The sequence below is a fragment of the Amaranthus tricolor genome, chromosome 4 (assembly GCF_026212465.1).
Source record: "Amaranthus tricolor cultivar Red isolate AtriRed21 chromosome 4, ASM2621246v1, whole genome shotgun sequence".
Taxonomy (NCBI): Eukaryota; Viridiplantae; Streptophyta; class Magnoliopsida; order Caryophyllales; family Amaranthaceae; genus Amaranthus; species Amaranthus tricolor.
In genome coordinates, this window is record NC_080050.1 from 32,791,202 (window position 1) to 32,848,069 (window position 56,868).

Below are 56,868 nucleotides of genomic sequence, written 5' to 3' on the forward strand. Positions count from 1 at the left end.
AAAATTTTATTGATTTTTCTATAATAATACTAGTTTTTGATTAACCATGAATATTATCAATTTTAAGGAGTATTTTCTAAGAATAATACCAACTTTTATTTAACTATTAATTACCTTTAATTTTTTGTCAAATAGCATACTATAAATAAAAATTAGTATTATTCTAAGCTAATGTCCTTTAAATTAATATTATTCATAGTAATTTAAAAAAAATTTGTATTACGATTATTTTCATACAAAATAGTACCAATAAATAAAATTTACAGGGACATGACTCACATGAGGGATTATTAGGAGTACACTGTACAACTGATGAGATACACCACACCACACCACACCCCACCCCGCCTTTTATTTTTTATTTATATTTTATAAATAAGCTTACTCCTCACTGAAATTCCCCATAATCCAAAACTCTTGCCATTCTCTCAAAACCCCAAAAATAAAATCATAATTAAAAAAAAAATTAATGGGAAACTACACCAGAAATCCAAATATTTTCACACCCAATTGTAATTATAATTCATATGTTGATAATAATGATCTAAATTGGGAAGCCCAACTAACAAATCCTCTAACTATGCCACCTTTACATCCATCTTTGTTACAAAACTCAAACTTAGATCTTCATAGTTTGATAATGGGTATGGGTTTGTACACTATTAATGATCAAACACTAAGTGAAAATCAATCAATTAAGGATCATCCTGGTTTATCAGAATCAGCATCAATTTTATCATCAAGAAGTGAAAATGGAAATGAAATTACTAACAAAAGAAAAGCTCAAGATTTGGGTGAAGAAAGTAGCACTTCTTTGCATTCAGCTCCTCTTCATCCAAATCATCTTAGCCCTCCAACTCCAAAGAAAAATGTATGTAAATCCCACTGTAAATACAACAAAATTCCATTACTTTAAAAACTATTTTTGTATTTTTATCTAATAATAGAGGGTTTAGTTAATTTCTGCTAATTAAGGTGTGTGATTTTGAAACAGAGTACAAACAGAGGAAAAAGAAGCAAGAAAAGTATTGGGGAGTCGAAAACAGATGGAAATACAAAGGAAGTTGTTCATGTTAGAGCTCAGCGTGGTCAAGCTACTGATAGTCATAGTATAGCTGAAAGAGTATGTGTACTTCTTTTTTCACTTTCTATCAAATATTGTTGGAATGGTACATCCATGAATTATAGTCATTAAAATTCATACGCTTTTGAACTAGCTATAATATATCCCTGATTACATGCTGACATTAACAATAACTCCAGCTAAAACCGTCGTTCAACTCAATAAATATGCTAAATAATTGTTTCTATCAAAACTATAAAATTATTTGGATACTATATCTTCATTCATGCTATATAAAACCTTGATCAACATGTTCTATCAATCCATAGGGTTGCAAACTTATCCTCACTCCAATGCTAAAACTCATAATATCAAATAATACATGTTACATACTTAATACGAGTACTAAACCAAACTATTGATTAAAAACGTTTTTGTCAAATATAATTGTCAATTGTGTTCAGGTAAGAAGAGGGAAGATTAATGAAAGACTCAGATGCTTACAGGACATAGTTCCAGGTTGCTATAAGGTATCAAATTTTTTACTTTTTTTTTTTTTTTTTTTCCAATTTTGAAACTAAATTAGATGGTATCTAATAACAGACATATTGACAATGATACCGCTATAATTTGCAGACAATGGGAATGGCTGTAATGTTAGATGAAATAATTAATTATGTTCAGTCATTGCAAAACCAAGTTGAGGTAACAAAAAATTCTTTCTTTTTTTAAAATGTTAAATTATTAGTATTAATTTTATTTTTCATCTCCAGTTTCTATCAATGAAGCTCACCGCTGCAAGTCAATATTATGATTTTAATTCTGAAAATGAGCATGTTGAAAAAAAGCAGGTACGATACATTTCTAATCATATATTTGATCCTCAAAATTTATAAATAATTTTAATAAAATACAAAAAAGTAAATAAAAATATACATGTTAAAATTAATACATTGTGACAAATACAACGAATATATTTTAACTCAAACATGTCCCGAAAATTCATATTCTAAGTTATATCCGTAATGTGGTTTACTAGTTAAATGGAGAAGTACTCCTTCCGTTCTCTAATGTTCTTCCTATTTGTAATATTCCATCTTAAAGAGAGATAAATTTGATTAATATTTTTGACACATATTTAAAAGATAAAATATATATCCATGTGAGATCTCGTTAGAATGTATACTTTTTTATTATGTATTTTTAATAATTTTTTATTATGTGTATTTAGAGATATTGGGGTTTAAAATTTACTTTGAAAACTGTGTAAAAGTAAACGAAAAGAAAAAAAAGAATCTAATTAATGTCTGTAAATGTTGTCAAATAATAATAATGCAGAAGATAAAGGCATCAAGCAACAGTGATGAAGCACAGGGGATGATTAATAATAATAACAAAGGAGGATATGATGAAGCAACAATTTACAATCTCTATCAATCAGGATGGTCCTTTTGACTTGGACCTTTGGCTTCTTGCTTTCTATTCCTTTGCATTTGATTACATTTCATTATCTCCATCTTATTGTCAATTTTTGTAAACTCCCAAAAAGAAAAACATTATTAATTATTCATTAAACTTTTAGGAAAAGGATAGAATACATGATAATTCTCAAATACTACTACTATTTAGCGTAAATCATTGATAAAACCCTATCTAAAATTCGTTGGGTTTGGCACAATTTCATTGGCTAATTGCAAAAAGGATAGAAGAAGTTTATTGTTTTTGTATAATTGGTATTTTTTGTAATTTTGTGTATTAGTTATTGGATCTTAGTGGATCATTATTATTATTATTATTGTTATTATTATTATTATTATTGAGTTGCTGCCAATCTATCATACAATAATTACAAGACTTTGATTTGATTTGATATGATTATTGTGCTTCAATTCATAGATGTTCACCATAAGCAAACAAATTAATTGAATCAAATTCGCCAAATATTAATATATGACATAAGGATTCATTATTAGATTTTAAAAGTTATGTCAGTCTACTCAAATTAATATATATCAGAGGTGATTACTGTACTAGTCGAATCAATTTTTAGGCCTTAAAAAATTTAGGGTCCTTAGTAATAATTCGCTTTGTTTTTGCTAATCGACGGTCATACATAAATATTTTGTACAAGATCTATCATCATACATATCATACCTATCAATTAATAAACTTATCCGCATAATTGCTTTAATATAAATGTAAATGAAATGTGAATTATTAAAAGGCAGTTAATATGTAACACTCAGAGATAAAACAAGCAAAAGACATGAATGAACAAGGCAAGAATGAAGATGGTATACGAACAAGCAAAGGTAGACAAAAATTGGTCGTTAGAAAAGGACCCAAATTGAGAGATGATGCATTCAACGGCAAAAGGGATATTGCTATTTTGAGGGATTATCTAATGAACAAAGCTAGTAGAACCCACAAATACATGGAGGTTTAATATCTAATAGACGTTTTCTATTCATGCACTTAATGATTGGCGCAACAAACTGTCCAAAATGCAACTATTTGCTTAAAATGTTTGCTTGTTTTAATGGACACCACCAAGTTTAGATGCATTGCATTTTTATGGGTTATGAAGAGACTGTGTGTGTGTGGAGGAAGACAGCTTTAGTGGACCATATATTGCACAAGATTGGTTATGCATATGATGCAAATGTGGCTTTTCCCATTTTCACTAGTTTATTTGTAGAATTTTTTAAATTTCCCTCTATAAAATAATTATAATATCAGCAGTCTAAACTATGTGATCTATTATATATTTTGAATCATAACATAAGTTGTGATATCTTTTAAGGTACGGTGGTTATTAATAACCTATCACAACTCTCCTTCTTTATCTGGACTTAGAATCGACAAGTATAAGAGCATTTAGATTTTTCTCTCTAGCTAAGAGATGAAACTGTGATTTGAGGTAAGAACTTACAAGTCCAAGCACTTTAAATTTATTGTAGATTTCAATTTAATTCTATTGGTGATTATTGACATAGTTTGATGGAATTTATACATAAATGATTTAATCCGTGAAATCATGATTAAGAAGTCATGCGTTGGATTTCATCCTACTTATGCTAATATCCTAAATGATTCCCTAATAAAGAAATTGAGAGGCAATGACATCAAAAACTATGAGAAGATTTGACCCAAGTCTAGCTCCTATTTCTTTGGCCTTCAATTGATAGAAAGATAGAGTACATGCATGCACAAATTAGACAAAGCGAAGAAATGGGCAGGTGAATGTGGGTCCTGCTCATGCTCCTGCCTAGACTAATCTGGAATCTGGATAGTGTCACATTCCATATTCGGATGGAGGGTCATGTATTTGTAGTTGGTCAAGTAGGGTGTAGGGATATGGGCAAGTTCAAGGATCCAAGTGTGTAAAGCTCTCAAACTCATCATTTAACCCTTTACAAGTGGAAGTGGTTGTTTGTTGTTACTTGTGGATTAGCTTTGTTCGTCTAATGTCTACAATCAATTTATGTGTCATCCTTTTTCATTAAGTGCTTCACACTTTACTATTTAGTAAATTGATTGTAGAAAGAACCTCCTATGTTATGTTGTTAGGATTAAGGACAACAATGGATTGGGTTACTTTGATAAAAAAAAAATAATTTGTTTATGTTTACCTTAATTAAAAAGATTTTAAATTTATGTATACTAATGGATTGCAATCGTTATACTTGCCGTTCTTATTTATATTATGTTATGGAGTATTTGAAAAAAACCTATTTTAATAGGTGAAAGTTTCCTCGTTATTAAAATTAACTTTTTCAAATTAAAATAAATTATTTTTTGTGAGTGAGTCAACGTAAACAAAATTAATACTCCCTCCTATACTATCCATTAGTCCCACTTATTTTTTTCATTATTCACTTATCACTCTTAATTTGTATTTTATTCTTAGTCTATAAGTTAAAACATAATCATGTAAGATCTTGTTTAATTTGTCTCAATACAAAGATTATTAATATTAATTTTTTATAATTTTTAATTAAGAATAATTAAAGATATTAAATATTAAAATGTTGCCTCGACAAGTATGATAAATTAAATGAGACTATGGATTGAATACGAGGTAGTATAAAATATATACAAGTAATCTATCGTTAACTTTAAGGTCAACAATTCAAAAATATTTATAATATTAGTTGGAATGTATTTTTATTCGTGAGAAAAGAGCAATTAAACATTCTTAGGACTTGGGATGGAGTGACTAATAATTTAGGGTTTAGTTTGTTGCATAGATACAATGAAAGCATGAATGATTTAAAAGTAAGTGTGACTTGGACAAACTAATGAAATTGAAGAATAAAAAAAGAGAGGATAAGTACGAACACATCTATTTGTGGGTTGAACAAATTGTTCATAGACTATGAAATATAAAATACACCAAAACAAGATGATGTTAATTTTCTAATCGATTAATAGTTTCTAGTATTTAAAAGAGGTTAAGAATCTGATAATTGTCTATTTGGTTAGTCATACTAAATGGTGGTAATGGAAATGATTTATAGTGTAAAATTTTGATAAAAAATTTCATATCATTCCCATGGTAATGAAACTTTGATAAAAAAAAATATTTTTTGTTTATAAATTTCCATTACCACCTAATACCACATCAATATATTAGAATGAATTTTGTGAAGAATATGAGAGGATTGGAGTTGAACAACTATGGCCATCAAGGTAGTCCAGAGATTTTTCAACTAAAATTATAAGTACTAGTTTTTCATTCCCATTACCACCCTTTATTACGACCTATCAAACGGGCCGTTAAGGATTTCTATCTAAATCTTACGATCAAAACTTTCTTTTATGAGTCTGAATACATCATTTATAATTGCTCTAAAAACCCTTGAATAATAAACTTTCTAATAATGTCATATAAAAAAGCTCTAATAACGTCTCTAATTTTTTGGCAAAGAACTAAATTTCTCGTCTTAGCACTTATAATACATATCCAATAGCTCAAAAACTTCTTACACTTAATCAAGATGGCAAGGAATATTATGACTATACCATAATGAAAAATTAAAAATCAAATACTTGGCTAAAAAACTGAAAATCATTTTTAAACAAAACTAAACCTTAAGATTAAGAAATGGCAAATTTTCCTATTACTTCTATATGCTTGTTTTTGTTAAACACAAATGGAGTTACTTATTTCTGTTGTAGAAATATTATTTGGGCAATGAAGTAAATTGAAGTCTACAAATTTTGTACGGTAAACATTAAACACCCCTTCATTTGGATGAATCAGACCAAAACTGTAAGAGAAGGCAATAAATCATACAGAAACAATCATTTAGTATATCGTCTCTCTCATTTCTTGATTGCTTCGCTGCAAAATAAAATGCGCCAGATCAAAATTTATTCTTAAATTCACTGATATTTTGATACATAATACATTAGTCAAATAGATTGTTGAATTTTCCAACATTTGTAATGGCGGGTCAAAATCAAGGAGGAAGTTTAGATCAGTTTGAGGCATTTTTCAAAAGGGCAGATTTGGATCAAGATGGTCGTATTAGTGGTGCTGAAGCTGTTGCTTTCTTCCAAGGATCTGGTTTAACCAAACAAGTTCTTGCCCAGGTTTGATTCCTTTTTTATGCTTCAAATATTAACATTTTTAAACCTTAAGTTTTTTTAATTAGTGCATGATTTCTATTCTAGGGCATTTTCTGGGAAGTGGGTATTGTTTCTTTAGAATGTTTAATTGTAGTTAATTTGTAGATGTTGTGATTTATGGTTGTTCTGTTGATATTTTAAATGAGCTTGACATTGTTTTTAGTCGTTTTTAGAATTGAAGTATAATCTATGGCTAAGTTTTTGATGAAATGTTTCACCTGATTTCGTGCACTTGATATTAACACATTACTGTGCAATTTCTGGGTGGCCATGTATCCTAACGCACTGATGAATGCATTATTTATTGTTAATTTAAACAATATTGAAATACCATGGTACAGGTTAACTTATTTATCTTCTTATACTCTGAAGGGCCCCTTAAAATGTGAGGTGTTCCTCAAAGTAGGAGGGTCTGAGTAGTCGCTCATTGTGCGCTAGACCCCTCTATCTTAGAGAAATCTTAAGTTGGTGTGAAAATGATCCACATTCATGGATTGGTTTGTGGAAGATAAAGGGATTTCCATAGGTGATTTGCTGTGGTCTTTCAATTATGGGTATTTGGGATGTGGTATTTGTTACAATTTCCGTTATGCTAGATAAAATGGGATGTGTGTACATTATCAAAAATTGAAGCCTTCTGAAATAACTGATGTCTGTAGATATGGATGCATGCTGATCAGAAACGTGCTGGTTTCCTTGGCCGTCAAGAGTTTTTCAATGCTCTCAAGCTGGTAACTGTGGCACAGACTAAGCGAGAACTGACACCTGAGATTGTCAAGTCAGCACTGTATGGACCAGCTTCATCTAAAATTCCTCCTCCACACATTACTCTCCCACCCTCCACTGCACCACAATCAACTTCCATGTCTAGTCCTCCAGCAATGCAGATGGGTGGTATGATGCCTACAGTGTCGCAAAATCTTGGTTATAGAGGCCCTTCACCTCCCAACCAGAACATGCAGCCACAATATCTTTCATCTCCAGGGAACCAGTTAATGAGACCTTCTCAAGGTCTGGCTAATACTTCCGCTTCACTTTCTGTTCAAAGTGGTCTTGGTCTTCAGAATTCAGGTGCTGTACCTACTGGTCTTTCAAACTCTGGCATGTCAGTTTCAGGTCATCTGAGCTTAGGCATGACAACTCCTGGTCTTCCAGGCTCGGGTTTGTTGAGCTCTGGCCTTGCAAGCTCAGGCATAACGGGAGTTGGAGTTCCAAGTTCTGGGATGCCTCCATCTGTTGTTCCAAGTTTAGGAATGTCGACTGCTGCTCTTCCGAATGCTGGTGCCTCAACCAATTGGATGGGTGGAAACATTAGTGGAGCTCCATATGGACCAGGATCTCAGGTTCCTAACAAAGGGGCTGCTCCATCTACACCTCAAAATACACTGATTTCTTCCCACGCTACAAAAAGCTTTAAAGCAACTACTCCTGTGGATGGGTTTTTCTCCAATACAGTTTCCATAGATGACCCTTTTGCTGCTTTTTTGGTAAAAAAACCAGGTGCTTTTCCGGCATCATCTTTATCCACCTCTGCTATTGTTCCTGTATCTGGTTCACCTTCAGCATCCTTTGTTTCTACTTCAGCAATTGTTCCTGTATCATCTGCAATTCAGCCACCATCAAGATCAAATTCACTTGATTCGTTGCAAAGTGCCTTTGTGAAGCCACCTGTTGGTAGTCAGCCACTGCAGGCACAGGCTTTCTCTAATTCATCACAATCTGTACTCAATCCACTACTTCTGGTGTTTCACCACAAATTTCTACTGGACCTGGAATATCTGTAGCTGAACAATCCCAGCCTCCATGGCCAAAGATGACAACTGCAGGTATACAGAAATATACCAAAGTATTTATGGAAGTGGACACTGATAAAGATGGAAAAATCACGGGTGAGCAAGCGCGCAATCTGTTTCTGAGCTGGAGACTACCAAGAGGTGGGTTGTTGTTTCTCTTTCTTATTGTCACTGCAATGGAGGATTTCAGATATAATGAATAACACGCCACTTTTAAATTGGATATATTTTTAAAATAAGGAAATTTGAAATTGGAGAAACCCAATAATAGTTTATAATTAAATAGCTAGTAACAACATGAATATACCGCCCGAATTTTGCTACTGACTTAGAGGAGTTTTGTAGACAATGAATTGTTATGAGGTGCATGTTAAAGCTAAGGGATCAAGCATCATTTTGACGACTTGGATTTTTTGTGTTTTCATCAGGGTCTTTTGTGGTCTTCACTTTGATCGTTTCTCGTCCTCGCTAGATATTATAAATGAGGAATACTTCAGGTAGAAGGTCTTATTGTTTTAACGTGTAGCCTCCTTGGGTGGTTTTCATTAGCATTTGTGCTGTATTTGTTTGTCCCTAGCCCTTTGGTTTTTGGCTAAGGACTTATGGTTCACATTCTCTTTAGCTTTTGATACAATATATTTTTTTATTCTATCTCAAAATCCATTTCACAACATATTCTCTGTAGCTTTTTAACCACAATGTACATTCTTTGTAGCTTTTTAACCACTATGTAACCAATTAAGACGGACATAGGAGTATCATGTTAGGCTTTTAAGTTCCTGGATTGACTGATGATAATACAATCAATGTTGTGCTCTCTGTTAATACATTTATAATTTAGAATCAAAACATTCTTTTGCTCCATTTTTTCTGCTTGCTCATTCTTATTGATTTTGTTTTGCAGAGGTTTTAAAGCAGGTGTGGGACTTGGCAGACGAGGATAATGACAGTATGCTTACACTGCGGGAGTTCTGCATAGCTCTATATTTGATGGAGCGGTATAGGGAAGGGCGTTCCCTTTCTCCTTCACTTCCTAATAGTCTAATTTTCAATGAAACTCTCATGCGGATGACAGGTCTTCCAAACTCATCGCATGGTAATGCAGCATGGGTAGCACCATCTGGTACTGATATGGCTAACATCCTAATTTTCTACCTTACATTTTTCTTTCTCCATGTAGCATGCTTTAATTTAGGTTTCAATTTTTGTTCGTTGGAAAGTAGGTTACAGGCCTGTACAGGGAATCCATGGTCCACTGCCATTGGGGCCTGCTGGTTTGAGGCCAGCAATGCAGCCAGCTTTGCAGCCTGATGCAACAAAGCAGTTCCAGCAGCCAAAGTCTAGAGCACCTATATTGGATAGTTCCCAAGCTAATCAACTGAGTGGCAACAATCAGAATATGCTCCAGTCAAGTCCTCCAGATACAAATGATGCAGAAACTAAGGTAGTGGCACTTGAACATGACAACCACATTATTAAAGCTCTTAAAAGGTAATATTCCTTAAATTGCTTTGTCATGTGCGCATGGATGACTTCTTTGGAGGACTCCCCTCTCTATAGTCTATACTATGTGGCAATCTAGTCCTAAGGAAGCATCTCTTCTAAGTGAACATTTGAGGGATCTTATTATCCAGGCTCTAGGTTTACTTTGAAGTTAAATATTTCTATTCGGTTTTCTTATGAATGAAGATCTCTCATTGTTTTTGATGGAATTCGGTTAGAGGTTTTTTAGCAGTATCTTTTCGTTGGCATGTTCGGAGTCTTTAAGTAGGGATTTGTGGCCCTTGTTGGATCTCAGGAGGTTTATTTTAGCTTGTTTAAGTGATGGGTTTAGAGTAATTGTAAACATGTATGAGTTGGACTCTTTTGTTTCATATGTGAGTCCTCATTCATGCAACTCATTGTCTGCATGCCTATTGAGCAGATATGTTATATGTTTCTTATAGGCTGACTAGGGCAAGCATTGATATAGGCATGTATGATAACAATTCAAGGTTCACGGTGCCGGCGCTGGAGGGCACCACCTCCCTCCCCTCCCCTCTTAAAACCACCTAGATGAGAGCCACTCAATGACATTGGGTTAATGGAACGTGTATACGGTTTTCCCTTCCCGTGCATTCTTCTGCTGTTTGTTTTCCTGATTGAGGGACAATGAAGAATATTTTAGAAAGGCTTTATTTTTGTGTGGGGACATGTAGCTCATTTTTTTCTTTTTTTTTTATGCTTGCATGATAAATTCAGGAGTTTAAAGAGGGACATACATTTTAAATATTGAGATCTGCACTTAGGGGCGGATCTAGAAAAAAAAAGTGATGTCACTTGAAATTGAAAGGATAAAAATAGGTGAATGCGAAATGGGTTATTCGGTTTTTGTAGGGTAAAAGTAGTGTGAATAAAGGAAGGGAGAAAGAAAAAAATAGAGGTAGTTGTCTGGGCATTGAACCACAAACCTAATGGTTAAAAGATAACTACTCAACCAACTCAACCCATACACTTTAATATTCTACTATTTTTTTTCCAAATTAAAGTGATGTCACTTGACTACCCTGACACCCCTTTCCCTCCGCCACTGTCTGCACTAGTTATATGTAATATTCCAAATACTTGAATTCATTTTGAAAACTGTACTGTGTACTGGTACTGTGGTACAACCGTACAAGGGTTGCCAGCTGTACATAATACATACTAATTACTACAGATAATGTAGCTTCTAAGATGTTGTGATATAGCCTTCATGATCTAGTCTTATATGAATTTCCAAGGAAAATTATGCTTTCACAAGTACTTTCCAATCAAATTTGTGTTGGCTTGAGATTAGTCTGCCTGAACTGATTTTACTTTGAGGCTATTGAAATCGTGAGGGGAACATGATGTCCATGGTTGAAGGGAAGAAGAGCATTCCATGGATTCGAGGATTAGGGAAAAAAGTTAGGAAGATATAAATTTATCAGTGTACGTGATTGATCTTAAATTCAAGTCGAGAATATAACCGTTTTGCACTAGTCTTGCATTTCTTACCACTTGCCATCTTAACTTGGATATGTTCGACAATGTTCATTGGATCACTCTAACTTCTATTACATTTATTAAAGATTGAAAAGGTAGAGAAGGTAATACTGGATTCCAAGGAAAAGCTAGAGTACTACCGCACGAAAATGCAGGAACTTGTGAGTACCTTCTCTCTTGAAACTTCATTTTGCGCACTTTTAGAAAAGTTTATTTTCTTAACTCACATGACATTCATCTTCACTGAAATGTGGGTTTTGGTGAAATCTGCTCAGGTAGGACTTTAGCAATAAATAGTTTTCATGGGCTAAGGGCCTGCCTGAATGTGAATTGCCATGTATGTATACTCTTGTTGATGAATGAATTAGAACCCACCCCAGGTGTTATGTACTTAGGCTTTATTGGTTGATTATTTTCTATCACTTAATTGATTCACTAAGTTGGTAAGGTCTGTTAGATAGGCTGTCAGTGGCGTTGAAGTAACCTGGGTAACCACTAGTTGTGCTTGTCTATATTAGAAGAACAGGTGAGGGCAATTAAGGAACAAAGCAATTGTGCCCAATTAAGACTCTTTCAACTTACTACATGGAAAACGGAAACTTACAGATCAAGAAAAATCTGTCAGATAATTATTTTGCAATGCTGTTGCACACTCCAGAGAGCTCTCGCTCAACAACGAAATATAGCCACAAATAGGGCCATATGGTTAAAAGATCAATATCAACAAGACTGTGGTCTGTGAGTTTGATAATTGAGAAACAGCTTTTATCTGGTTTTCATCGTATAAGGTACAGCCGGTCACTGGAGCAAAAAAACATTTTTATCTAGGATGTCAATCTCATAATAATCTTTAGCAAGGCTTTGAATATCCATTGGATGTGATGTAGACTTCTAACTCCTTAAGGAGTAGTCAGAAAGCTATCAGTTCTGTTTTTCGATGCCTTTGTCAAACCAGTTGAGGATTTTCCATATCATTTTTGTACTTCACGAATTATTGCTCCTTCACTTTCTATGCACTTATTAAATCATGTGAGCTTCTTTTTCGTGTGAAAAATGTATATCTTGTTTGCAATCATGTCCATCATAAACGACCTCTTTGTTATTATAAGGTTGAGGTTGCATACATCTGAGTATCTTAATTTAGAACCATGAACTCCGCCTAGGTGTGAGCCACTTAGTCGCCTTGGGTTATGATATGGAAGGGAAAAGCATTTTTTGTATCTTCACTTTTTTGTATCTTTTTCTAAACGATTAATATTGAATCCTTTTCTAGGTTCTATACAAAAGTCGCTGTGACAATCGGCTGAATGAGATCATTGAGAGGGCATCGGCAGACAAGCGTGAGGTATGAGCTAGGGGCATCCTATTTTTTATTGTACTGTTATTCCATTAAAACTAATAAGTGAGATTTCAGGCGGATTTGTTGGGAAAGAAATACGAGGAAAAGTACAAGCACGTTGCAGAATTAGCCTCAAAATTAACTATTGAAGAGGCTAAATTCCGTGAATATCAGGTAATATAATCTTCAAATGATGTACGTAGTGACTTAGGCACATGGAAATAATTATCACTATGATAGTGATGTTTGCAATATCAGTTCTCTCTGGATTCTTTAATAAGAGTTTGCCTACTTGGATGTTATGTTGTTGCTGCTGCCTACTAGGATGTGTATGTCAATTTCCATCCACACCTTCTGTGTTCCTTTCTAATACCTATAGGCTTGAATTTAAATTGGACTCTGAAGCTAATGTACGTGTTTTTAATCTAAATTGTATTTTTTTAACTGTAATTATTCCCAATCAATTTATTTATCCCATTTCCTGTCTTGTGCTTTTGAGTGCTTAGATTTACTGGGACTGGGACTCTTCTGAGGCAGGGCACAAATTTCTTACTGATTTATTTATTTTACTTTGTTTTTGTAAGGTTGTGTACATCCGACCCCCTGAAACTGCACTTAGGTGGGAGCATAGTGTAAAAATGCGGTTATCATAATGTCTAAATATCGGTCGAAACCATAAGATCTCCCTTAATACGGCCAAAACACGGTTTTTTTACACCTTTACAACGGGGAAAATATCGGTTCGTTTGTTTTGAAAACCTTTACAATACGGCCGATGCGATGCGATACGGCCTTGGTTTATTTTCTATGGGTGAGAGCCCCTTAATGGTATTGGGGTAATGGAATGTTGCATCTCTTCCATTTCCCGATTCCTCTTTGTCTCTTTCTTGTGCAGGGTGCTTTCTTTTCCTCTTCTAAATGATTAATTTGTCTGTGTCTATTTTGAATCTTCTTGTTGTCAAGGCAACTTGCCATCTGGAGTATATGATGATTGAGAAATTTGGAAGAATTGTTTAACTTTCAATGAGTAGTTTTCTTTCCTAGCATCTTCATTCTGGTTAAATGTGCAGGAGCGAAAAACAGAGCTGCAGCAAGCCATTATTAACATGGAACAGGGTGGAAGTGTGGACGGCATCCTTCAGGTAGTCTTTTGACATTCAGATTCTGATGATTAAATTGAGTATTATGCTCATTTCATGGCTTGTGTTTACAAGGTGAAGGTTGCGAGCTTTTGGCCCCTCCTTACCTTCCTAGGTGTGGAACTCTTTGATGCCATTGGGGTAGTTAAGTAATGTAATTTATGATCGTTTCATTACTTGTTTTCTTCAATTCCCCCTCTAGGTCCGTGCAGATAGAATACAGTCAGATTTTGAGGAGCTTTTGAAGGCTTTGTCTGAACGCTGCAAAAGACATGGAATTGAAATTAAGTCAGCAGCATTAATTGAACTTCCTAAAGGTAGTTTGAGAGTCTTAGTCTTGCTTTTCTGTGATTATCATCCTTTTCATATTTTCCGCTATAACTTTTTCAATTAGTTGTTCAATATATTCTGTAGTTGGGAACTGTTTAGTTCTTTTGGTTGTCAATTAATAAGAGAATGACTAATTTGGTTTGAGTTTGCCAAGGCTGGCAACCTGGGATTCAAGAAGGAGCTGCTGTTTGGGATGAAGAGTGGGACAAGTTTGATGATGAAGGTATGCACTGCCAGACTTCTGCTTGTCATATATGGTGGTCATTGCAATTCTTCTAGATAGATGGCCTCCCTTCTGGGCGAAGACTGGGATGTGTCTGAATTGTCTTTTTGATTATTTGTTTAGGACTCGTATTCGACAAAGAGGTCAGTATGTATGAGCATACTAAGGCTTCTCCGAGATCCACTTTATTTGAGAATGGAACATACTCTCATGATGACGTGTTTAGCCCTGATTCCCCATCAAATGCGGATGCCAAGTCCGAGAAGCAATCTAGCAGAGGTGAGCGTGCACTTGATAGTGAATCTGGATACACCCATAGTGAAGATGATTCAACTAGAAGTCCTCTTGGAAGCCCAGCTCATCGATCCACACAAGAAATCCCATCACAAGATTTTTCAGATATCTTTGCCAAGAGTGAGGCAGATTCAGATTTCCATCGGTATGCTATGCTTTTTGTTTGTTTCCTTCTCTTACTCAGTTTGATATAAGTCTCAACTTCAAATTTCTCCTTTTTCCACCACAGAAGCTTCGATGAACAGGGTTGGGGCAATTTTGATGGTACTGATGATGGAGATTCGGTTTGGGGATTTAATTCTAAGGTATGGCAGTCGAATTCAGCAAGGATATGAATTGAGTAACCAATAGTATTATAAATATAATAAGGCCATTATATCTAATCATTCTTAATTTTAAAAATTAAATGAACCCCTTGAGTAAAGTCATTTTGCTCAAAGCTATCCCTTTCAATGGCTTCCATCCTAAACTTTTGCATTGGGTGTGTGGGATGCAGTGTAAATGATTGTTTATAATATCATGTCACCCTAATTGATACTTCTTTTATTTCTTGATCTCACGTCTCGCTCTTCCCATCACAACCAATACTCCCAGAATTCCCTCAGCCTGTATTTGCATCTTGTATGGTTATTTCTTCATTTTCATGCTTGAATTTGCTTTCCATCTTGGCAGGATCAGCATGGAGATCGTCTGTTTGAATCCGGTGGCTTTGGTTTAAGTCCCAGGACAGATTCTCCCCAAGGTGACACCAGTTACAATAAAAGAAGCCCATTTAATTTTGCCGACTCGGTGCCAGCAACACCATCATTCTCAAAGTCCGGAAATTCTCCAAGATACAGTGAGGCTGGGGACAATTTCTTTGATAATTATTCAAGATTTGATTCTTTCGGCATGAATGAAAGCAGCCGATTTTCTCCACCGCGCGAGACCCTTACAAGGTTCGATTCCGTAAGCAGCAATAGAAGTGGGTTTGGTGGCCATAGTCGAGGATTTACTTCATTTGATGATGCAGATCCATTTGGGTCTTCTGGGCCTTTTAAGGTCTCCTCTGAAACACCCAAGAAAAGTTCAGACAATTGGAGTTCATTTTAGTTCATCGGTTCTGTGTTTTTATGATAAACTCCCATTTATTTCGTGACGCTAATTGAGATACATACGTATAAGGCAATTTTTGTGTGCTTGTATAGCAGCATACATAGTCCAGTATTGTAAATTGGTTGGTGTTCGTTCCTTTGTTGTGTTGTAGACACAATTTTCTGTTCTCCTGGCATGCAGGAACTACAATAAGACTACAGGATCATAGACAAAGATAATTTTGTTGGAATTATATCATTTTTTTGTATTGTCAAAAAAAAAATGATACAAGTATAAGTTTCGGCATACAAGTATACTTCCATTCGATAGCCGTAAATTGGAAAAAATCAATCACAAATCCTTGCTTGCTAAGAAAATGTGAGTTTATTTCCGAACATCTTATCATAGTTCATGTGATGAGTGATGACCCCAAAAAGGAGTACATTATACATTCATGTCTGAGTTGTAGCTGTTTAGTTTACTTGCAATACAAATTTTAATACTACCTCCTATTCAGCTGAATTGTCCCATTTTTTTTTGGCACTATTCACTTATCACTCTTAATTTGTATTTTACTCTTAATCTATAAGTTAAAACATAGTCATATGGGATCTTGTTTAATTTGTCTCAATACAAGGATTATTAATATCAACTTTTTATAATTTTTAATTAAGCATAATTTGAGATATTAAGAGTTAAAATGTTGCCTCGGCAAGTGTGAAAAGTCAAATGGGACAGTTCAGCTGAATAGGAGGGAGTATAATTTAGTTCAAAATCTAAGAAAAGCTGAATAGCAAATGTCATTGATGTTTTATTGTCAGTCGTCCCGACGGAATCAACAATTCTGATCTTCGCATCGACATCCACAACACGGTTCCAGTCAGTAATAATATTTGATTACAAAGATGAAAGATGGATACGGACCCAGCAGAAACCGACTGCAACTGCATTTACGATTTGAGCTTTGATATGAACCATCCTTCTGTTAGGGAGAGTTATTTTGAAGATTCCATGAAGCATTCAACTCTGCCACAGATTGTTAAGCCTGTAAACAGCAAACCCAGCAAAGAAAATGTATTTTAAGTGTCAAGGCTCTAACAAGTCACTTGTGCAACCAAACTAATCATAGTATTGCAATCAATTACTTCTTCATCCAGGCGTTGAAAAAAAGTTAAAGCATCTTATTGATGACAAGTAGGGTAGTTGCAAAGACAAAAAATAATAAAGATAATCTGAGGTACACAAGTTTCGCCTGAGTCCTGACTCTCAAGAAACAGTTTTTATGTGTCAAGACAACGCAAAGGGGAGTGGGATGCCATGGAACATTGCTTGGGCGAGCAATGAATAGCTTGTCTGAGCAAAGTGATGGGCATGAGGCAGAACATGGCTGGGACAGCTTGCTCGGTGAGCAAGTAGGCTGCCGAAACAAGCAAATTGCACAGACCAAGGCAGAGAGCGAGGAAATTGAGTGCTTCGGCAACCGAACTGCAGCTCGAAAGAGTTTTTAAGCAAAAGCAGAACAAGCACAACTCCGACTTGGGAAAGCCACTGCTCATTGAAACAAGCACGAAAAGGGGCTTCTTGTGGATTCTTTCTTGGATAAGGGAAGGGGTGTTTGTCAGACAGCCATCTTTTGTTAAAATGTTGAGAATTGCGTATGCACACATTCTGCCTTCTGGGGAACTTGAGGGATGATTCCTCTGAGCTTTGTACTCTTTAAGAAGAGGTCTTGCAGACCAAATCAACATGTGGTGAATTGTGTGAGCTTGTTGAAGCTCATCTCCAAGAGAAGCTAAGTTGTTTTGAGTGAGAAAAAGCACCATCTTTGAGTTTGAGGGGACTATCTTGTTGGAGAATGCTCCATTGTTGTTGAGGTTAGCTCATGTTGAGAGCAAGCTGAAGCTATTGAGTGCCCAAACACTTGAGAGGGACTGCAAACATAAGAGAGCTAGAGAGAGAGAGCTATTGAGTGCTTGTACTCCATTTTTGTGAGCAAACACAAGTGAAGGTGATTGAGCTTAGTGAACTAAACAAATGAAACATTTTAAGAGTTTTGTATTTCAGTTGTGATTGTAATAGTTGCATAAAAGAAATGCAAAACATTGATGATTGAAGTGATAATTTAAGATATCTACTATTTTTCTATTTTGGTTGTCTGCTTAAGAACACTTGCCATGGCTTTGTTGTCATTGTTTCTCCCCCTATTCTCTAGCCTATAGTGAGCCTGACTTTACCACATAAATGCTTCATGAAGACTACTTTCTGATTTAATTAACTAATACTAAAAGAAAACCTTTGTATCTTCTTGGCCATTTGCTTCACCTCACCCCTTATTTCTTCACCTCCCTATTTCATCATCATCATCCAACCCAGTATATCCTGCTCATAGAAAAAGAATATGGACAGGGTCTGGGAGGGAAGGACGGCGGCAACTCATACCCATAAAGGAAAGCGCGGCCAAAGGAGTCCCCCGGCTCGGAAAAGACAGAGACGTAGCTACACGTTAAAGATAAAAAGGCCTATAAATAAAAAGTAGACCCACCTACAAAATAAAATAGAAAGGGACAAAAAAACTAATAAAAGAAACGAGAGGAGCAGGATGGTAAAAACACAAAGAGACAATCTACGAGGGCATTAGTAATCTAAAACATGGATATGACGCCTCCAACTACCCCTATCCCTAGTCAGGCCCTCGGAGAGGTTTAACTCACGCAAGTCAACTTTTATCTGCTCATTCTAAGTTCTCCTGGGTTTTCCTCGACTCCTCTTACCCTCTACTATAATGCTTTCTACTTTCCTCACAGGGGTGGCGAGGGTCTTTCTCTGCACATGTCCAAACCATCCCAATCTATTTTCGCGCATTTTTTCCAGAAATAGAGGCTACTCCTAGTTTGTCACAAGATTGTCATTCTGAATTAGGAAGTAAAGAAAAATATCTTCTCGGCCCACTTCTTGTACCAAGAGAAGATAACAAATTTTGTAGAAAGCAAAAAATTTAAGGGAAAGAAAGTAAATGGACAGGAATAATGATGAACAACAACATTCCATTACCCCAATGCCATTAAGTGACTCCCACTTAGGTTAGGCTTTGGGGGGGTCAGATATAAGCAACCTTGTTAGTGATATCATTAACAAAGAGGTTTTTCCGATTGATCCTTGGTTGCAAACATCATGGACAGAAATAATGATGAACAAGGTCAAGAAAAACACCATCAATGAAGGACTAACTACATGAGATGCAAAGGAAGGACCTGAAAACTAGCAATGGTCATCATTGCCATCTATGTGTTCCTGTATCTTTTCAAATGCATAAAGCATCGATGCTCGCATGTTTGCTATTTCAATCAGTTTTTCCAGGGCTGCATGTCAGAAAATAAAGGTTCATATTGTTATATTAAAAGAAACAGGTGATTGCTTGAATGCTAATTCAGATAACACATGACAAGAAAAAGAACAGAAGAAAACTGTCAAACCTGTCTCAAATGAAAGTTGAGCAGCTCGCAATTTGGGAGAAACTAACGTGCCAAAAACAGCAAGTGACTTCGATCGTCCCTTTTGTACCTGTGGAGAAAAGGACAGAATCACCTACTGTATAAATTTGTAAGCTATAAATTTCAAAATGACTATAGTTCACACTTCACAGTCCAGTCTCTTTCAGTTCGGGGGTATTACCTGATTTCAGTCGATTATTGTAAAATGGTTCACAGTTTAGTAAAACTACAGAAGATATCACAGGCGACACTTGTGTGAACATTACAAAGTTAGGCATTGTCTGGATACTAGGATGATATCTTAGCATGTGCAAATATGCGGTAATGGAACGATGATGCATTTATAGGAGTGATACGGTTATCGTAACGCTTAAATATCGGTCAAAAGCATGATATATTCCTTGATACGGCCCAAAACATGTTTTTTTTAGAACCTTTACAACGCGGAAAATATCAGTTCATTTTCTGAAAACCTTTACAATGCGGCTGATGCGGTGTGATGCAATGCGGCCTTTTTTTGCACTTTGTTTCTTAGACGCTTATGCACCATGCCATGGAATGAAGTTCGCGTTTAGAAATCAAAATATAGTTCCACGGTCGAAACTGTAAAAGTTAAGTGCATAGTTGGTAGAGGATGCAGTTCTGGAACTTGAAAAGCCCAAGAATTTGCTTCTCTCTTGAATTGGACAGAAAAAGATGCTGAACAAGTGCTTAAGGTATCACTATGTTGATCACACGTTTCTTATCCTTCAAAGAATTGGAAGACTCTCAAAACTTCAGCAATTCATTTATTTGGTTAGTGTTCAGTCATAACAGCAGAAATCAGTGATAATACTTCCTTCATACTATAAAATATGAACGGAGAGAAGCAATTCACTTAATTCACCAAAAGAAATATAATTAGCGCACAAAAATTGTTAATTTCTGGTATTGTCACTTACTTTATCATTTTCACTGATTGAGGCTCCAGTTGGTGAGCTGCTCTCATCAACTTCTGCAGAGAAACAAGAAGAGTATAAGAATATTTTTGAGCAACTAGATTCAACCAGAAAGACACAAGTGACAAGACATACACTTCTTAAGAATACAGAATTTCAATAAAAATTAAAATCCAGCAAAGAAGTGTTTGTGTTTCATATTACACACAACATATTGCTCAAAACAATATCACAAGTTCATAGAAAAGACCATTTTTATCACCAGTTAATTGAGATATGTCTTTGTGTCTCTGGCGCATACTATTAGCTTTCTGATACAGCCCATCATTACCCTCTTTCAAATTTTTTGAATCCTCAGCATCATCTGCTACCCACTTGCAAAGGGTGAAATGTGGCTCTGCAAATAATTCAACAAACTAATGTAACAACAATACATAAATATTTGCTTTGATGAAGTACATCATGTTCAAGACATATATGTATCTTTATGAACTTACCATGGTGTAAATTAAAACAATAATTAAGAAATGTGTTTTAAAAAGGAAATAAAGCTAAACAGAACTCCGTGTTAAAAAGCTGCAGCACCCCTCTCTTTCTGAGTAAGGGGTTTTGACAAAGAGAAAAGGAATAATACTATAGAAATATGTAAATGGGTGAAAATGACACCCAATTCAAGTTTTGTAGTGAAAACAATCAGCATCATTCACCCAGCTCGCACTCGTAAGTAATATCTAAACTTGTGATACAAAATTAGTCTCAAACAAAGAATTGAACAAAATTGTAAGCACTTTAGTATCTAAACTAAAATATTTGACTACTAGGTACTAGCTATCTTTTTTTGAAAGGAACAGTGAGCTATTATTAAGAAAATATCAGAAAGTACAAGATCGAAAAATCCAATTTGGACCCCGTTAGACCACACTTTATCACAGCAACCAATTTTAGCCCACCTAGCAAGTCTATAAGCTACACTATTGCTCTCTCTAAACATGATGAAATACATACTCACTAGCGTTTAATTCTTACTTCTTGTAAGCAAAATGAATTTTTCAGATCGAATATAATGTTAAAAAAAAAAAAAGAATGCCCATAAGCCTCATCGTCCCTATATTCCTGTTGAATTTCGTTATCATCTCTGCCAAGTAAAAATTCTAAACCTTAAGGCTTAAACCACTAGAAAATCTTGGAATTCATATACTTACCATCACCTTTAGTTACGTCCAAATTTGTAACAGCTGAGTGTTCTTTAAGATCCAATAACACACTATTGACACGTGACGCTCCCATGGAATAACGAGCACTAGCAAAATCAAACCATCCCTGAAATCAACGTGTTTGAGAAAGCGCTAGCATTAGAAACACTAACAATACAATGCAAGATTCAAAAGACAATTGGTATCAAAAGTAAAAGTATAGGACAACAATTCTTCTATTGTTTGCTCATAGTTTTCCTTTTTCTAAAAGGCTTTTAGTATGACATCAACTGAATTCAATCATCATTTTGAGCACCTGATGAGAATACAATTATCACAATCCATAACAAGACAGTGGAACCAACCAACACCATTTTATGCGCTCTTTTATAGTGAAGATATCCATGGCTTAGTGCTACACTACAACCAACCTATAATCATCCAAAAAAGGTAAACCTTTAACAGAATAATGCACTGTTTAATACTCCATAAAAAGCATCAATATGAAGACATATAAGGCCTACATATCATGTTTTTAAGAAACAACAGATGAAAATGAGCACATCCAACTGCATCATTAGCTAAAAGACCAGGAAATTTTATAAACCCTAATCTGCATATTTCATAAAACAATCAATATTCCCATTATGAATGATTGCAAAGCATTTCAAGAAAGAATTTTCTCCAATGAAAATAGAAAAGATTGAATCTTTAAGTGCAACAGAAAAATAGACAACATGAAAAATCACATAAGAAGCTCATGGTTATCAGATTTAATTGCCTGTTGTGATCAAGTTCATATGTTATCCCAATTCACAATCAACTGAAACAGAATGAATAAAAAATTACAGGAATTAGAAAAACCCAAGAGGCGGGAAAGGAAAGCAACCTGGCGAAGTATGGAGGAGACAGAGTTGACTAATAGGAGGTAAGAATCAAGGGAATCCATGAACTTGAGTACATCATCACAATCAACGTCAATTTTCTTCTGATTATGATCATCATAATCACCATTAACATCATCCCCATCACATGGTAGTCGGTTCTCAATATCAGAGGATTCAATTTTGGCCATATTTCTTCGAAATTTTCCAGAAATTGTGTTGTTATTAGTTGGGAGGTCGATGATAGTTATAAGTTCAGGTGCGAGATTAAGATAAGGACAAAGGAGTTGAAGAAACAAGGAAAGAAAATACGATCGGGATTTATATTTTTTTGTATTTCGTTCGTGCATCGTCTGCATCCATATATGATTTGATTTATGAGTGGGATTATTTCATTATATTCTCATATCAATGTTTCACAATATACTACTGTAGACTGTAGACCGTAGACATAAGAAATAATTTCACCCAAATAACAAGAGCTATTTTTTTAATTTCAGTACAAAATTTATCAAAGTATTGTACTCCACGTATTTTTTTTATGTAAATAACGGGAATAAAATTAAGGGATAAGTTTTTCTCTTCTTTAAAAATGTTTTTTTTAATTAATGTGGTAATTTTAAATGTTTTTTTAATTAAGGGGCCGAATTTCGAAATATATGATCAATTAGGGTATTATATATTTGTTTTTTGAAAAAATGTCATTATATTAAGTTAAAATAGCATGTAATTAATAAAAAAAATTCATTTTTGTCTGACATGTGAAAATATTGGAAATATTGGAATCGTGAATTTAAATAGAGTTTCACTAAAACTAATACTCCCTCCTATTCAGACTTATGTGTCCCATTTAGTTTTTCATACTTGTCGGGACAACATTTTAACCCTTAAAAATTATTCTTAATTATTAAAAATTATCTCAAATTAATAATCTTAGTATTGAGATGAATCAAATAAGATCTTACATAACTATATTTTAACTTATAAATTAAAAATAAAATACAAATTAAAAGTAATAAGGAAATAGTGTTCATAAATAAATGGGACACGTAAGCATACTACACATTTTTTTTAAGGATACCATCCCACATCTCAATTCTCACCCTCTTCGAAACACAGTATTCCCAAGTTTTACTAGGATTTTCTTTATCTACTTTCTTTTCCAAAAATTCCTAAAAAAAAAAAAAAGAAATCTTTCAAATTTGGTGTTGAGTCCTGACATAAAGGTATTCACTTTCACTTGTGCTGTGATACTTCATGCAATTTAGGATTGTTTTGTTATTTTGGTAGACATCATGAATTGTTTGGCATGAATTGAATGTTTATAAAGCTATGATTTTTATTAATACATGTTCAATTTGTAGTTGGTTTTCTTTTGAGGATGACTTGATTGATCAGCTAAACACTTTTGGGTACTCCTATTTCTATGTTTGGAGAATTAGCCATGGATTATACCTTGAAATCATCAACAAGACAACAAATTTTAGTAAACTAATTGCATGTATGAACCTCAGTTTGTTGGGGTTTTTCAGGATATTATATACAAATTTAGAGAAGTTGGGAAATATAGGTTAAGGGAATGTCTAGAACCTGTTTTTAAAATGCCTTACTGCCTGCTGCTGGCTCCTATTGACCCCCACCAGACCACCACCTTCAATTGACTCCAAGTCTCCAATTTCAGGTATGGTTTTGAAATCTCCGAATATTAGGGTTTCTTGATTGAAAAATTTTAATTCAATTGAATGTTCTTTTTGATTATTTATCTCCAATTTCAGGTATGATTTTGAAAATCCCAAATATTAGGATTTTTTTTTTTTCAAAAATGCACTTCAATTGAATATTCTTTTTGATTATTTATATATAATTTTATTTTCTTTTGATTTTTTTGGAGCGTAGGATGTAGATTGAATACAAAAATTTTAGTAGTAATTTTTTGGTTTATCTTCTTTGATATTTTTTGTTAATTGATCAATTCCTTAATTCCTTAATTCAAGTGAATGTTTTGGTAAAGAAAAAAAAGATTTCACTTAAGGGCATAAAGTTGTGTAATTTTCATTTTTCGGTTCAAAAAAATGAAACCTAAAAGATTATAAAAAGAAGAGAAATTTTTTTAGTAATTTCAAGTTATAAATTTGATAGCAGCATAAGATATTCTAATTCTTGAAGATAAGTGACCATTATTATGATGACGCTTATACAGTTATGTAACATATAAGTTTTTCATGAGAATCCTGTTTTTCATGATCTTTTTTCTCAAAATAATGCTAAGAAAAAAGTTAATCTTAATCCCCACCTTACATCCCAGCAAAGAATAATTTCTATAGGACTGTCCGCGTAGGAAGATATGCAAAAATATATTCTCCATCCGTCCCAAATTAGTAGCTAAGTAGGGTTTTGTGCTATTTTTCGGATGTTAAAAATGTGAAAAGTTAGGTTTTTTGATTTGAAAACTTCAATTCAATTTCTCCAATTATTATTTTGATAGATAGAGACATAGAGTTCATTGAATTGTCATTGACATGATACTTAAACATTAGTAAACACTTCAATTTAATTTCTCCAATTTAATGGAATCCTTAGTTCCTTACTACCTTGTGAGCTAGTTGTGCATCATCTGTTCATGTTCAAACAGTTAAAAGAGATGCTCCTTTCAATTTTAGGAGTAGATCCAGGGGTGTTTGGTATGAGAAATGAAGATGTAATGGAAAGGGAATGTATAAAGAGAGATAAGTGCAATGTCAAGTGTTATTATTATTAATTGACTAGAATAGAGAGTTGTAAGGGAATGAGAAGAAAGAGAAAGAACCAAAGCCAGAGGATTGGTTTTTTGTGAGATATTACTGGTAACAATTTGGAATTATCCATTACTCTTATGATATGAATTGGGTTAATCCAATCTCATAATAAACACTAAGTAATGAAAAGCGTTAAGTGAATTGGGTTAATCCAATATCATAACAAACACTAAGTAATGAAAAGAGTTGAGTGAATTCCTTTTTTGAACCCAAAATTTTCAAACCAAACACCTCCTTAGAATTAAACCAACTAAATTCAAGTCTTCCTCAGTTACATGACTTACCTAAGAGTCATTTTATGGTTTAGTTAGCTTTAGAGGATGTTAAGGATTTATACTGCAAAAGTCACTTCTTTCTATTATGTCAAGCCTCATTCTTTATGCCTTTGCATTTTACTGTTTCATCATACCTTAGTTGGGTTTCCGTTTATGTCTGCAGCCTACAGGTTATGGAGATAGATAAAACAATTATTGATCAGAATATGGAAGAAGAATATGTATTGATTGATCTTGATGCTGTTTGTGGCCAAGTTGACATACCTCCTGGTGAACCGTATGTTTTATCGGTATGCCCAAGAGCTTTACTGGACAATTGAATCATGTTTTGCAAAATTATAGCCGTTCTAAATGACAATTGTAATCTAAAAACCCCTTCCCAAGGAAGATAGTACACAAGATTGTAATCTGAAAACCCCTTCTCAAGAAAGATAGTATACAAGATTAAGGCGATGGCATTATTGTTGTTGTCGTTGTTAATTTTGAAGAATGCCTAGCCACGATTGCCTTTTATACCATCTATCCTACCCCTTGTACTTTTGTAGCACACAAGATTGTAATCATCTTATGCTTTATAGTTAACAACACAACAATGCCAAAGTCGTAATTCCAAAAAATTGGGGTCGGCTATATGAACCAATAGATTATTTACAGTGGTCGTCACATGAATTCTTCTTCTCCATTCATATCGATTTTCTACCATCACAACCTGTAAAGTCTAAATACTTCATATCTCTTCCTTTCTTACCTTCTAGATCATCGTCGGTTTTCCTCTCCCTCTTTTTAAGTTTTTGTGTTCCAACTTTCTATCTTCCTAATCGGTTTGCTAATACCACGTGCGCAAATGATCTTAATGATTCTTTTCATCTTTTTCTCAATAATAAATCATCTTATCAGTTTGCGTGTTCTAGAAAATATGGTTTTGTCAATTATGTGCTAATATATTACTTGGATACTCCTCAACGATTTTGTTCATAGTAAACTATCTATTGCTTACATATGGAATATATCTAGGTTGTTTTCACTGGTTAATTGTTTTATCAGTTAAATATCTTCATTTTACGTCTTTCGGGACTCTTGCATAACAGTAGGACCTCTTTAAATTAATGGGTCCTTTATTCCTATTTCATTACATATAATACCCTTTCTGTGCCCCACATTTTTTGATGATGAGCATCTGAAGTTAACATTGTATATTATTAATTGTGTTTCAAACTGTGAAATAGGACTATTAATAATAACTAGAGACATCTAATGGACGGTGTATCTCTATTGTGTTTGGCCTAATTCATATAAGTCATGTCCATTTGTAACTTGTAAGTTGTTCTTTGAGTTTTTTCATCATGTTAATGCCCTTCATAGTAAAAGAACACCTTTCTGTTGGTGTGGTGAGTCCAAGGCATTAGGCAACTTTTTAAGGTTTTCATTTTGTGCAATTTTTTCATGCAGGGTCTGGATTCACCGAATCCAGTATTGACCATAGGGAACAAGTTGAAGCTGGTGAGTTCTTGTTCCTTGTGTTTGCTTGCCATGCTCGTTATATCCTCTGCCTTGTCACTTCTCCCTTTTTTAGGGAAAGTTAGAAGGATATTAATATTTCATTAATTTATACAGTCTAACCTCCTAGTTTTTAACAGGGAATGGGGCATGGGCAAACCTTCTATAAAGGACATACCCTCTGCAAGTCAACCTTATTAGCTATCGAGCCTTTACAATGACTCATGAAACTATTTACTTTTACATCAACCACAATTATTAGAGGGTAAACCAGGCTTCATTGTAATGACTGATATATCCTCTCGTAATTGGTGCTATTCAACGCTTTGCATTGTGTTAGCAGAGCAGCAAAAATCATATGCTTTTAAAAACCTTTGAATCCTTTTTTAGTGCAAAGCTGAGGTCGTTTCCAGTGAAATCATGAAGTATTGCCTCCTGTAAGCATTGTGAATTATAGGTGCATCATGTATGTATTGAATATTTATTGATGACTTTCTACCTCTGCACACAGATAAGGGCTTTAGCCAAAGATCAATCAAGCATAGTAGCATAAGCATACTCTATTGCTTCAAATATGATATTTTATGCTTGATTGTAATATCTGTTAGTTTTGTTTAGAGCCAAAAGTTACAGACATCTTTATTAGTATGTTTCAATGCAAAGTGCTTTACTTTCATGGTATTGTGCCTCTACTGCTTCAGATATGATCTTTCATTTTGTAACATTGTCCTACCATATGCAGATAGGAGAATACATCGAGACAGTGGGGACATGTTTAGTTTTCTCAGAGAATGGTGAGCAATATTTTCAAATTCTTAGTATCCAAGGTTGAAGTTACAAGTATTAGAAATGATGGCCTAAGAAAGAGGAGATTTATTGGTGTTAGCTATCTAGTGTTCAGGAACACCTAATTATTAACTGATGTCAATCGTGCTCTCTTTGGCTGATGCTGTGACTAAAGAAAGCAGATATCTATATATATTTGAATAAATAAAAGTTCTGTATTTAATTGAGCAGAGATGGCGGGTTGGGGCTTGTAGGGAAGGGTGGAGTTAGGGAGGAGTTCGAGGTGGCAAGTTAAGTAGTAAGAACGGAGTGTCTTGAATTGAAAATTGAAAAATGATATTTGTAGATAGACGTAGTTTATAGGCGGATCCCATATTTTGGGAGCAAGTCGTACGGTTTTGGTGTTGTTTTAGATGACTACAATTTGATTCATGAGACAACTGGTATCATGCTTGACTCAGCTGTATTAAAACCTGTTCTTTACAAGTTAATGCCGCTTCTTTAATATTTGCAGAAAAGTCACCTTCAACTCACGAAGAAACAGGATCTACACAAGCCAACCTTTCCGAGAATGATCATATAGCGGACCAGAATGAAGACAAATCCAAGCAAATTAAGCCTTTAACATCCCTCCATAAGATACTAAAATTCAAATTGCTAATAGAAGCTGATGGGCAAGAACAAGATTTAACAGAGGACCTATTTGATCCTCCTTTTGTAGCAGAAGATACAACTAATGTGAATTAGGGAAGTCTTCATCTTCTGACTCGTAGTTCTCAGTGTTATTTCACTTTCAGTCTTTTTGTTAAGGAATAGGTAAGGATGATTTCATTTCAATGACAAAAATATTATACTTAACAATAATCATCCTTTATAAGATTTAAAATATCCATACAAATAATAATCACATACTTAAAATTTTTAATTTTTTAAAATTTTTAAGAGTAGAGTAAAGTGGAGCGTAAGAGGAATTGTCCCAGTCATGAACCCAATTATCTGCATGCAAATCATAATCCATGAGTAAGGTTTGGTTTGGTATTAGATGAGGAATGGATTAATGAATTTGAGGACATACCACTGCAACAGTTGAAGGTACTAGCAAATAGCAAATAGCAAATAGCAAATAGCAAATAGCAAATAGCAAATAGCAATGCCTTTAGATTCATCTTTTCTGAAGCTGTAATAAACCATTGCTTCCCGCTCCCCAGGCCCAAGGTAATGCTATGGGTATCTATCCATAAATATATACTCTTATTATTAAGCACATGGATCACTTACTAGATATTATTAGTGCTGCTCCCTCTGTCACTTTGAGAAAATACTACAATGTGAGTGTTTTTTTTTTTTTTTTTTTTTTTTTTTTTTTTTTTTTTTTTGAGTATTATGGCCGATACAAACTCAAAGGAACAGTCACTATCACCGAATTAAATATATATAGTTCATATATTATGAAGTACCTGATTTTGAGAACTAATACTCTTTAGGGAAGAATATGGTGAAGCTAGTAGAGGTACTGTTGTTTCTGCATCCAACTGATAATCATTAATAACTTCTTTTTCCATAAACTTCATACAAGATTTCCGGACGATGTTACATATGACCAGCAAAACAGGTTTCCTAACTGAAAGAATCACCAAGTTTAATTGTTAATTCCTGACAAATTAAACCCAAAATTACCCACAATTAATTAATTAATCATCTCTTATTACCGATGATCTTAAAAGTTGCAATTATGCAAGTGTAGGTGTTGTTTAAGAAATAAGAATCATACCGCCATGGAAAGGGAAGCATAAGCCATTCCATTTGAATGGCAAACATTAGCATCGCCAAATGGAGTTCCCTTCTCTTTACATAATGCAGGGATCATTATTATTGGCAGGTTCCCCAAGTTCCCTGCATATGCATGTCATAATTAATATAACCTTAAAAGTGATTTGATGCTAATTAAAATAACCAAACTCGACTACATCCAACTTCTAAATGAATTTAAAATAATGTAAAAATCAATGTAGACGCAAGACCAGATTATGAACCGACCCGAAACACATGATCTAAAATTTACCCGATGACCCAAATAAACAACTCTAATTAATACGAGGAAGTATCTATAATCTATAAAAACTACTAATGAAGAACCGGGACTGACACGTGTCGGACATTCAGCGAAAGTTTTTCCGCTCATTTTTATATTGACGTGGCAGGTGAATTTGTAGTGAAAATCATTTCCTAATATAGTACAATTTAATGTGCATAAGAAGATTTGGTAAGCAGTATTATTTTCGAAGTATTTACGTTGGCAAAAGAGAATAACTTCTTGATATAGCAAAATGAAACATGACGTAATTTGTAAACCAGTATTATGTTCCAATATTATTTTCAAAATAAAAGAGAATGATATCTTGATATAGCAAAATAATTTTTCAAGATTATTTACCAACTATAAAATAATTATATCTTGATAATTATACTACATGCAAATTCATGTCATTGCTACTTATCTACTTCATATTCCTATTTGCTTAAAAAATTAGTTTAATTTAATAGATGGGTAGTTTCACCTATAAATAAATTTTGTAAAAATAATTATATGAACGATAATATGTTTTCAAGATCTTTAAAATGAGATCAAATTTGTAATATTTTTTACTCTTTTTAATAACAATTTAAAAAATTAAGCTTTATTATAAAAAATAAATTTATATTAATTTATGTAAAACTCTAAAGTATGTATTCATAAAAATATAGTTACGAAAAAAAATAAACATAAGATTTCACTTAATTATGTTTTAGTTAATAGAGGTCGAAGAGTAAACTGTTATCCGTTAAACAACCAATCGACAAAGATAAAATGACATAGTTTAGGAACTGAGATAAAGTGACATAGTTTAGGAATTTGCATCTCACTTTATAATTTCACTAACATGCAATTGCAAACTACTTGCTTACATTCTATTTGTTTAAAAAAAAGTAGTTTTATTTAATAAATAGATTATATCAAATAAAAATTATACAAATAGTCTTTTTTAAAAAAATATTTAAAATGAGACCATATATATATATATATATATATATATATATATATTTTCCAGTCTCCGTGCATAGCATTGGGTATCTAACTAGTTAAACAAGAAGATTAATGATCAATATATTCTTGAAATAATAATAAAGAAATCTGATATATAAACAAGATTGAAATTTTAATTATATGTTCAAACAATTTAATGGAATGGATTGTTATTCTTATTTATCTTGAAAATGGCAGCTTTGGAATAAAACTAATTGGTCATTTTATTTTAGCAGATCAGAAGAAATTATTGGTGAGCAAGCAGCAGTACATTCATGATTGTTACTTTTTAAATGTTATCACGTAGTCGTACTCTACAAGATCAGAAAATTGTGGATTTAAATAAATCTTTAACGCAAACAAAACAATTTAATTCATTACACAACAAATTACATAACTACTGTTGACAAGGAATGAAAGATATTCTACAATACATGTTGCACTTCCATAATTGTTTCATCACCACATCTTATTTTTCATCGATTAATCACTATCTATTATATAATTTTAGTGTTTTTAGTGGATTGTATGTGAATATTTTAATGACAACTATATTTTTATATGTGATATTATAAATAGTGAATATTTTAAGTTGCTACCAACTATCGTAGAATTGAACACAAAGTACACAAGCTATATGATAACCAACACCGAAAAGATAACACAAGCTCAAATCAGTAAAAGTACATACAAATACAATGATGACCTTGTTTAGCTGCTTTCGAGCATTGGTATTTGGTACCCAAGACATGAACATGATCAACAGCTAGAAGTAGGCCTAATGCAGTAACTAATAGGACCTTAAGAACAGGCATGGACGCCACCTAAAGAGTTTTCTTAGAGAAAGATGATGCAAGCTTAGTATCCAAATACGTAGCTTGTAGGTGTATGTACTACTAGTAGTAGTAGTGTTGTAACTATATACTAATACTAGTAGGCAGTAGCAGGTAGCTCATTCTTTTGAGTACTTACGGAGCATATTAATTCATTGCACGTGATTGCGTGCGTGGTTGAAATTTATTGCTTTTGTTTTGCCTGCTAGCGTTGCTTTCATTTTCAAGCACCACCATTAATTTTTTTTCCCATTAACATTGGAATTTGGAATGAATCAAAGTGGAGCCTTTTCTCTTCATATTTTTAAAATTACCTATTTTGTACCGACTTACCTCATCTAAAAACTTACGACTTTATGTTAAACCGGTTAAATACTTCTTATTTTGGTAGAAATAAGAGTTTTTGGTATTTATACAGGAAAGACTAGATATGAGATTTAATCCTATAAGAGCATTGTAACATAGTTTATTCACTCATTTGGTTTTTTAATTCACGATTCACTCAAAATGACTCAAAAATAGGCTAGAATCGAGCACAATTTACTTTTATGATTTGCGATCCGCAAGGAAAATAACAAATCATGCTACACTACGTAAGAGCCAAGAGTGTGCCCAAAAGCTCGAGAGAGCAAAGGCCAAGTGTCTTCCTGACGACTAAATACAAAACGATTCAATAGCTAATTTGCAAATATAGGTGCTTGCCCCATCAAATAATTTTGAGACTGGTCCAAGCAACTGATGCGCCATATTGTGTAAGATTCTCCAAAAATAATGCTCACTCGAGCAACTTAAATTGCTCACCCGAGTATATATAATAGTCCATTTCATTCACGTGAAGTAACATAAAACGATTTATCTCTCTTAGAGTCCATTATTTGCTCTTAACGTAGTTATGCAAAGATAATATTGAAAATTATTTTGTAATTTTCTCAAAAATATTAATTTGTGTACAATTATATTTGGGTGTAACTAAAAAAAATGGAATTAGTAGTTTTTATACTTATAGGTATTTTTCATTTTAATAATTAATAACTCAATCCCAATTTTAGTAATAGACTAAGCTATTCGTCGTAAGATCCCAGATTAGGTTTAGTTCATATGATCCGAAAACATACGCCCTATTTCAAATAGAGCTTTTTTGGGAATTGAATCTCAAGTCATCACTTTCGCGTTTAGACTAGTTGAGGTCTCCGACTTCAATTGCCGGTTTGCCAAAATGCATTCCAATTTCTTCTCTTCTCTGAAAAGGGTTGAGAAAAGATTAAAACTTGATCACAAATCCCCGATTTCTCACTGTATCTCGGCATTTCCTCCACAGTCACAGCCACAGCCACTAGAAAATACCAGTAATTCAATGGAATCTCTCTCTTCTCCGATAAACCTATATAATGCTTCTGATTCCCATCACCAAAATAAAAGCTCTAATCTTGAAGATAGTGAAATCCCACTTGAATTCCTCTCTAATTCCTTGGATTTTCCTTCAACCCATGAAGAATCATCCCCAGAAAAACCCCTTTTAAACCCTCCTAAAACCCTTAAACAAGAAGAAGAAGAAGAAGAAGAAGAAGAAGACGAAGAAGAAGACGAAGAAGAAGACGTTGATGAAATTGAGTCTTTAATTGAACTTTTGAATTTGTCAAATGCTGATGAAAATGAGTCAAATTTAGATTTGGATACTTGTTGTTCATGTCATTGTGATGATGGGTTTTATGGGAAGATTGTTGGGGTGAAGGGTCCAAAATGTAGGAAGGAGATGGAGAGGTTAAATGGGTGGATCAATTACTTTAGAAAAGAAAAGATGGAGCCTTTAAGATTGGCTCATTTGCTGATCGGAAAAGCTGCTTTTGTTCATAGTATGAGTAATAGTAATGGTTGCGTTGAGCTTCAGTTTCCATCTACTATTGAGGAGTTCTTGCGCCATGATCCACCAGTTGTTTAAGGAAGATTATTGCTATTAAGCTTGTTTTAAGGTAGTCGATTATTGTTGTTTAAGTTGCTTCTTGGTCACACTACCACATCCTTCAACTAGAATACATGGGCATTTATGTAACATCTATGTTATTTCGGACATTTTAAGTTCATCACAAGTACGATATTTATAATCGTGTTGAGTATAAGTTTTGAGCTAAGTAATATAGAGTAAGATCCATATTCAGCATGCAAAACAATCGTAAACAAGATGTTCAACACATTCATATACAAACTCATTTAGCCCAATTGACACTTATGTTTTTGAATATTATAGAAGGACGATTAAACTTAAACATAAACCAAAGTTTTAGTCACACACAAGAATGCAACAAGTTTATGAGCCACACAATTTGTTAGATGCATCTTTAACCATAAATAGGTTTAATAATTAGCCTTTATATTTTAAACATTTTTAACTATAAGAATGAGTTTTTTCATCATCAACAAATATGGTATTCTAATCAACTGGGACAACTATCTCAATCTAAGCAAGATATGTAAGATTGAATTCTCACATTTTTTGGATGACTTTATCTTGCCTACTTATATGATCATCTCCTTCAAATCAATAAACAAAATGCATGAAAAAATGTCTATTGCATGAGATAAATTTAGGGTAATATCCGCGAACATTAGAGGGTGAGAGGTTATTTGGATGATGCTCTAATATTCTCTCTCTATATCAAAGTTAACAAGTTTATCAAACTCTGAATATATATTAAATGTCTCATCACAAAAAACTATAGAACAAATAGCGCCAAAACCAATAAAAAAAAATTATTTCGATCTATTTATTAATTTGATTTAAAAACATATAATCTCCATAAGTGCATATGCTTATCCAAGATCAAACACCACAATGTAACTATCAGTAAAAACCTCATTGATCAAAGCATAGATATACCCAATCCTTAAAGTTCGCCACCCCTTTTCATTTTTTCGCCACCCCCCTCTAAAATTACGTATTTGCCCCTGTAGTTAAAAAAATTACAAAAATGCCACTCTTTACGAATTTCTTATTTATAATAATAATAATAATAATAATAATAATAATAATAATAATAATAATAATAATAAAAACAATAATAAAATTAAATAATAATAATAAATAAAATTAATAATAATAATAACATTAATAATAATAATAATAATAATAATAATAATAATAATAAAAACAATAATAATAATAATAATAATAAAAACAACAATAATAAAATTAAATAATAATTATTATTATTCAAAAAAAATAAAAAAAAAAAGTTGAGTCGCACAAAATTGGGCGACTGAACCTAGGTCGAGTCGCCTAAAATTGGGCGACTCAATTTTTTTTTTTTTTTTTTTTTTCTTTTTGGAAAATAATAATAATAATATTAATACAAATAATAATAATTTATAGATTAATGTGGTCTATTAGCTCAGTTGGTTAGAGCGTTGTGCTATTAACGTGAAGGTCTCAGGTTTGAGACCTGCACAAGCCATTATTTAATAATTATTGATTTTTTATCATATTTATAATAAAAAATCAATAATTATTAAATAATAGCTTGTGCAGGTTTCGAACTTGAGACCTTCACGTTAATAGCACAATGCTCTAACCAACTGAGCTAATAGACCACATTAATCTATAAATTATTATTATTTGTATTAATATTATTATTATTATTATTATTATTTTCCAAAAAGAAAAAAAAAAAAAAAAAAAAAAAAAATTGAGTCGCCCAATTTTGGGCGACTCGACCTAGGTTCAATCGCCCAGATCTGGGCGACTCGACCTAGGTTCAGTCGCCCAATTTTGTGCGACTCAACTTTTTTTTTTTTTTTTGAATAATAATTATTATTATTTAATTTTATTATTGTTGTTATTATTATTATTATTATTATTATTATTATTATTATTATTATTATTATTATAAATAAAAAATTTGAAATGAGTGGCAAAATTGTAATTTTTAAAAAATCAGGGGCAAATTCGTAATTTCATTTGGAGGGGGGTGGCGAAAAAATGAAAAGGGTGGCGAAGTTTAGCAACACATATATGTCGACATAGAACATAATTCCCATACATAAGGTAAAGCATTTACGCAATGCAATAGTCGCAAATTGTATGTTTAATGGCTTGAGTAAAGATATTCGAAAAATCAATCTCACCCAAATTAGGTTCAAAAGCAACAAAAATTAACCTTAATTAAAATCAATTTCAATAAAAAAAAATTTCCATAGACTTAACATTTTTACCTTATTTAATTTGCTATATTGATTAATTTTAATGTCGTCATAAATTTAATCCATTTCTTTTTTAAAGACAGAAACTTAAAATTTTTATATTTTCAACCGTGACTCACACAATAATCTCTATTTCAATACTATCTCCACAGCATCTTAATTGTTTGGTCTTTTCCTCATCTAGAATCAACCAAAATAAAAGAAGCAGAAATTTGCAAGTATAGGCAAAGATCATATGAACAAGTGAAACTGAATTGTACAAACCCAAAACTTACCCATCATCCTAAGTCCTCCCAAGTCTCAACGCATCATACATTCACACTTGACATCCCAATTCCCAGCCCCCGGGGAACGCATGACCCCTAACTACTACTAGATTGACTGAATCATTTACTCCTAAGTCGTTTCTGAAATACCCATTGGAGATTTGGAGGCGTAGGAGCTCAAGAAAACCAGTCAATGGCGGCATCCTGGTTATTCCTTCTGACAATCTTTGTAGCCTTTTTCACATTAGCTACTTGTATCGATGACAAGTGCGCTGCTTGCCATGCTATTGCGGTCTCTATCTCTCTTTATCTCTCTCATTCATTTATTATATGCTTCACTTGGTCATGTAGATCTACGAATCTGCATTCAATTACATTTCACAATTAACAAGCTAATATTAATAGCTTAAGAATGTATCATGATTTCGTTAATGATTGAATTTTTTATCTTTCAATCTTGCAGGAAGAGTTGGAGCAGGGGATTGCTAATGTAAGCATTTGCAATTCTTCTACTTGTATTTATTGCTATGCTTAAGTTTCTTCCTTTTTGATCATCCTGTGCTTGTGATTTGTTGATTTAGTTGTGTTAATGGACATTTCCGTGATGATTTGAGCCTTTGATGGGTTTTGTGAGAACTGTTGAAATATGGTTTTAAAGACACCCTTTAACCCCAAAATTATAGTCCAATTTCCATTTTCTATGTCTTTATGTTGCTGCTAATGGGCCATTATAGGATAAATATGGTTTTAAAGACACCCTTTAACCCCAAAACTATCAGTTTCCCCTTTCAGGCCTTCCTATATGGCTCTATATTAGACAACAAATTTTGAATACAAGGTCCTGGAATATTAGATTATGCATATTGGCTGCGTTTTCTTGCTGGATTGTACCATTATATGTTTGACACTTGATATGATATAGGATCTTGGTTTATGTATGCATGCCTACATGGTTCTTGTCACCAGTTCATGCTCATAGCACTTCTGATGTATGTGTATTTCTGCTCAGTTTTTTCTCTTTCGAAAAAATAAGTATTATTCTGTAGAAAGGTATAGGGTCTACTTTACAGACCTACGTATACTTTGAGATTCCGATTCAACTTTATTAGCATTAGTATCCATTGGGTGTCATGCCACATGTATTTTAAATGGTGCTTTGTCTATATGGATTGTGATAAAAGTTCACCATTTTGAAAATTTTGTGTAATCTAAAACTATGTATCAGGAGAAACCAAGGAATCATTTGGACCTGAGAAATCGTTTGGATTCTAAAGGACAACGTAGAGGAAAAGTGATTGATTACAGGTATATCCCCTAAACCTTATGTCAAACTCATCCTCATTAGCTACACTATCATGCATACAAATGTGTTCGTCAAGATTCATCTCACCTTTCATCACCTTGGTTGAGCTGCTCATATCAAACTCACCCTCATTAACTATATTATCATTCATGAATGTATTTGTCAAGATTCATCTCTCCTTTCATCACCTTGGTTGAGCTGCTCTAGTAGCATTGGGGCAATATCATGTATGTATCCTACGAGTGTGAAGCATATGTTTTGGGTGTTTGATTCCTAATGGGGGGTTATCCTTGTAGCGATGATCTCTCACATTGATTTGTTTGATTCATGTGTCCAATCTTATACAATTTGGATTAAGGCTTTGGCATTGCATTGTTCTTGTTCGAGGAACTTTGTCAAATATCGTCTTACAACTTCATCAAATATTGTTCCTTGTCATGCATAACTTTATCAAACATCGTCTTATGCGAGAAACTTCATTTTGAAGTATGTGCATGGAGAGAATGAGGCATTGGAAAAGGGGTGGGGGAGATTTACCTTCTTGATTGGATGGAAAATGCACACCATTAATTTTTTACCAACTTTTAGGTCTCTCCCTTATGTTTTAAGAAAACTTGTAGGTCTTTTCCCCCATTTAGAATTGGAAACTTTTCTACTTCTAGGGATCTACCTTATGTTGCTTTTATATCTAGTTGTTGGTTTATGGTGAACGAAGGTCTGCCATGTTAGTATATCAGTATAGTTCAAGATTTTTATGAGGAATTAATGTTGGACATGTAAGGGAGCATTTTAGATTTACCGGTCGCAATTAATTTACATCAAGGTTCCATATTAGTCCCTTTCTTGTTTATAGTAATCCTAAATGAAATAACATAGTGTAACAAAGGCAAAGTTCCATTATCCATGGTGCATGTTTGCTGATGACATTGATTTATGGACGAAACTAAGAAATGTTAATGATAAACAAGAAAAGTGGAGGCAAACATTATAATCGTAAGGGTTTAAACTAACTTGAAGTATATATCGTATGTTGGTGGCACAAAGGATCATAACATAGGTGTTGTAAAATTATATATGAAGAAGCTCCTCCACATAAGTGTTTCAAGTAATGTGGTTCAAAATTTCACAAGAATAAAGAGTTTGATCACGATTTTAACCATACAATTTAGCGTCGATGCCTTAAATGAAGGGTTGCAATTGAAATATTATGCGGTCGAGGCATACTACTACGGTTTAAGAGAAAATTTTACATGGTTGTGACTAGACATGTACTCATATATGTCATGATGTTGGACTTTCAAAAGGATCATTGTAGGAAGATGGAGATAGTGGAGATGCATATATTAAGATGGATTTGTGACATACCCTTTAGGAAAAATTTGAAAGGAAGATATAAGAAAGGGTCTTGGAGTCGCGGACATTAATAAAATGAGAGAAAATCGTTTACACTGGTTTGGTTATGTGCAAAGAAGACCAGTAAATGCACTCATTAAAAATTGGAAAGTTGGAAGTTGGACCTTTTAGGATCGTTGAAGAGGAAGATATATGCTAAAGTAACTTAGATAATAGGAGAGAAGAGTGACATGAAGAATTAGGATTTGCATGAGCATGTGACAATAGATAAAAATGAATAAAGGTAGAGTATATATGTAGATGATCATCGGAGTTGATTTTTTTAGTTGTAGGTTTGTAGTTTATAATTTAGTTTTAAAAAGGACCAATTATAATATAATCTTTGTTAATGACGATTTTTCTTGTTGATTTCTTTAGTTTTATGTAACTAACTCTATATTTAAAGTTATCGTAATGGATGTATCAAATGGGACATGTACTAATTGAGTAACATTGATGTATCTTTTGCCGAAGACCTACAATCGTATTGTTCATCTGGAAATGGCATTTATTATATATTCCCTTTGTCCTATAGAACTTGTAACATTTCTCTTTATCATCCATCCCACAAAGATTTTGACCCCACTATTTAATTTTCATCTACACATTTAACATATTTATTTATTCATTTCATACACACATTTCAAATATTTTATCTTGTTAAACGTAAAACCACAAAATTAATAAAGTCAAAAAATGTACTTGTAGCTAATTCCATGAGACCCAATAGTATAATATCAGATCAAGGCTTAGAAATCTAATTCACCGCCTTTGATGGGTTTTTAGTTGTTACTTGGGATAACATTTCAGAATTGGGCTATCTTACGTGCAAAGACAGCTACACCTTATTGTGTGCTTTCTAACTCGTTAATTGCTACTTTTTTCTAGAGTAAGTGAGCTACGAGCTGTGGAACTTTTGGATGGCCTTTGTGAAAAGATGCTGGACTACACCCTTCAAAAGGTGGGATTATTATTGAGTATTTCTTTTTTCTTTCTTCTTTCATTAAATTTTTATCACAAATGCTACTTGGTTTATATATTGTTTGTTTAATATTAATCAGTCTTGTGTTGTGTTGCATCTTGAGGGTTGACATGGAAACTGAAAATACTGATGTCACCGTTGAATTTTTTTATTTAAATTTCAGACTGACTCCAATAGACAAGGCTGGATCAAAGTTAACAGCTGGGAGAACCTCACCATTAGTACGTATCTGTCTTCGCTAGCTTAGTCTCATTCGATCTTCTGTCTCTTTTCCTCAGTTAAATACATAAGTGGGATAAAATCTCTTCTGTTATACGAAATTGTTATGGTTCTGTGCTTCAGGTGCTTTCTCCTGCTGCGAACTGCTTTTTTTTTTTTTTCTGAAACTTCATATTTTGCTGAAATTTGGCATTACGAAATTAAGAATCAAATGTTTTTATATAGAAGAGGGGCATATTCCCCTAGTTTTATATGTGTAGTGGGCATAGAAGAGAAATGAAGAATGATACTTATTTCATCATGACATGAGCTTTATGACATTGTAGTTCAAAGTTGCAGTGCACAAGCATTACAAGTGCCTAGGATATACCCATTGAGTCATGTCTTGTCGTATGTTCAATGTCCCACAGCTTTCTCTATATGCAGAAAAACTGCATGCTTACCAATAGCTCTCATGTTTTCTAAATGCTTAGTTGCAAGTTTCACATATTTTGGATATTTTCTGAAGTACATATATCATGTAAAAAAGTAATATATTTGTGTGAAATCTGTATCTTTGCACTAGGCCTATAAGGTAAAAAGTACAACACATAAGGACAGAGACATGAGGGAGGGAGAATGGAGAGGGAGGGAAGAGAAATGTGTTGGTGTTAAATACTGTTTCACACGAATTAGATCTAGGAGCAGATGAGAATGAAAACGCTTTGCTAAGTACCTCATAGCTATATTAAATTTTAAAAAAAGTTCATGCATTCATTCGTTACACGTCTTTAGAAGGTGTCTGAATCTGAATACCAACTTTGGGACAAAAATATCTATCTAGGATTTCAAAGCTACTCTAGATAATTGACTGTTTCATGTCTGGTTTCAGACAAACAAGAAGCCCGAGCACATTCCAAAGATATATCATCTTACTGTGGAAGGTCAGTTTGGATGATAGAAACTTTTTTATTATTATTATAAAACTATTTCTGTTAGATTGAAGAACCTAATAGATGATTTTTGCTTGTTATAACTGTGTAGGTTGCTGGAGGAAACTGAAGATGAGGCAAGTTTCTGGTTTATTTCTTGTTGAATCATCTTGCTGAGGTTATCTATATTATATATCGATGGTTTTAATTTTTGATTAATTTTTTAGTTGGCGGAGTTAATTAAAAAGGGGTCTATTGAAGCCGGAGCAGTTGCCAAGGTATTATGTGAGGATCTTAGCCAGCACTGCCGGAAGAACAGGTATAAAAATCAAATGCTCCCTTCATTGTTTCCCTGCTTGTAACAAAAGTTGGATAACAGTTTTCCTTATGAAAATTAGTTTCTTTGGGTTGTTGGGATGAACTTTTAATAAGCTAAAAGGGGGAATATAGAGATGGTGGAAATGGGGAGAGCAGAGGAAAGTAGTTTTTCGGTAAACATTGTCCCCAAACCAAAAATTCCCTGAAGATTGTCTTCTTTCTTTTTGTCTAAAGTCTCCTGATGAATGCTGAACTAAGCTGAACTTATATAAGTTACTGGCCGTTATCGGAAACTCAACTAATTTCTATTTGTAAGTCAGTCTTGGTTTCCCTTAATCGAACTTTTATGAACTTGCTAACCTTTATCTAAAGGGGTCTCAACATTATTATGATCTCCTGAATGTTATTATATCAAAATGAAAAGATTAAAGCCATAATCTGTCCCAAATCTTGTGCAGTGGCTTGCAAAATGAAGCCGACAAGGATGATGGTGATGATGATATAGAGGATGAACTTTGAAGCCTTCAGTTTTTCAATTTTTTCAGGAAGTTGTCATATTCTTGATGTGATACGAGCTAAAAGTTCTAGCTAGGTGAACTGAACTTAGTTGTTACATGTAGCTAGGATTCCGACTGCTGTCAGAGGTAAAGTTACTCTAAAAATGTCAATCCTTTGCTTTTCTTCAACGTCCTGAAAAACAAGGCTCGTTTGATCATACTACGATGGAAAGATCTACATGAATTCATTTATAAACATCATATATTCTTAGTTTTAGAACAAAGGATCTTGTTGAATTAGTTGAGTGTATTTTGCTGTTCCCGGATTTATTCATACGAAACTCAACTAAAGTATCTCATCTATGGTAAGTCTTTCGGCATTCCCAAAGAAGCTATTATGCTCCATGGTTACATAATATCTCTAGTATCAGCATTACCACCACAATCTTGGTCCTCCTCTTTTGTCCTTAGCCATTAAGCACTGCCATCATTAATTATAATCATTAACCCTAATTCTTGAGATTTCTGGATTATTATGTAAATACTTCAAATAACATCTCTTATCATCCTCATATTCATAATCACAGGTCAAACTTGAGTGTTGTAATTACTCAACTCATACAAATATGTTATCATCTCAATCTCATTAAGTGAATCCTATCTACATGGGGTTTGGAGTTCAAAATAAATTGGTGCCTAACAAATTTTTATAATTTTCTAAAAATAAACTACTTAAATTAATTGATGCAAGAAGAAAGAAATGTTTACAGTTTGGAATTACAATGCGTCATAGGTCTAACAAATAGAGCCAATAGGACTAATAGGAATTTTGGCATATATCAATCAAAGATCGAAGATCATATCATAAGAAATAATGGATTCTATTCAGCTACAAGCACTAAAACGATTGAATCATCCTCATTATACAACATAGTAATAAAAAACTCTGCTGCTACTCCCTGAATCCTGATGCACAAAAATGATTGCCGAATAATTTACATCCTACATAACTAAGCTTCTAAATTGGAAAGCAACTTATCCCCATAATAGAATAGCTACACTGCAACATTCTTTTAGGAAACCCCTTAGCCAGCCTTGACAGCGACCACATGTTTCTACACCATCATCCCATCGCTTCACCAAAAGATATATATGTATGTATATCTTTCCTTAATTCTTGGCAGTTGCCTCATGGTAGACAAGCCGTAAACTGTAATCAAGGCTGTGAACTGCTTCATATTGATAGCAAACTCCATTCATTTAAGGAAAAATTCATAATTTCCCACCTAAAGCCTTACGAGACTCCATCTAATACGCCCTTCAACAGATTCAGGCCTTCTGCTGATATACTCCTCCGTCTAGTGGGAGGCATCTCAATCCGAGGTGGTGGGTCTGCAGAAAAGCAAATCACTATAACTGTTAAATTGTCGCATGTGTTGCGCTTTAGTGCCTCCCGGACAAGTTCTCTAGAGCACCTTTCGGGATCATTATGAAGCATGAGTTCTCTCCTAGCAATTGTTACAGCGCACTGGCTACTCATCACATCCCAAAGACCATCACAGGCCAGTAAAAGGAATTCATCATCTTCTGTCAGGACCGTTTCCTGCAATTCAGGCTCCGCACTCAAGGGAAAAGAAGAGCCTTTCGGGCCTTTCATATGCCAATCTCCAAGAGCACGTGCTACAGACAACTGACCATTGAGGTAACCATCATAGACCACCCCACCAAGTCTCTCTATCCTTAGTTTCTCAGATGAACAGTTAGGTTTGTGATCTTTGGATAGCTCAACTGCCCTACCCCGTTTTCCCAACACAGCACGACAATCGCCAGCATTAGCGACTAGCATTGTCCTTCATAAAACAAACACAAACGGTAAGACAAAGAAACAAACCAGTGAATACTGATGTTCTGAATAAATGGACGCGAGATTGAAAATCCTATAAGTGTAAGTTCAGTTGTTATTGGAAGTCAGATATATGCACAAGACATCTCCGAAAATTTCTGTCTATAACAGTAATATCATTTGTTGTTCACGAATTATATGATTATTATACTAACGAGCTGGATTTAGAAAGAAATTATCGTACCTTCCAAAAATAAGGGCAGCAAGGGCAGTAGTGCCAGAGGAAATATCAACAGCAGTAGAATCAGCAAATGCATAATCAGCTTTAATAAAGGCACTCTTAATAGCCTTCTCCAAAGAAACGGGGAATTGTGGATCCTCAACTATATACTTAAGAAGGTTGCTACAAACAAAGGAAGCTGCATCTGTTCCACCATGGCCATCAAAAACCTGTTAACATAGGGAAACTGTCTAAGTTAAAAAGAAAAAATAGGTAGCAACTATACTTCGAAAGATTCACAGTACAAAGGCATGTAACGGATAAACATAACAAGGCATGTGGTAGATGAGATTCTAAGAAGCTCCCACATTTAGAACTTTTTTTATGTATCCCTGGAGAATGAGAAGATTTTGAAGAAATGAAATGGCTTCAAAAAATCAAAGATTTAGTCTGGACTCTTATCTCTTGGATTGAAGTCAAATAGCCCTTCTCAATCTACATAAGGGTTTGAAACTCCTTTAGTAGTACTACAACCTAGCATCACAACTCACAAAGATAATCCATTCTTCACAAAGGCAAGTAAAATACTTGCAAATTTTGACAGCAAAAACAGCAGAACACTTTATCAGTCTATTGTACTACATTTCATTGCCCCAACGCCATTAAGTGGCTCCCATCTATTGTAATTGCAAATATTCTCTATGATGTAATAAATCAAAGATGGTTAGGAGAGTACCACTTAAGAGGTGGGCTGCTAACAGCTGTTCCCATTTCACCTCTTAAAGAAAGAAATTTACAGACAAGGGCTGAGTAAAGGGAACTTCTCTTTAAAATAATTTTAAAAAAATAGAAGACAAGGCTAAAAAGTTTAAGCCTCTTAAACACAATTATTTTCCCGCATTGAGAAATATTCTGAAGTAGGAGTTGCACCTTCAATTGACTACAGTGACTCATCACAAAATCAGGGAATCAATTTTAAGAAAAATAAAATAAAACTGAAATACAGGTTAACAAAGTACTGCCAAGCTCCCCTCCCTCCAAACAATTTTCCTCCTTTCCTCTTAAAACTCAATAGCATAGAGATGTTGCAAAACCAAAGAATTATACACATTTAGGAAAGCAACTGACCCCATAGTATGCTGCAGGAGAGGGGAAATCATCAGATGCGCTTAAATGTTCACAAAGATTGTCAATACAAATATGTTCATCTTCCATGTATTGCTTCGGCCCTATTTCAGCACAGCTTCCTGAGCGAAACACCGGAAGAAACCCAGATTTTTCTTCAGAAGGTGTTTTACTGCAAATTGATCCATCATCTGAGTCCTAAATACCAAAAATAAGAAATTAGATGACTTTTAGTAAGAGTTGAAGCTTTGTATCATACTAACAAAAAGAAATTATATAAACATAATAAACCCTTCCCATAGGTCTTTCCTGACCCTTAGGCATTGACAGAAATTACATCAAGAAATGAGCAATCAAAAGACACAAAGCAATAGATGTCTTTATGACCACAAAAATTGTTATGCAGCATATTACATAAAGAAAACCAGGGCCCCATTTAAACACACATTATAGTGCCTTTGGTTAACAATTTTTGGAAGGGAGAAAGCTGAAGAAAAGAAGGGAGGATAAGCTAGAACTAGCACTCTCTACCTGATGCTGCTCTCATTCTCCCAGCAAAAACAATAGCCATCCAATCAAATAAACCACCAAATCCCACATGATCCGATCTGCTAACAAATCATGTATCAAGAAACAAGGTGAGCAGCCACTCCTATCTTTGCATATGTTAAAGATTATCAATAAAAAGAGCCCTCTATTCCGTGCAACATAAAAGGGAGGTGGGGAAGACATCACCTAGTTGTGTGCTACTGCTCTTTCTACATCCATTTTACTTCCAAATCTTCCCAATTTAGAAACATTTTGTTCATCAAAGGGAAATGAAAATTAGATCACTTCTGTTTCCTTCCCTTCACCAGTACAACCAAACTCGCCTTCCTAATCTCATCATCAGAACAAACCATAAAACTTTGATATTATGGTGAACTTCTATCTTTTTTTGGTTCAAAATATCAAATTAACATCAAAATACCTACATAAACTTTTTGGTTTCTACATCTTTATTCCAGCAATAAAACAAGCAGATTTTGTTTTAGACATGACCTAAAAACAAACAACAACCACTTTGCAATTCCACAACCAACAAATGTAGCAACATCCTCAAGTCCATAACATCAATCTTTGTCAAGTTTCATGGGAGGAGTACAATAAGCTCAACATCTTCATCTTCATCTCCATACCCCCAACATAATATGAATATAACATGCTTAAGATCACCACATAAAACGAAATAACAAACTAAGCAAATAAGAAACAAAAACGGCAAGTATTATACCGTTTCAACAGGTGGGAATAGACTGATAGAGGTCATGGAATGCCGAACAACGGAGATATGTCTTGGAGGCTTAGCATTGCTTGTTTGCCTCAAATTTTCACCGTCGTCAAAACCCTCATCTTTGATTTTTGATTCAATTTCCTTGTTATTGTTACAATTAGCTTCTAAAATTGGAAATGTGGGTGAAAATTCAGCTCCTGCTGCCATGATCTCTGATGAACACATAGGATTCACTCTCTCTTTCATACAGATTTTACCTCAATATATCAAAATACCCACCAAAAAACACCAAAGCTATAGAGCTTATATAATTATTAGGAAAAAAAACAATCACCAAAAGATTGAAATCTTGGGAACTAGGACGTATTAAGGAAATTGATCTGATATGATTTGATCATATACAAAGATCAAATCTTTCACAAATCTCAAAACCTAATCTCTCAAAACTGTACACAAACATAAATCAAATCGTTGATAATGAGAAGTACTTCATTGAAATTAAATGGAACCCTAGAAAGGAAAATTATGATAATAAATTCCTGCAAAGAGAGGTAATAGAAAAAATTGATGATTGAGAAATAAAAATAGGGTTAGGAAATTCTTGGGAAGAGAGAGAAAGTTGTGCGGTTCGCCACAAAAATATTGAAGAGAGAGAAAGTTGAAAGAACAAGAAAAAAAGACAAAGAGAAGAGAAATTGGAAGGTGCTACGTGGTAAAACATTATTGGTTGTTGGGCCGTTGACAGTAGGGATTGTGGACCCTATAAAAGAGTCTTGCATCCCTGACCGTTGGATTTTAAAAATCAACCTAATCCTTAAACTTCGCCACTCTTTTCATTTTATCGTCAAATCTATTTTAATAATTGATGAAAATGCCCCTCGACTTGTAATTTATATAAAACATTTCAATCTCATTCAATAACACTTTTATCACTTTATAGAATTAAATCAAAACGTAAAATTTATAGAGCTAAAGATAAAGAATTCAAAACGCGAACAATAATTCGAAGGTAATTTTTAATCGAATCTCATTTAAAAATTCAAAAAAAATATAATAATTATGTTAATAAATCATATTTGTTAATAAAAATTAATTTAATATTATTATTATTATTTTTGAAAATTAGTTATAATAATAATAATAATAATAATAATAATAATGATAATAAATTAATAATTATTAACTAATATAATACATCAATTAAATGTTTAGTAATTTAACTTATTAATTTAATAATATTTATCTTAAATGTTTATTAGTTTATATGTTTGAATTATATTATTTGTATATAATTTATATTTTTAAATGTTTATTAAATTAATATTATTAATGTAATTAACATTAATTTACTATTCTTTTTAGTGCTGGATATCTAGTAATGTTAATTAACTAATCGTTTCCAATCATGGTAATTAATTATTATTTTTTATTCATGTAATTAACTTAATGTAATATTATATTATTTTAATTTATTATTAATAGTTAATCAAATTATCAAAATTGTAGTAAATGGTTGGTAACCAAGGAAGAAGAAAGGCTTTTTTAGAGGCTTGTTGAGCGGAAATAGTTCTAGGTCTACCTTACTGAGAAGGGACCCTCATAAGAGGGGGGTTACGGGTTCCGCTAGGCGGGCTAGGCAGGAACAGGCGACCAGACATAGCCAGGCCTAACGTTCGAGTACGCTGCACCAAGTGCGTACTCACTTTGAGGACCAGACGAGCCTGCAGAGTAATTCAGGAGGGGGGGGGCACCAATGGTGAGGATTGTGACTACGATTGCTCTGTTGGTCAGCCAGTTGATTGGACGGTCGTGCGAGGGCATGTCGGTAAGTTTACACGTGCAGGCCCTAGTACGGCAAGCGCTTATGGTCATGTAGAAGACAACCAGGTTGATGATGCGGCTTCACAAGGGAGGAGGCGCCCACAGTATGGAGTTTTACATGCCACCCCACTTGGTCGTATGCCATACATTATGCACCAACACATTGATAGTGCTTTAATTACAGCCTTTGTGGAGAGGTGGCAGCCGGATACCAACACCTTCCACTTGCTCTGGGGGAGATGACCATTATGTTGCACGACGTGCAACGCATTCTAGGTATTGGTATTGAAGGTTCACTCCCCGCTGAACCTGCTAATGGTGAGTGGAAACTCGCGCCGGACCGAGTGCTGGTTTTGGTGCTGCTAATAGCAGAGTTCAATACGTTAGTAGTTCTATTTATCAGTTTTCTTTTATCTGTTTCCATTACTTAAATTTTGTTTATTATTTTGTTAAAACCATTGTTTTGTTTTCACAGTTTGCAAATGAATTTTCGAGTCGAATCGCGCCACTGTTTTGGATGCCTGCTATCGTGGATATGACCCCTCGCGAAAGACAAACTGTTGATCTTTATATGGAAGAAGTTAGAGATTTATTTGCCGAATGACAAGTTTTTAGAGGGTAAGGCCCTTCATTGACTATTTGCGTTTGTTATTAAAAACTAATTGTTGGTATAGTGTTGTATTTCTAAACTACTCGAATTGCTTCTATTTATTTACATCAATACTTTTTACATTTTTTATTAACATATTTATTTATACATATTGAATGCTATCTAGATACAAAGGTAATCTAAATAATTACACAATAAATAGAATTCTTAAATCAATATCAATATACAGTAACAATGGACTATCTAAATTGACTGCATCTTCAATGGTGTTATTACCTTGTGGTGGTTGTACCCTATATAGTCCATTCCAAAGAGAAATCCTGCTTTAAAAATTTGTTTCTAAATGTCTGCATGAGTTTTCAGCTGCTTCTCTCCATGATCGCTGGATTAGCGGCAATGGAGATGAATCATCGTTCATTAATAGTTGAACATAATGATTTCTATTCACCCAACAAATATGTATAACTTTATTTACACCATGCACACCCGTTGTTCTCCTTAACGAAAGAACTAAACAGTTATAGTTGGGATTACCGTCAGCAGAACCATAATACGTAATGGCAATGTTAAGAACGTTGTTGCAGAGTACAATCCCGTCGGTGCCTCCAACTATTGAATAAACGGTGCAGGTCCCTTGCTATGTGAACCAATTCTGAATATAGCATTATTTAGCGTCTCTGCTGATAGATACACACGTAGGTATTGCTCTCTATTCGTCTACATTTCTATACACTAAAGTTAATTCCAACTGACGATTACGTTGATCGAGCACTAGATCTACCACTAGATCTCCTGCAAGATGAAGATCTCGATCCGCAACCCCTAAAGGGCGATCTGTTGTATTCAAAAGCACTTTTGTTTCTCCTGATGGTTTTGCTTGTTGTTGGTCTTCCCTTTCTCGGTGGATTTGCATGTGGCTCAGATATATCGGTACCATCAGGATGTAATTCATCTTCAAGTACCTGAGACATGCATCGTACAACTGCGGGATCGGCTTTTAACACTTCATCAACCAACAATTGAAAGTACTCTTTATCATCGGCGTTTGCGTGTTGTACTCCTTCGTTGCTGTCAGCTTCTGCCTCTATGTACGTTAATGTTTCTCAGAATGGATGTATGTTATCCACATACAACGAACCTTGTGACTTGATCGATAAATAAAAGTAACAAGCACTGGGTAATCCATGGGTGCTTTGAAGTGCACAACTGTATTTGTCAAAGACATAATCACCCAACTCTAACATACGATTATGCTTAAGCAGCAATTGTTCCAATGCAAAAATGTATACATGACGATATAACAGTCTCAAGAAATTATATCGCACAGACCTTGAAATAGAATTCATGGATTCCTGTAGCGCTTGTTGGATCCTCGATTGCTGATTTGTTATTTGTGCATGTGCCCTTTTAAACAGGGTATCAAATGAGCTATTACCACTACAAAGATAATACTTAAAAGAAGAGTGTTAGCTTTCAACTCTGCTGGTAGTCTGGTTACCCATGTGTAAACAGTCATTTGTCCATGCATGCACAAATTTCTCTTCGTGTGGAATCCATGTTCCAGCCAAATATCTAACGACCCTTCTATTCCTAGTCGACTAAGTAGCCACAATCAATTCCCATATGTTTTCAAAATTAGTAGCGAGCGTAGAACTGTTAACCAAGAGGTTCCATCTAGTTTGCCTGAATATCTGCCCTTGTTGATTTCTTTTCCCGCCACACAATTTGTCCACCATGTTCTCAACGTTATTGAATATAATTAAGATATATTTAATAAATAGACCGACAATAATTAATCAATATAACCTTTTTACCTGGGAAGACATCACGAATAGTTGCAGATAAACCCTCGTCTCGATCAGTTACAATTACGTTGGGAGTCTGAGCTCTGCCAAAAATATCTCTCAATCTCTCCAACACCCACGAATATGACACATTCGCCTAATCTAGCATCAAACAAAACGCAACCAAGAAGTTGTGATTGGTTGGCGTCATTCCAATTATTTCACAAAGCGACCACTTTTATTTGTTTGTTTTGTACGTTGTATCTATCAACACAACATAGGGCCACGTACGTATCATCTGAATGGATGTAGGATTTGCAATTAATAATCTACTCAATTTCCCATTACTGTCCAAGTATGTCCAAACCACGTAATTATGCCCTATGACCATATAGAGACAGTGTTGAAGTTGAGTCCTACCCTCCATCTCTTCTCTCCTAATTGATTGTCTTACATTATAAATTTGATTCATACTAGCGAAAAAACAGGAAAATTTTGTTTAATTGAGGTCTAATTGAGGTCATGATAAACGTAGGTTGCATGCCGGTTGCTCTAAGCTCTCGTATGAGCTGCCGAATATCTACAGTCAACCTGTTTGCCCTTATATGACCATCTTTGTACACTAAGAACAGGTGGTTATGTCTTCCTTTTTGACCAGGACACACCCTTACCGTCCAAGGTCTTTTCCCTGGTTTACGACTACTTCCTACAATCATAAATTTACACCCACATGTTCTACTTTTAGAACCAGGTCGGGCAGCATTATCTAAGTTATGCAAATCACTCATAATATTATCATAGCGGTGACATTTTAAGTATAAACTAACTCTAGGACGTCATTCTTTTTGTTTATATGAAGCACGTGTAAATTGAAAACCAATTCTTATTGTTATTTCATCGACCCAAGTATGTAATTCATCTACATAATCAAATTTACTATCCGTAACAAATCCAGAATAATCTACATTGTCCTCTAAATTTTCAAAGTCCTGCAGATGTAAAATAATTTTTCAAACATTAATAAATAGTACATAAATTATAATAATCACTATATATATTATGTTACTTTAAAATATAAAATAAAACATAGATTAAGTTAATAAAATATTAAATAAAATAAACATTAATAATAAAAATATTAAATAAATAAATTTCAAATAATAAATATATTAAATATTAATTAAATAATAATTTAGTTTAAAAATTAAAATTTCAAATTAACAATAACAATACAAAATATTAAATAAATAATAATTATACATAAATTATAAAATAAAATAATTTATTACAACATATATTAAATAATAATGAAATAAAAAATAATTTAAATAAATAAGAGGAATAAAAATTCAAAAAAAAAAGGAGTAGGAGTTGTGTGCGACCGGCCGCGGATGGGTCGCGTGAAACGCACAACTGGACCTCGGTTGGGTCGTATGAAACGTGCGACTGAACCGCGGTCCAGTCACGCGTTTCATGCGACCCAACCGCGGTCCAATCGTGCGTTTCATGCGAGTATGTGACCCACCCCCGGCCCGGTCGCGCACGATTGGTGTTCATCCTTTTTTTTTTTTGAAAAAATTCGAATCGATTGAATTACTTATCGAATCGTATTCATGCTCATTTTGGTTTGCCATTGTGAATCGATTTCAAGTTTTAGCTTGTTTTAATTTAAAGAGTGTTTTTAGACAGTTTTTAGAGAGATGTTAGAGTTTTTGAGTTCGAAAATTATGCAGAGACAATCTTGAAAATTTATTATATAAGAGATGACAATAAAATGAAAAAGGGCGGCGAAGTTCAATAATACCCAAAGTCAAATGTTTGGTTAGGTTGGTTAAGAGCCGTTAAATTGAAAGTGGACGAATCAACAGGTTATGAGAGTGACAAGTGTTGACGCAATTTTGACAGTTGTTTATATGGATAATCATACTAACTTGACGGTTAATTTCTTGCGAGAAATGACTTTATTTTACTAAGTTTTTATTTATTTTTCTTCGTCTATCTACCTAATTTACCCGTATGAGAGGACAATAAATTATAATTGATAAATGATAAAATGTGTTTTTATAGGTAATTAGTGAACAATAAATATATACACTTTTTATCTTTAATAATAATACTTTAGTTGAGTAGTTCATGTAGTGGGTAAACAAAGTTTTTTCCTTTTTTTCGATATATTTATAAAACTATTGAGTATTGACTAATGGTACTTCATCTAAAATTCATCAATTAATTACATAATATAAAAGATTAAATGATATTAATAATTGCAAATAAAGGCAAACATTAGCGTTAAATTTCAATTTGATTTTTGCAATCTTTGAGAGCTAACTTTGACCTTATTAAAATTATCTAATTAAATTTTACTTAAATTTCAAAAAGAAAGCGAATCGAGTTTTATCTTAATTGGAATAATCGTCTTTTTTAAATAAGGTTTTGAATTTAAATCTCTTCTATTCACTTTTTTTTTTCAATTTACCCTATAATTCAAAATAAAACAAATAAAAAAAAAATTAAATATCAAACCCCTTAATTAATTGGGTGTGTTTTTGGTAACTAACCCTCATTGTGCGTTAGGTTCCACCTATCCTTTATTTTCTAGTATTGACAACATCGCATTAATTTTGTTGATTAAATTTTGACTTTTGAATGTTCAAATGTTGACTCTAACATGAAATGATAGATGTAGTTGCATGTAACAACAACAAGGAGTACTTGCTTTATTCAAAACAAAAGATCTACAAAAATCTGCAAGAGTTACTACATTTACGCCAAAAAAACAATTTCATATCTTATCATATAATAAAACTGCAGTAACATAATAAGAAGACTTATGAATCGTTGATATTCATTTTTTTGATTTTTGTTTTTTGAATCGTTGATATTCATTTTTTTTTGTATTTTTGTTTTTTGGATATTTAAAGATGAATCAAAATCACATTTTTTTTGGTATTTTAAGGACAAATATACGACTTAGCTTTCAACCACTTCATTTAAAAAAGCGAGCGAGGATTCAAGGAAATTAACACAAAATAAATAGTTGAAAATTTTATGATAATATTGAAGATAATTAATAATTGACCTTAGTGGTGGACAAAGTTGCCCATCAAATAGTACATTAGGCCTCTTCTAGTAAGATCAAAATTGTGTGAAACATAAGCTACTGCAAAATCACACAAAATAGAACAAAACCGTCAATATTTGACCACGCGCAAGACAGAAGTATCTAGTAACTAGCAAGTATTCAATAAGCATTTAGTAGTACTGTAACACTAACAGTCAAAAGAGCTTCAGCCTTCAGTATTAGTGTAGTAACACCATTGCTCTTGAAACTAGATGGACTAAGATCAAAATGATCTAAACATAAAACCCCAAACAAACTTGAAATCACTTTTAGAGCGTTTGACATAAAATACAAAAACTGAAAAATATAATCATTTTTAGAGTTTGAAATCACTTGAAGCATTTGGCATCTAGTAGAGGTTCACCCTCGAAAGGTTCGTAATCTTCAATCATTTGACTGACGCGCTCCTTCTCAGACTCATCATTGATGTTGACTTTTCTCCACTCATAAAGTTCCATGTCGTAGCACTCATCCAACACAAACTGAGGGATGTCTTGTCCACGAAAAAGCCACAAACCCTTGACTTTAAATGGAGGTTCTGATCCAATCACCAACATCTTGCCAAATGCATACTTGCGAGCAAGATCCATCCTTTGCAAGAATCCACTAACTTTATTCATCGTCACAAATGAAATAGTGTTCTCCTCATTATACTTATAGTCACAAAACCATAAGGAGTATCCCTCTGGGTCATACATATCCCAAAATCCTGCAAATTAAATTAAGATGTAAGATAATGATACACATCAATGCATACTTACAAGCTCTCAAGAGAAACAACCTAACATAAATATTCAAGTTCAAGCACTTTTAGTCATGCACATTCACAAAATGATGTCATATTGAAAAACCAATAGTGACTAAGACAGCCAAAAGCACATATATATTGAAACATACTGATTTCGACACCGTTGAAAATTTTTATGTATTCTTTCTTTCAGTACATCAGACTGATAGTTTACAAGGTGTTCGTGCAGTAAAAACAATACGTAAACATTCATCAAGGCTCTTCTCAACATAAGCCCATCAATAGAAATGTAATGATGCCATACAGTATGAATTATGAGAAGCTTATACGCTGCTTGCCAATTTAAAAATCCATGATTTCACAATATACCCCCTCCACAGTCCACATTGTTTTGTTTTGTGCTCCTTTCAATTTTAATCTCTTTGTCTGTCACCTTCTTTCTCCTCCGTTTTTCTCTCTCCCACCACCACCACCACCACCTCCTCCATAATTGCTCACTCCTACTACCCCTCCTCACTCCGACTACGTCCCTCTTACAAACGCCGCTTCTCCAACCATTGGCCCCTCTTTCTCGCCAACACCACATCACATACCTTGAAAGCTTCAATAAGCAGACCCACGGACCAAACACCTCTTTTGACGAATCAGCTGTCCACACCATGATTGACTTCACACAAAATCAACACCATCGCAGAATCAGCCACCATGCTTTCTATATTAAAAACAATTATGACACAAACTCAAAGGTGATAACGAAATTCATGTGAGATCCTTCTCTTTCTATCATATCCACTCCTATGTCTATGGTATGTCACCATACCGGTGGTGCCAAGATTCTGTCAAATCCCTTTAGTTTAAAGTTATGTTATCTCTCTCACCCTTCCTCTTTGTTTTTATCTTGTTAGAGTGGTGTTCTTATAGTGGTGAGGATACCAAACAATGGTGGCTCTTGTAGTGAAGCTTATGGAGGATTGGAGGTGGTCGGCAGTGTTTTTGGATTAGCTTGACGGTGGTGGCAGTAGTTGTGGCAGTGAAACAATTGACAGTGATGACAATGCTGTTCATGAAAGGTCATAGGGGTCAAGTAGGGCGGTGAGTGGGTACCTAATTCCTAAGGGTAATAGGTTAACTAAGTAATTAACAATACTACCATTACTCCATTTAAAATTATCATACTCTCCAAGCCCACGGGTTTCGCTACATTTTCCTTTTAAGTCCATCCTACACTTTTTTTTTGCCATGGCCCACACTCTTTCTTTGATTCTCATCTAGATTTAACTTACCTTTTTACTCATCCACACATTTCTCGGTTTCCCATAAAACGACCATTTTTCCTCCCTTATCTTGGGTTGCTTACAGATTGCATTTATAGCAAAAGTTATAGGTGGGAGTACATAACAACATGTTGTCATTCAAAATAGTATTAGGATTAACAAGGTCAAACAAAAAGAAATATAGGGAGAACTAATTAATATGCAAGTATAGGGTCACTTGGACATTATTTGATCAGTATAAGGGTTATTTTCAATAAATGTTCAATATTATGATGTCTAATTGAACGAATACAGCAATGCTAAAGCCTTAATCCTAAACACCTAACTAAAAAGAAAATGTCACTGCACAATTGAAAATAGACCATAACATCCAACATTTGAACAGGACTAATTACACACCAAAATATGCAAATTACAAAATAAGAGCTACACAGTTCATATAGATCCTTTCCCAGGTATGTCCTTCGCAAATGCAATTGTTAATTGATAGCTGATCCAGCAAACAAAACTTAAAACCTTTACCCACTAATTAAGTTCAGTTAAAAAGAAAGTTAACTTTTGTTTTCCAAAAATGATATAAGGCTCAAGTCATAATGAGGAATTTCATATCCTAAAGAAAGGATCCAAATCCAATGCTTAAAGAACAACAAGCCATGGTAGATGAAAAATACCATAAACCTTCAAATTTCTTAGGCAAATAAAAGTTGGCCATTAGGGAACAGTACAGACTTCAGACATGAGAACCACCATGTGCCACCCCAACCACAAAATAAGTGCATATTACCACCTACCAAACAGCGAACCCAAAAGAAAAGCGGTATTAACAGGACAGGTAGGAAAAAAATCAGCCAAATTCACACTTTACAGCTCATATCAATCCAAACCAGCTGAGCATCTTGGAAGGAAAGGGAGTGTTTTTGACTTTGCAACATTGACAGAAAATCTTCAGAAGGCTTGCATGGCAACAGCACATATTAAACAGCAGTAAATAATTAAAAAGATGCAAAGCTGACCTATAAAGCTTATTCATTCTAGCCCCTGAAAGTAGTATAGTCATTTATAAAAGCAAATGACATAAAATGAGAAGAAACAGAATCAATACCTTTGATTGCAACTTCACGGAAATTGGTTTTTGTGTTAGAGTACAGCCTTTTCCATTCATCCAATATCATCTTACTAGGAGGAAGGAAATCAAGAGGATTTTTTGCTTTTGGTTTGGGGGCCTCTTCCTCTGCTCCTGCACGTGCTTCTTCCTTAGGTTTGGCTGGTTCTTTCTTGACCTCTTCTTTCTTTGGTGCCTCCTTACCCATGGGCTT

At 33.9% G+C, this 56,868-nt stretch overlaps 7 protein-coding genes and 1 pseudogene across 16 annotated transcripts in view; 4 read left to right on the forward strand and 4 right to left on the reverse strand.

Annotated features, from left to right (window-relative positions):
• Window positions 1–338: 338 nt before the first annotated feature.
• On the forward strand, window positions 339–2,895 carry LOC130810443 (transcription factor BEE 3-like). Of its 2 annotated transcripts, XM_057676505.1 has the most exons (6): window positions 339–871; window positions 995–1,123; window positions 1,528–1,593; window positions 1,700–1,768; window positions 1,837–1,914; window positions 2,402–2,895. In XM_057676505.1, exons 1-6 carry the CDS (start codon window positions 470–472, stop codon window positions 2,516–2,518), a joined length of 861 nt encoding a protein of 286 aa, XP_057532488.1. In that variant the 5' UTR covers window positions 339–469; the 3' UTR covers window positions 2,519–2,895. The 2 variants fall into 2 exon arrangements, with proteins under 2 accessions (XP_057532488.1, XP_057532489.1); XM_057676506.1 differs by lacking the exon at window positions 1,837–1,914 and having other exon boundaries at window positions 408–871.
• Window positions 2,896–6,134: 3,239 nt separating this feature from the next.
• On the forward strand, window positions 6,135–16,146 carry LOC130811087 (uncharacterized; annotated as a pseudogene).
• A 529-nt stretch (window positions 16,147–16,675) lies between these two features.
• On the reverse strand, window positions 16,676–22,874 carry LOC130811088 (uncharacterized). Of its 2 annotated transcripts, none has more exons than XM_057677259.1 (7): window positions 22,407–22,874; window positions 21,527–21,644; window positions 20,587–20,721; window positions 20,328–20,380; window positions 19,369–19,456; window positions 19,147–19,254; window positions 16,676–16,940 (listed from the first exon to the last, which is right to left on the reverse strand). In XM_057677259.1, exons 1-6 carry the CDS (start codon window positions 22,758–22,760, stop codon window positions 19,154–19,156), a joined length of 849 nt encoding a protein of 282 aa, XP_057533242.1. In that variant the 5' UTR covers window positions 22,761–22,874; the 3' UTR covers window positions 16,676–16,940; window positions 19,147–19,153. The 2 variants fall into 2 exon arrangements, with proteins under 2 accessions (XP_057533242.1, XP_057533241.1); XM_057677258.1 differs by having other exon boundaries at window positions 20,575–20,721; window positions 22,407–22,817.
• Window positions 22,875–23,466: 592 nt separating this feature from the next.
• Window positions 23,467–28,979, forward strand: LOC130811089 (uncharacterized). 4 transcript variants are annotated; one of them, XM_057677260.1, is made up of 6 exons: window positions 23,471–23,627; window positions 23,766–24,082; window positions 25,635–25,761; window positions 26,921–26,971; window positions 27,711–27,762; window positions 28,269–28,979. In XM_057677260.1, exons 3-6 carry the CDS (start codon window positions 25,645–25,647, stop codon window positions 28,499–28,501), a joined length of 453 nt encoding a protein of 150 aa, XP_057533243.1. In that variant the 5' UTR covers window positions 23,471–23,627; window positions 23,766–24,082; window positions 25,635–25,644; the 3' UTR covers window positions 28,502–28,979. The 4 variants fall into 4 exon arrangements, with proteins under 4 accessions (XP_057533245.1, XP_057533243.1, XP_057533246.1 ...); XM_057677263.1 differs by having other exon boundaries at window positions 23,475–23,627; window positions 23,934–24,082; XM_057677261.1 differs by having other exon boundaries at window positions 23,482–23,627; window positions 23,916–24,082.
• Window positions 28,605–32,053, reverse strand: LOC130811091 (protein PIN-LIKES 3-like). Of its 5 annotated transcripts, none has more exons than XR_009041105.1 (4): window positions 31,525–32,033; window positions 29,526–29,647; window positions 29,212–29,375; window positions 28,605–28,750 (listed from the first exon to the last, which is right to left on the reverse strand). XR_009041105.1 is itself a non-coding variant. In XM_057677265.1 (4 exons), exons 2-4 carry the CDS (start codon window positions 29,576–29,578, stop codon window positions 28,676–28,678), a joined length of 354 nt encoding a protein of 117 aa, XP_057533248.1. In that variant the 5' UTR covers window positions 29,579–29,647; window positions 31,525–32,053; the 3' UTR covers window positions 28,605–28,675. The 5 variants fall into 5 exon arrangements, 3 of the variants coding, with proteins under 3 accessions (XP_057533248.1, XP_057533247.1, XP_057533250.1); XR_009041104.1 differs by having other exon boundaries at window positions 31,510–32,005; XM_057677265.1 differs by having other exon boundaries at window positions 29,464–29,647; window positions 31,525–32,053.
• Window positions 32,054–35,965: 3,912 nt separating this feature from the next.
• Window positions 35,966–42,031, forward strand: LOC130810254 (uncharacterized). Its single transcript, XM_057676237.1, has 9 exons — window positions 35,966–36,403; window positions 36,575–36,601; window positions 37,337–37,416; window positions 39,695–39,767; window positions 39,952–40,009; window positions 40,879–40,930; window positions 41,031–41,055; window positions 41,146–41,237; window positions 41,695–42,031. The coding sequence occupies exons 1-9, from the start codon at window positions 36,305–36,307 to the stop codon at window positions 41,753–41,755; spliced, it is 567 nt and encodes a 188-aa protein (XP_057532220.1). The 5' UTR covers window positions 35,966–36,304; the 3' UTR covers window positions 41,756–42,031.
• Window positions 42,032–42,172: 141 nt separating this feature from the next.
• On the reverse strand, window positions 42,173–47,033 carry LOC130810253 (probable protein phosphatase 2C 27). The gene is made up of 4 exons (XM_057676236.1): window positions 46,195–47,033; window positions 44,925–45,119; window positions 43,821–44,026; window positions 42,173–43,583 (listed from the first exon to the last, which is right to left on the reverse strand). The coding sequence occupies exons 1-4, from the start codon at window positions 46,438–46,440 to the stop codon at window positions 43,028–43,030; spliced, it is 1,203 nt and encodes a 400-aa protein (XP_057532219.1). The 5' UTR covers window positions 46,441–47,033; the 3' UTR covers window positions 42,173–43,027.
• Window positions 47,034–53,587: 6,554 nt separating this feature from the next.
• The window catches only part of LOC130810548 (elongation factor 1-gamma 2-like), a 6,039-nt gene continuing 2,758 nt past the window's right edge, over window positions 53,588–56,868 (reverse strand). Inside the window, exons 6-7 of the mRNA XM_057676652.1 lie at window positions 56,655–56,868; window positions 53,588–54,239 (exon numbers count right to left, since the gene is read on the reverse strand). The exon at window positions 56,655–56,868 is cut by the window's right edge and continues 300 nt beyond it. Of these exons, the coding sequence (XP_057532635.1) occupies window positions 53,860–54,239; window positions 56,655–56,868 (594 nt within the window). The 3' untranslated portion in view covers window positions 53,588–53,859. The remainder of the gene's footprint in view (window positions 54,240–56,654) is intronic.

What these genes read in the sequence shown, in the direction of transcription:
- LOC130810443 (XM_057676505.1), top strand. Translation starts at nt 470, where the DNA reads ATGGGAAACTACACCAGAAATCCAAATATTTTCACACCCAATTGTAAT. An exon ending in CTCCAACTCCAAAGAAAAAT is followed by an intron (nt 872 to 994) that starts GTATGTAAATCC and finishes ATTTTGAAACAG; the next exon opens with AGTACAAACAGAGGAAAAAG. An exon ending in CATTGCAAAACCAAGTTGAG is followed by an intron (nt 1,769 to 1,836) that starts GTAACAAAAAAT and finishes TTTCATCTCCAG; the next exon opens with TTTCTATCAATGAAGCTCAC.
- LOC130811088 (XM_057677258.1), bottom strand. Translation starts at nt 22,760, where the DNA reads ATGCAGACGATGCACGAACGAAATACAAAAAAATATAAATCCCGATCG. An exon ending in TCTCCTCCATACTTCGCCAG is followed by an intron (nt 21,645 to 22,406) that starts GTTGCTTTCCTT and finishes CGTTGATTTCAG; the next exon opens with GGATGGTTTGATTTTGCTAG. An exon ending in GGACGTAACTAAAGGTGATG is followed by an intron (nt 20,722 to 21,526) that starts GTAAGTATATGA and finishes AATTATTTGCAG; the next exon opens with AGCCACATTTCACCCTTTGC.
- LOC130811089 (XM_057677262.1), top strand. Translation starts at nt 25,645, where the DNA reads ATGGAGATAGATAAAACAATTATTGATCAGAATATGGAAGAAGAATAT. An exon ending in GTGAACCGTATGTTTTATCG is followed by an intron (nt 25,762 to 26,920) that starts GTATGCCCAAGA and finishes TTTTTCATGCAG; the next exon opens with GGTCTGGATTCACCGAATCC. An exon ending in TAGGGAACAAGTTGAAGCTG is followed by an intron (nt 26,972 to 27,710) that starts GTGAGTTCTTGT and finishes TACCATATGCAG; the next exon opens with ATAGGAGAATACATCGAGAC.
- LOC130811091 (XM_057677265.1), bottom strand. Translation starts at nt 29,578, where the DNA reads ATGCTAATGTTTGCCATTCAAATGGAATGGCTTATGCTTCCCTTTCCA. An exon ending in TGCAACTTTTAAGATCATCG is followed by an intron (nt 29,376 to 29,463) that starts GTAATAAGAGAT and finishes TGATTCTTTCAG; the next exon opens with TTAGGAAACCTGTTTTGCTG. An exon ending in GTATTAGTTCTCAAAATCAG is followed by an intron (nt 28,751 to 29,211) that starts GTACTTCATAAT and finishes ATTTGCATGCAG; the next exon opens with ATAATTGGGTTCATGACTGG.
- LOC130810254 (XM_057676237.1), top strand. Translation starts at nt 36,305, where the DNA reads ATGGCGGCATCCTGGTTATTCCTTCTGACAATCTTTGTAGCCTTTTTC. An exon ending in TGGACTACACCCTTCAAAAG is followed by an intron (nt 39,768 to 39,951) that starts GTGGGATTATTA and finishes TTTAAATTTCAG; the next exon opens with ACTGACTCCAATAGACAAGG. An exon ending in ATATCATCTTACTGTGGAAG is followed by an intron (nt 40,931 to 41,030) that starts GTCAGTTTGGAT and finishes ATAACTGTGTAG; the next exon opens with GTTGCTGGAGGAAACTGAAG.
- LOC130810253 (XM_057676236.1), bottom strand. Translation starts at nt 46,440, where the DNA reads ATGAAAGAGAGAGTGAATCCTATGTGTTCATCAGAGATCATGGCAGCA. An exon ending in CTCCTGCAGCATACTATGGG is followed by an intron (nt 44,027 to 44,924) that starts GTCAGTTGCTTT and finishes CTATGTTAACAG; the next exon opens with GTTTTTGATGGCCATGGTGG. An exon ending in GCTGCCCTTATTTTTGGAAG is followed by an intron (nt 43,584 to 43,820) that starts GTACGATAATTT and finishes TGTTTTATGAAG; the next exon opens with GACAATGCTAGTCGCTAATG.